The 61782-nt window shown below is 50.2% G+C and overlaps 14 protein-coding genes across 14 annotated transcripts; 6 read left to right on the top strand and 8 right to left on the bottom strand.

Annotated features, from left to right (window-relative positions):
* Positions 1-454: 454 nt before the first annotated feature.
* SMD3 (putative small nuclear ribonucleoprotein SmD3) lies at positions 455-999 on the bottom strand (the record flags this gene model as incomplete). Its single annotated transcript, XM_026763089.1, has 4 exons — positions 455-557; positions 629-758; positions 820-880; positions 943-999. The coding sequence occupies 4 exons, from the start codon at positions 997-999 to the stop codon at positions 455-457; spliced, it is 351 nt and encodes a 116-aa protein (XP_026617769.1).
* A 500-nt stretch (positions 1000-1499) lies between these two features.
* CDV56_109464 (phosphatidylglycerophosphatase) lies at positions 1500-2279 on the top strand (the record flags this gene model as incomplete). Its single annotated transcript, XM_026763083.1, has 1 exon — positions 1500-2279. The coding sequence occupies one exon, from the start codon at positions 1500-1502 to the stop codon at positions 2277-2279; it is 780 nt and encodes a 259-aa protein (XP_026617768.1).
* A 1022-nt stretch (positions 2280-3301) lies between these two features.
* Positions 3302-5223, bottom strand: CDV56_109445 (homeobox domain-containing protein; the record flags this gene model as incomplete). The annotated part of the gene is made up of 2 exons (XM_026763064.1): positions 3302-4832; positions 4889-5223. 2 exons carry the CDS (start codon positions 5221-5223, stop codon positions 3302-3304), a joined length of 1866 nt encoding a protein of 621 aa, XP_026617767.1.
* A 3733-nt stretch (positions 5224-8956) lies between these two features.
* Positions 8957-14005, bottom strand: CDV56_109385 (aminophospholipid-translocating P4-type ATPase DNF3; the record flags this gene model as incomplete). Its single annotated transcript, XM_026763004.1, has 1 exon — positions 8957-14005. One exon carries the CDS (start codon positions 14003-14005, stop codon positions 8957-8959), a length of 5049 nt encoding a protein of 1682 aa, XP_026617766.1.
* A 2098-nt stretch (positions 14006-16103) lies between these two features.
* Positions 16104-18835, bottom strand: rfeF (putative transcription factor RfeF; the record flags this gene model as incomplete). The annotated part of the gene is made up of 6 exons (XM_026762970.1): positions 16104-16505; positions 16554-16621; positions 16685-17534; positions 17644-17934; positions 18464-18595; positions 18830-18835. 6 exons carry the CDS (start codon positions 18833-18835, stop codon positions 16104-16106), a joined length of 1749 nt encoding a protein of 582 aa, XP_026617765.1.
* A 1444-nt stretch (positions 18836-20279) lies between these two features.
* On the top strand, positions 20280-21428 carry CDV56_109338 (Gfo/Idh/MocA family oxidoreductase; the record flags this gene model as incomplete). Its single annotated transcript, XM_026762957.1, has 1 exon — positions 20280-21428. One exon carries the CDS (start codon positions 20280-20282, stop codon positions 21426-21428), a length of 1149 nt encoding a protein of 382 aa, XP_026617764.1.
* A 317-nt stretch (positions 21429-21745) lies between these two features.
* On the bottom strand, positions 21746-23879 carry CDV56_109316 (signal recognition particle subunit SRP72; the record flags this gene model as incomplete). Its single annotated transcript, XM_026762935.1, has 4 exons — positions 21746-22949; positions 23005-23149; positions 23207-23480; positions 23559-23879. 4 exons carry the CDS (start codon positions 23877-23879, stop codon positions 21746-21748), a joined length of 1944 nt encoding a protein of 647 aa, XP_026617763.1.
* Positions 23880-25990: 2111 nt separating this feature from the next.
* On the top strand, positions 25991-27451 carry CDV56_109282 (glycosyltransferase family 31 protein; the record flags this gene model as incomplete). The annotated part of the gene is made up of 1 exon (XM_026762901.1): positions 25991-27451. One exon carries the CDS (start codon positions 25991-25993, stop codon positions 27449-27451), a length of 1461 nt encoding a protein of 486 aa, XP_026617762.1.
* A 1087-nt stretch (positions 27452-28538) lies between these two features.
* CDV56_109252 (putative C6 transcription factor (AmyR)) lies at positions 28539-30592 on the bottom strand (the record flags this gene model as incomplete). Its single annotated transcript, XM_026762871.1, has 3 exons — positions 28539-29009; positions 29088-29538; positions 29607-30592. The coding sequence occupies 3 exons, from the start codon at positions 30590-30592 to the stop codon at positions 28539-28541; spliced, it is 1908 nt and encodes a 635-aa protein (XP_026617761.1).
* A 2658-nt stretch (positions 30593-33250) lies between these two features.
* Positions 33251-36414, top strand: CDV56_109192 (glycoside hydrolase family 31 protein; the record flags this gene model as incomplete). The annotated part of the gene is made up of 4 exons (XM_026762811.1): positions 33251-33948; positions 34014-34421; positions 34483-34653; positions 34719-36414. The coding sequence occupies 4 exons, from the start codon at positions 33251-33253 to the stop codon at positions 36412-36414; spliced, it is 2973 nt and encodes a 990-aa protein (XP_026617760.1).
* Positions 36415-36640: 226 nt separating this feature from the next.
* On the bottom strand, positions 36641-38760 carry CDV56_109169 (putative glucoamylase/glucan 1,4-alpha-glucosidase; the record flags this gene model as incomplete). Its single annotated transcript, XM_026762788.1, has 5 exons — positions 36641-37243; positions 37306-37943; positions 37992-38088; positions 38147-38433; positions 38508-38760. 5 exons carry the CDS (start codon positions 38758-38760, stop codon positions 36641-36643), a joined length of 1878 nt encoding a protein of 625 aa, XP_026617759.1.
* Positions 38761-39761: 1001 nt separating this feature from the next.
* On the top strand, positions 39762-41355 carry CDV56_109142 (alpha-amylase; the record flags this gene model as incomplete). The annotated part of the gene is made up of 7 exons (XM_026762761.1): positions 39762-39859; positions 39914-40022; positions 40070-40298; positions 40354-40516; positions 40571-40717; positions 40770-41010; positions 41074-41355. 7 exons carry the CDS (start codon positions 39762-39764, stop codon positions 41353-41355), a joined length of 1269 nt encoding a protein of 422 aa, XP_026617758.1.
* A 667-nt stretch (positions 41356-42022) lies between these two features.
* Positions 42023-44184, bottom strand: CDV56_109113 (Zn(II)2Cys6 transcription factor domain-containing protein; the record flags this gene model as incomplete). Its single annotated transcript, XM_026762732.1, has 5 exons — positions 42023-42594; positions 42651-42880; positions 42936-43361; positions 43432-43833; positions 43949-44184. The coding sequence occupies 5 exons, from the start codon at positions 44182-44184 to the stop codon at positions 42023-42025; spliced, it is 1866 nt and encodes a 621-aa protein (XP_026617757.1).
* A 12531-nt stretch (positions 44185-56715) lies between these two features.
* On the top strand, positions 56716-57900 carry CDV56_108929 (homeobox domain-containing protein; the record flags this gene model as incomplete). Its single annotated transcript, XM_026762548.1, has 3 exons — positions 56716-56820; positions 56890-57666; positions 57733-57900. 3 exons carry the CDS (start codon positions 56716-56718, stop codon positions 57898-57900), a joined length of 1050 nt encoding a protein of 349 aa, XP_026617756.1.
* Positions 57901-61782: the final 3882 nt, after the last annotated feature.

Genomic DNA, 61782 nt, shown 5'->3' with positions numbered 1-61782 from the left:
GTGCGGAGGTCATTTCGGTGGGAGGGAGAGGGTCGGCTTGCGCTGGCTGTCGCTGAGATGAAGTCTATGTAGAATTATTCAGGTACTTCGTACTGATGAAGAAGCGCAGCTTGTTCTGCTGCCATGTGGATTGGAGAAGGTTGGTTTGTTGCGGGGAACTAGGCGGAGAAGATTTCGGAGTTGGCGTTGGATTTATCTACCAGGGCATGCATGATTTGGAGAGACTAGATCGCCAGTCAAATCATCACTGAGGCCTGCAGCCGTGGACAGACAATTGCACGTTGCGCTGCAAGAACACCAGAGGCGAAAATCTATTATTGCAGGGTATCGCAAGCCATACGATCCCGTCGCCGGTCTTCTCGTCGAGGAATCACATTTTTCAATCCCACCAAAGTACCATTAGGAACGACGAACAAACAACAGAAAGAAAAACGCCAACCAAAAACCACCCAGATCAACCTCTCCGTTGTCCCCGAGCCCTCTGCACCGTCGCCTTACCGCGAGCAAGACCGACACCTCTACCGCGCTGGCCCCTCGAGCGGAACATGGGTGCGTTTCTGCAGACGTCAGTACTTAACCAAATACTAGAGCATTGGAGCCGATAATGGAACAGTGGAGATGTAGATACCTCAGCATATCCGGCACGATGAAGAACTTGACGTGGCTTCCGCGAATGTAGACCTGGTCCAGGTGGGACACGCGACCATCACGAGCAGTGACCGTGATATCCTTGAGCTGAACGTTCATGTTATCCTCGGCTGGGCAAGTCAGTCAGCATAATCTCTTAAGACCACCAGGCTATATTGATGGGCAACGAACCCTCCAAGAGCTTTCCTCGATACACCACCCCCGAAGTAATCTCCAGCGTTACGACGTGGCCCTGCAGTCGCAAAGTTAGCTTGGATGCATTAATCTCCATGGACGCAATAGAGTATAGCGAACCTGGGCTTCATTCAAGAGCTTGATCGGGATACCGATGGTGCTGGTCAACTTGCCCATCTTGAAGGATCGGATGCGATTCAAGCGAAGTTACGCGAAAAAAAGCGGACGGTCGGCGCGAGAATGGATTGAAAGGGAACGGACGAAAGGGAGTGTAATTTATTCCAGAATTCGAAGCAGACCGTTCTCGAAGACTGCAAAATCCCGATTTTTAATGAAGAGGAAAGAATGCGGCGCCGATGAACTGGAGTCGACTGGGTTGAAGCTTAGCGGAGGTCCAGTCAAGGCGGAGAAGTAAGTTGTGCGGCTCTGCTGTTAATTTCTCCGTACATCAATTCGAGATGGTGATCTTTGTCTTCATCTTCATCAAGCAATCTTCAGTATAGCGACATGGACTGTCCTCATTGATATCTTGCCTCAATCATGAAAACATGAAATCTACTACCACCTTCACTCTCTAAATCCACCACTTTTGGTCCACTCATCCAATTGACTCCAACGTTGCTCATCCTCCTCCATCTTATCCTCCTATACACAAGAGCTTCAGACCTTCAGCAGAAATGGCCAGCACACCCAACACCAACCTCCGCGGCTTCAACCACGCAGTGCAAACCCTCCTCCGAAACCCCTCCCAGTTCCTCCCCCACCTCACAATCCCAACCTTCACCCACCTCCCCGAACACCTCGGTCCGCATCTCCACAGACAACCCACCACAACCACCATCAGCCCCGGCGAAAAGCCAGCGCCGGTAGCAGCAGCAGCAGCAGCAACGAAATCACCCACGATCCGCGCCCTCGTCCTCGACAAAGACAACACCCTCTGCCCGCCCAAGACAACCACCTTCCCTCCCCAGATCCTAGACAAGCTCTCCGCCCTCCGCACCTCGCCCACCTCGCCCTTCAACCAGTCCACAGCCCCCGACTCGATCCTCATCGTCTCCAACCGCGCAGGGAGCCATCCGCGCTTCGACGCCGAGGTGCGAGAGATCGAGGAGCGGTTGTCGTCCTTGCGGATCCCTGTCTTCCGATTGCCCGAGGGCAGTGAGAAGAAGCCGTTTTGTGGAAAGGAGGTCGTGGATTGGTTTCGGGAGCGGGGGGTTGTGACGCGCGCGGATGAGATCGCTGTTGTTGGAGATCGGTTGGGGACGGACGTGCTCATGGCGGTTATGATGGGGTCTTGGAGCGTCTGGTGTCGTGATGGGGTTTACGAAGGCGTAGATCCGAACAAGGGGAGACCGAATATGAATATCCTCGAGAGGATGGAGATTTGGGTCGAGAAATATCTGAGGGAATCTCGAGGGCTGAAGGCGCCACTGCCAAGGGGATGGGAGAGCCAGTAGAGAGGCCCCTCGTCACTTGTACTATATTCATTTGATACCCGTCTACACTAGTTATATGTAGAGTAGATATACTCGAGAAGGCCTCGTGCCTCCAAGTCAACAGACATTGTACACAACATGCATGCCATTCTTGGTTGTGATCCTAAGGTGAATTGGCGCTGAAGCCAGGCAGGATCTTGTCTGCCGTTTTCCTGGCACCCAACCAACCGCCTGTGCGACCTTTCTCGCGAAAAGAATCCAAATCAGGATATCTCAACTCTACCAAGGGGTTTGGCGTAACAGATGGCTAGGCATTGGCTAAGTTACCCAGGACTGCACCACGGGAAAACCGCATGCATGCGAAGAATGATGAATCAAAGTCAAAGAAACAGATGTGAGTAGGAGACTCAAGCTCAAGAACCCCAAAGCAATCACACCATCACAAAGTAAAAATGCAAACAATTCCTGACCCACCGACCCGGAGAAGACCAAAAACAATGGAAGTAAAAAATCCCAGCAGATATCGCCCGTTTTGCTCACTTCCTGGCATAACCACGTTAAATGACCCTGACCATGATCAAAAAAGAAATCAAGAAAAGAAAAAAGGGTCAGGGATAGTAGGGAAGAAAGCCAACACGAATTGTTTGGCAAAACATGAAGAACACGATGTGTTAAAGGCGTCAGGACCAGCCGCAAGATAGAAGGGTATAAATACAGAAGAGAAAAATGAAAAAGAAAAAGGGAGAAAATATCGATAGCAAATATCAAAAAATGTGACGATATAAGCTTTTATTCACCTGCACCGAGGGCAGACGCGGCAAGTTGCAGTTTGAGGAAGACAGCATTGTTGCCGTCCAACCGGAATGTCATATTGACAGTCCATTTAAATGTCTCCTTGGCATTGGAAACATAGCCAACCTTGGTAAAACTCATGCAGGCTTGAGAAAAATAGCCACCTCGCTGCTTGGGTAACTATCAAATGGAGAGGACGACAGTCGAGCCATTTCAGTCAGAGTGTGAAAGAGCAATCGGGGGCAGGGCGTTCATGATCCCGGAGCTAATGCATTGAGATCAACACCCTCCATGCTTTGATAATCGGTTGCAAGGAGCGGCGAAGCCTGGCCAGACAAGGTCTGCATGGACAGGTCGAATGTGTTACCTTCAAGCCCCATGGTGGTGGGGACAGAGTAATCCATGCTCTGCTTAGCGAAAATTCCATTCATAACCATCCCATCATCGGCAAAATTGGCCTGCTGGTCGGTCCCCAGGGCGTACATGTCCTGCGGGGTATGCGCCATGTTGGACAAGGGAGGCGAATGTTCCGCGATCATAGGATCGGCATGGCTGACATTCGAGTATGGAGAAGCCTCATGCCCCATGTTGGAGGAATCCACCGCAGGTGGCATAAAAGGCAGGCTGAACGAAGGGCCCATGTGCGTAGCGACTGGGGTGGACTCGCCAGTCGCACTGGTAGCGAAGATGGACGGGCTCGCAAAGTCGGACGGAGAGGCGGTCGTCGCAGCAGACATAGGATGACCCCGAGGATCAAAACCATACGAGGCAGAGGTGTCGATGCGCAGATTCAGAGCTAACGGTTGAGCCGACTGCGGGACAGGCGCAAAAATCCCCGAGTCCGCGTTGTGGTATGGGGCCGGAGTCTGGGACATGGTGTAAGACGGGAAGTGAGACATCTGCATGGCAGAAAAATCAACAGCAACCGGGACGGAACGACTCCTTTGCCGCTTGTGTCCGCGAGCGACCGGAATGTTCAGGGTCGACTGATCCTGATACATGTTCATGAATGCAGGCGCGAATTGGTTTGGCTGGGAGGCGGGACGCTGAATGAAATGAGGCGACATTGGCGGAGCCATCGCAAGGTTGCTGTACGCCAGACGGTTCTGGAAAGACTCCAGCGACACCAACTTGGCCAATTGGACACTAAGAACCTTGGGATGACCTCCCAGATGGTGCACCAGGATCTGGCTCGCTTGCTGATCCTCCGTAAAGTCACCGCATTGGTAGAATCCACCAGAGTTAGAAGAATCCATGTAGAACAACGGAGGACGATTGAGTTCCACAAGGAGGCCAGCGGGCCTCGCGGGAGCGCCGTTGGGCTGGGCGTTGTGATCACCCGACTCGAGCGTGATGTTCTTGATGTAGGAAAAGGGGTACTCGATTTTGTATCCGGCAGAATCGTTGTTGATGTAATAAGTCATGCAGGCCTTTTCGGGGGAGTAGAAGACAACCAGGTCCATAGCGTTTTGCCCGATGCGCCGCCAGCTACCGATGGTCAAGGAACGGCAGGTGAAATGATGAATGACTTGGGCTACATCAGCAATCTCCGCGATAGCGAGATGACTTGAGTTGAACTCACCAACTTTCCCTGAGGGCGCAGCCTCGTTCGGGTAAGCACCGTTGGCTCCATAAGCACCTGTGCGCCCGAATGGGTCTCTCGCACCTGCTTTGCTAGGATCGAATTGCATCGCCAGATACTGTCTCATCGACTCGGGAATTGAATCACAGCCTTCGCCGGTTTCTATACTCTTTTTCGCGAGCATTTTGATCTTGGCTCGTCTGTAGGCGCGGTTAGTGCTTACAATCGAGCAGGCCTGGATCTATCCTCCACCAACCTGTTCTGGAACCAGATCTGAACAGAACGCTCGGTCATGTTGATATCCTGAGCGATCCGCTCGCGCGTGGCTGCCGTGGGTGTAGGGTTCTTGTTGAACTCAAGTTCCAGCGTGACTAGCTGATCCTGGGTTGCCCGTTGCCGCTTATTGTTTTTCTGCTGTTGCGTCAGAGTGCTTTTCCGAGGCGGACGGCGCGGTGCCGATGTTGAAGGGGCCGTGGTGACACTGGAAGTGGAGGGAGAAGGGGTCGAAGCGGCCGAAGATGACGAAGCCGTGTTCGCAGCGGTCGAGGTTGTCGACATAGTCGACGGGTCGGGCGTGTCTGTCGAAGACATTGTTTGCAGAGTATAACTTGAAGTATATAGAGTGGAAGGGAAATGAGATATAACCAATTGCTCCGATGGTTAGAAGGGAAGGGGAGGGAGAAAAATGACGATCCGGCCGACACGGTAGGAGAAATGGAGAGGCAAGGATGTTTTCTTTCGAGTCTCTCAAAGCAGCGTCAAGCGCGAGAGGATTTCAAGGTGATTCAATGAAAGGCAGCGGTATGGGAGTAATCGGAATCAAGGACAGAGTTGTTTCCAAAACCACAAGCCCAGGTGGATGGTATAGATAATGGCGTCGCAGAAGCGTCAAGCTGGACGGCGAGAAATGGGGGAGCGTCAAAAAGGGTAGCTGGCCTAGGCAGCTTATAATGATCAATGGAATCCTTAAATCTTCGCGACAGGGCAGATATCTTGGATGTAATTGTCAGGACGATAAAGGAGCGTAGCGAGATGACAATCCGAGGATGTGGACGAAGAGAGCGGATTCCAAGGCCGTCGTAAAGGAGTGGAACGAACGACCAGGAAAGTCAATAAAAGAGGTTGGAAGTGAAAAGAGTGGTTTCAAAAGAGTGAAAGAATGGAAGAAACAAAAGAGTGACCCGTAAAGAAAAGAGAGAGGGAAAGGAAAGGAAAAGGAAGGCTGACAGATGACTGGGGGGGAGGACGAGGGAAGAGAGAGGAGAAAGAAGAACGAGTGAGAGAGAGAGCGAAACAAACGGGTGGAGGAGGAGGAGGAGAGCCCCAGTAGAGTCTAGACAAGGACGAGTTTGAGTGCCTGAGGTTTGCCGTCAGTCAGGAGATGGAACTGCCTAAAGGGGCCTAGTGTGGCAGGCTGTCCTGTCTTTCATTACCTTACAGAATACAGACCCAGGTGCTGGTAGGGTACTTCTTTCGTTCTCTCCGTGGGGCGTGCATGCTGTGTACATCCAACATAACATGTAACGGTAACCTAACTGTCACGTATTTTTTCTCCTTCCTGTTTTACTTTCCGCCGGGAGCCTGAGGCTCAAAGTTCCTATCTAAGGATTCCATGCGTATTGACGGTTGGCAGATCGCAGGCTGGACTGTTGATCGTCTGGTGGTTATCAAAGTCCACAGGGATATCCCTTTCCTACCAGCAATCTGATATATCATCTATTATTAAGTCTCGAATTGATGCAGGTTGCCTGATTGATTCAATTCCCTTGTACGGAGTAGACTCTGACCTTCTCCGTACCGTCCCACAGGAAGAAAAGGATAAAAATCAGGATGGCGGTCGCGTCGAGTAGGGGGCCCAGCAAACGACCAGTCACCATCATGAATGTGTTTTGGCCCCTGCATCCGAACTGCATCTGCTGCCCAATGCTTCTTATGATGCATAAGTAGAGGGGTATGCGTGGATGAGAACTCCGTACCTCTCGACCTAGTACGGAGGACGTACTCACTAGGTACGTTGTCACTATTAGCCTATTATTATGCAAGCTACACACGAAGTTCTGATAATAGTTCCCCGTATCGATAGTAACTCCGACTAGAGAAACTAGCCTGCATTTACCTACCGAATGGCAGACAGTTTCACAGGCTATGGCGGACGAGTACGAGCTTTATGGTCTATTCTTGGCCTCTGGTTACTTGTTGTCATCAGTATCACAACTCTGGAGGTTGACGATCCCAAGGAGTACGAATAGCTCAAGTATTCCGTTTGCCGCATGTGATACATCCAAGTCTAACGCCCAACGTGGTGCATCGTTGTCTGTACAACAACGGGTCGGGCCACTCCTTCATCTGGAGCCTTGAAGCACGTTGTCGTCAGGTGTTGGAAACAGGGGACACTCGGAGTCCGCGGTATTCTCATCAATTATGTACACGGAGTACTAGTTGCAGAAAAGGAAAGAAAAAGACAAAAAAATCAGATCCCAACAACTATGGACTATTTTGGAGTATTCCATCAGAATTCGATCAGTGAGTGGAGCAGCCACTTGACCTTTGCCGACCTCCAAGACTCCAACGGTACTAAGCAAGGTCCTAAACATCAAGACCCCCATTCCAAGCCTCGAACACAATCGAAAACCAAGACGGAAAGCCAAGGAGACTGCCGCCGTTCTGGCTGTTACAGTTCGCCGGTTTCCAATGCAACCACTAACCAACGTATGTGGTTTCAGGATGGTCGTGCCACTGGACAAAAGTTTCCAGGACCGAAAATCCTGTCTGTCCTTGGACCCAAACCTTCTTTTTTTTTTTTTTTTTTTTTTTCTCAGTTACTATTGATAGTACCCCGTACCTAAGGACGACAGGACTCAGGAGTAGGAGTCAGGAGTACGATTCGCGGACCAGAACCTGAGTAAGTCCGTCGTCCTTGCCGGGAAGGGGTTAGTTAGGCCATGTCGAATCCTTGGAATCAACATTCGATCCAGGTACCCGCCCTCCCTGACCCAGCCAACAAGCAGCCACAGTGCTCATTGGTCAGAATTCCAATGACAGCGCCAAATAGTAAGGTACCCAAGTCTTACTATTGGATGTTCTGCTGTGGGGGGTGCCGCCTGTCCGGCACTCATCATTCATGTTGTCGCTTAGATAACGCCGTCCATAGTGGAGGTAAGGTACACAGAGCCCATACACATAAAACTACTCCGTATATCAGGTAGCGTCTCAGATCGCTACAACCGACGCAAGCAGCAAGGAACCAGAAACATCAAGCGACAGACTCAAACACTCTATTCAGTGATACCTATGTCTGTACGGAGTAAGGTAAGTGGTAACATAACACACAACACCTCATGGTCCCTCATCGATGATCCGTGCGCCCTCTATCCGATGGCTGACCTTCTGATTGGCCCAACCCACCTCTAGCCACCCGCATCACGATCCATCGTAACCCCTGGAACCCCAGCCGCTAGACCACTCTGGGCTTAACTACAGCACTTCCAGTCATCCTGTCCTGCCACCACACCACACCTATCTGGGTCTCTCGTGGAGGCTTCCTCGGATACGGATCCAGTCAGTCACACACTCACACTCACAAAGTTACTCCGTACAGTCCCTCGATTCTCAGTTCAAGCCTGTGGCTTTATGGCTTAGTCCAACTCCGACCCGAGTTCCCGAAGAACGACACTGCCAAGTGCCAGCTTTCCAGCTTGGCCAGCATTGTCCTTGTTTTGCCATAGGAAAACACTGCCAGCAAAAGGCCATCGATGACATAAGTGTAAAGTTTGGCTTACATTGCCCGTTTACTGGCACATCCCTCGTCAACTGTACCTTGCACCTCTACACACTGCCAGTCGCCACTGGAGTCGACCTCCATCACACTCTTGGTAGTTTGCTGCTTCTTACCGCGGCAACAGTCTCCCTCTGCCCCATTTGGTTCCAATAGTCTTTGGGTCTGTGCTTTGGCAGATGCCGACCTCGATGACGCTTCGGGATTTCGGCTTGGTCTACGATAGGAATAGGGAAGCGGAATCCTGGCAGTCTCCATACAGATTCTGTCAGTTACTCCGTAAATACTCCGAGAACAAACTCGAGTGAACATACTCCATGGAGAAAACAAAAGGACACAGTAATCGTCATATTCTATCGAGACACACACGGTCAACAGTGGGTATGAATATACTGATCTCAAGTTCATGTACAGTTGTGCAGGAATGGTATACAACAGTAAGAGCCAACAAACGAAAGAACGGACTGGTATCCCGGGGTATACGGTGCCAACGCCATGACGCTCTATGAAGCCAAAAAGTGGAACAGAGAAAAACAAAACACAAGGGAATCATTTGAGGTGGCCCTTTCGAATGGCTCCAAACCCCTTGGAAAACAACTCCTGAATTTCGACTGATCGGCGCGGCATGCTCGTCCCCTCATCTTCCGTCGCGTGTCCAGAGACATCCCTGCTGGAACCATTCAACTCGCTCAGATCAATTTCTTGCGTTTCGACCTGGCTAGAGCCGGTCTTGGTCATGACTCTGGGCCGTGCCAGAAGCTCTTGGACCTGTTTCTCACGCGCCTCCATCTCCGCCGCTTCCCGAGTCAGCTCGAAGCTCGACTTCTTCTTGCCATGATCCCAGCCTTGCTGTAACTCGGATGCGGCGGCCTCTTCGAATCTCTTCCGGATTTCCAAGTCCTGCTCGTACTCTTGGAAGATGTCGACGTCTGTGGGAAAGAGGTTTGCCCTGATCGCGCTCACAGACACCTCGAAGACAACAACAGCTACAACCGTAAGGAAGAGAACAGCCCAGAAAGCCAGGTCGTGGCCGGAATGCAAGATGAAGTTGCCCCGGACGTGATAGATGCCATCACCAGATTTGACATTGTACTGGCGGGAGAGAATCAGGTTCCACAAGTACCATCCTCCAACTGAAATCACGATAACGATCAAAGAAAGATAGGTCTTGTTATGGACCTCCAAGGCCTGTAGTTTTGTGTTGATGACGATGACGCAAGCGGAGAAGGTGAGAAGCCCGGCCGAGAAGATGTCGTTTCCGGTGTCTGTGAAGAGGACGTTTCCGAAAAGTCCATACATGACAAAAAAGACAATCATAGCTTCGCAGGTGGCCATGAAAGTCCACCCAAGGTAGAGCTTGATGTTGAACCCGCCATGACGCTGACCTTTGGTGTACAACTCGGGAACAGCCAACAGCGTGGAGGCAGACAAGTCTTTGGTGAATATACCAAGGAATATGACAGCGAGTGACGTGAACAAAGTATTAAACATACTCAACCCCCATGGCTCGTACAAGCTGGTTCCAGTGTAGCCATTCCAGCGCTGATACAGCGCCTGGGTCAAGTAAAACAGCATTTCCTTCCAGAACGTACCAAGCGTGTATTTGCAGGCTCGGATGTAATTCCACCGCCCATGAACAAGAAGTAGCTTTAACAAGAATCTAAACTGGGCGATCGAGTAGTCGGAGATTCGAGCTGCTTGCAAGCCTTCCTTGCCTGTGATACCAATTCCAACATGGGCCTCCTGAATCATGGCAATATCGTTGGCACCATCGCCAATCGCAAGAGTGACAGAGTCCTTGACTTGAAGCCGGATTGACTTGACAAGGAATGCCTTTTGTTTAGGACTTGCACGGCAGCAGATGACAGAATCAACCAGAATGGCCAGCTTGAAGAACTGAGCCCGGAGAGTATCGTCGGCTTCGATGATCGACAGGGTCTGTCCATCAACAACGACGACTGAGTGAGCCACAGAACCTCGGGTAATATCTGCAGTCATCTTCAAGATTGACCGTTCAACGTCTCCAGCCTCATGGTCGAGAATGACAAGAGTAGAGTAGTCTTTGACCAGACGGCAAGAATGACCGACGTTGATGGCAGTTTCACGTTTGTCGCCGGTGAGCATCCACAACTTGATATTGGCGCGTCTCAATTTGTCAATGGCCTCGGGTACACCTTTTTGCAGCTTGTCCTCGATCGCGGTGGCTCCAGTCAATTCGAGCTGTGCTTCAATTTGAGCACCAACCTTCTCAATCTTCTCCTGACGGTCGATGAGACTGGTGCAGGCCTCATGATATGCCTCCTTCCACCCGTGATACGTGGAATCGTCGAGGAAACGATGACCATACATGAGCGTCCGTAAGCCCTCCGTAGCGAAATCATTCAGATGCTGGAAGCACCTCTCAAAGACTGCCGATTCGTTTACTACCAGAGCCTCCTCGACCAGATCATCTTCGTCCTCGTCGTTGACAGAGCTTCCTGAGTCTGAGAAAGTTGTGGATTGCCTGCCAAGCTGAGCAGATGGACGCGGGCTGTAGTACTCATCATCATATTCCCTTGTTAAGAGACCACCATCAGTCTCACGATCACGAAGCCATACATCAATGCTTTCTCTCAACACAGAGACGTTCTGACCGGAAACACTGGAGCGTCTGTTCTTCGTCATGCTAGGCCGACTGAAGCTGGGACGACTGACGCTTGGCCGGCTGAAGCTGGATCTAACCCCACTATCCTTCCGGCTTTGGTGCTCGCTATTTCGTCTCATTACCTGAATTGCCTCGGCCGCTTTGCGTTTGCTGGCACGCCGCTCGATCTCGACTGCTTTCTCATGAGCAAGAGACGAACGTTTGAGCAACCGCATCAACGTGCTATCGGCACCCTTGCAGAAGAGGCAGATGCGTTGGTCGGGCATTCGAACCACGACGGACATGCGTTTCCGAGCGCTTGTGAACTCGATGACATTCAAAATTTCATAGATCTCATCTTGAGGCTCTTCTTCTGGACCGTTGGGATAAGTCCGAATAGTCAGAGTGTTCGGTTGTCGATCTATGACAAGATAGCCAAGTTCCTGCGCAGCCATCACCAGAGCTAGTTCATCAGGGGATGCTGCCTGGAAAGACACGTTTCCAGACTCGTCCTCCTCCGGTATGCATGTGTGGCACAACGCTATTGCCAGCAGGAAGAGCTTGGCTTTCCGCGCGAACACGGTGTAGGGCTTGTGTTGGATATATCTCAACATATCGGTGGTACGGCGATTGGCCATGGATTTTGTGATCTTTCGAGGCGCCATCGAAGTCAAACCAGACACATCCAGAGCGTTCGACGCATTCGAGGGTCTCAACACTTCTCGAGTATCTGAAGCGTTGGACTTACGAGCCAAAGCCTTCTTGCCTTTGACACTCCGTTTCTTGTGGATCAGCTTCTCTCGATCACCTTCTCGGGCAGCTTCTTCAAGAAGATCGAAGTCATGGAACCAGGCGGTCCCCGCCACGCTCATCTTACGGAAGCGCATCGAGTTGTTCGTTAATGTACCGGTCTTGTCAGAAAAGATATAGCTGACCTGTCCCAGCTCCTCGTTGATCGTGGATGTCCGCGCTTCGAGGGGTGTGTCGGTCTCCTCATCATACATGTCGACATCGTTCAACAAGAGCATCTGAGCAACTTTGACGATCTCCATACTCACATAAAGCGAGATCGGAATCATGGTATTGAACATGATCAGGAACGAAGTAAAAATGGGGCCGTAGTCAACGTTGGCCTTTTCGAGATACCAAGCGTGGCGCTCGACATCCTCCGACCAATATTTGTACGCAACGGTACAAGCAACGGCCAGGATGACGACGAGGCAAACAATCAGCATAACGACCCGGTTGACCTTCACCTGGAGGGAAGGCGACTTGATCCGAGGGTTCTTGTTGGCGTTCATTCGAATCTTGCACTCTTCGCCAGTGTAGATGACCATACCCAGGGCACGTTCAGTATTTCGAAGAATACTGCCGCGGTAAACAACTTCAGTATTCGTCAAGGGCAACTTCTCCGCGTTCACAATCACATTGCCATCGAACTTGTAAAGATCAATGTTCGGGTCCTCCACGGCAAGGTGGATGGAATTGCTGCAGATGCCTTCAACCGTCCCGCACACTTTAGCCACTGGCTGGCAAGGCTGCTTGCTCTTGAGGTTGGTCTCGCCGTCTAGGGCCATGGTCTCAATGTAAGCTACACCGTTGGGCCCATTTGCATGAAGCAAGACAATGTCAGCTGGGACAGGCTGGTCACGCTCTAGCCTGATTACATCTCCAACTTTGATGTCCTCCCACTTGATGAGGGCCCAATCCTGCGCATCGCTTGAAACAGAAACGGTGTCGCTGGCGCCAGCGGCCGCAGCAGTGGCAAGATTGGCACCAGGACGAAGAACACATGCAAGACGATTATTCTCCTCCTTGTCCAAGCGATAACGACGCCAATCGTCAAACCCTTCTTTGCCCATTGAGATACCAACGAAAATCAAAAGAGGGATCAGTGTAGTAAAAGTACCTGTGGTACTCAAACCCGGGATCATCTGCAGGATAGCCACGACCAGGAAATAGAAGTTGGCCAACTTGGTGAACTGAGCGAACAATTGCCTGGGAAAGAAACTCCAGAAGCTGTAACGACTGGATCGAATCCAGTTTCCAATGTATGGCTTCCCAGTCCTTTCGTCAATCAAGTCCACGGTGCGAGTCACATCGAGATCAATATGACGACCGTCTTTGGTGGGAGGAATTTCCTTGATCCGAAGGATGGCCTTGCGCACAGTTTCAATCGTATTCTCTAGTCGCACCATGAACATTGTACAAGCAGCTTTCCGCTTCAACCATCTCTCATACGAAACAGTCATAGAAGGGTGCCTGCCGTCCTTGGGATCAGAGTAGTACGTCGTTGAGCCGTCATCCTTGGTGGTGGATTCCGACGTGATTGTTGGACGCACGACTACCGAGTGTTTCTCGTCTCCCGTGGTCTGTGGCTGACTATTCGCTGTCGATGTTTCCGGCTGCTGCTGCGAGCCAACCGCTGGGCCCAACTCAATACCCCCCGGCGATGTGACATCAGATTGCGTCTGGATGTTCTTTGCGAAAATTGTACGCCGAAGTGAATATCCGCGATTTCGGGATCGTGAGCGACCGGCATCTGGACTCTGCGGAGACGTTGGAGGAAGAGCGCTATTGGGGGATAGCGGTGAAGTCGGCCCGCGCTCTGGTGATGTGACAGGCGAACGCACCGGGGGAACAGCAGTGTTCGTGATACTCGTATCGATTGTCAGGCCCCTAGCACCACGTCGAGCGTGGCTTGATTCCTCGACAATAGGTCGCTCGAGGTCTGTAGAAAACCGAACATGATGCTGCTGTGATAATCTTCGGCCGAGATCCGACGACATTCGAGACGGCGACATGGAAGATCGAGGATGAGCGACACTCTCTCGTGCAGGCCTGTTATTCGGGGGGTGACTCGTCGAGAGATTGGAGCCCTGTGCTGGACTCTGCTCGGTCACTGCCTGATCCTCCTCTCGAATTGTGTCTTCCGTAATTCGAGTCCCATCTCTTGACGCATCCTGTCCGGACATTGCAAGATGGCGCTCACTAACGATATCTCTCACTTTGTTGTTCCAGATCCGCCCCTCGATCTACCACTTTTTCTGATTCGTCGACTGGAGTATCAGAATCGAGCGAAATATAGGTAAGGTATAGTCGTAAAGATATAATCATAACCGACGATGCTGGCTCATGCTTTAACCCCGACGTCCTACCACGATTACCACATTTGCTGCAACCCGGGGACGAAACTTTCGGATTTCGTGAGACTCTGCTGTTGCGACGATCGCCGGAAATTTGCCGACAAGGTGAGAGACTGCTTACTCGAAACAGAAACGACTGTGGTGGGTAGTGCAACAGGTCAATGAAGACAGACCGTAAACCGACACGATGGGTATTTGGAGAAAGAAAGAGAAGAAAGGAAACCAGCTTGCAAAACCCGTACAAGAGAGAGAGAAGATAAAAAGTATAAACAAACAAAGCAGTCCTAAACCAGTAGTCTAGCTAGAGATCAGAGAGAAAGAAGAGAATAAGAAATGAACCCTTCCGCAGGCGGCGCCCCAGGAGGCCGTTTGTTGCAAAAGACTAGCGACAAAAGTTGCGAGATCAAAGAAAAATGGCGGGGGAGACCGAATCCGGAAAGATGGCCGACTGGACGGTTCGCCGCTGGCAGGTGAGAATTGGAGATATGTAACCAGCGCGGAATGCTAAATTGAGGGTTTGATTCAAGAAATGATTGAAGACGGGACAAGGAGAGATGAGCGACCAGCTATTAGATATCTACTTACTTGTTTTAATTCCCTGTCTCTTGCAGACTTAGACTTGCCTTGCGCTTGCGGAGAAACCTCCAGAGTCCAAAACCAAGGAGGGCGTGGGCCATCTCAACCTCATTTACGGACAGTCGATATTAGATAGACTTGGCTGGCCACGCAACGAACGAGGGCAAAATGGACTAAGAATAATTAGGATTAACCTAGAGGTTTAGGTTGGCAGAGTATATTGGCCTCCCCTATCCACCCTATCCACCTCCTAGATACTCCTCCCTTCGAATAATACCACATCAGTGACATATCTACCACCAGGCTACAGCATATCCATTAATACCCCGATACCCTTTAACAAATACTAAGCATTATCACTATTTTTAAAAAAAGATTAAAATTCACCTGGTAATCCCCATGATCAAGTAGACTAAAAACTCGCTTGCATCTCACAGACGTTGAGACCAGACCATACGGAGTAGTCAAGTTGTAAATGCAGTAGTGCACAGCCCCCCTTGGCTGTGGATGACAACCCTGAAAGTGGCGGGATGGAGCGCTCCATACTCCAAAGTCTGGGCCTCACGTTGAACCTACCACAGAAATCCTCCGGCGAAAACATAGGTACATTAGGTACGTACATCTGAGGAATCAATCTCAGTGGACACTGAATGATCCTCCCTTCCATCAGTTCCATGTAAAGACTATCGACCATGGACATGCTTGATAGAAGTTTACGCAGCCTTGTGGTCCTTGTGGGTGTCGTACTTGGTAGCGTGGTGGCAAAGCTTCTTTTCTTGGCTTGGACCAGTCCATATGAAGCCAAAGCCATCTCGCTCAGATTCTTCTCATGGTTTGCATGGCCGCCACCCTGTTTGCCGTAGATGCTCGGCTTCCTCCTCACGCCCACGAATTCGCTCTTCATTCGACTGGTCGACTTACACAGTGGACCTATCATGTAGTGGCCCTACGTCATGGGCGTAACGGTTGGTCAACAACGGCTCTTAGCTGCGACGATCCCCTTGCACTGAATGAGGTTCTATTCGCCAGTCATCTCAGATATCTTGTCTGATAGTGCAGATCGAGGAAGCAGAGTCCTTCACCAAGATGTCAAACAACTCGCACAGTCAAATCATCATGGTTGAAAGAATACAAGTCTCGTGGTGAAGCTATGGAACAACATCGTCAACGTATCTATCCTACCCCACCACGTGTTCCCAGAGGAACCTCCCCCCTCAATTTCTTCACGACCGTATCAATAAGCAATATCGTGGCAAGGCTCTACATACGCTGCCATAGCAAAGAAAGAGGATAACGACTACGAACCGGCTCTGAAACATACAGAAGTCACGTGCCATCCGCCATTTCGCGATCAGTACCTTGGGGGTGGGGGAGGCTGTCCATAGGGTCTCTGCTGCGGAGGATAGCCACCTGGTGGAGGACCAGAGGGAGGACGTCCGTATGGGTCAGATGGAGGAGGGGCTCCATATCCACCGTACGGCTGTCCATAGCCAGGCTGTGGGGGTCCACCCTGGCTTGGACGGTTGTAGCCTTGTCCCTGGCCATAGGGTCCTGGCTGATTGTATCCGGATGGCGGAGGTTGGTTATAGTAGCCGGGCTGCTGGCCATAGTTTGGTCCTTGGTTGTAACCACCGTACTGGCCAGGAGGAGGTCCAGAAGGGGGAGGACCGCCGGGACCGCCGGGGCCACCAGCGGCCTTTTCGTCCTTGGTATCGTAAGAGGAATCAACGGCACCGAGCATCAATTTGGCGCACTGAGAATGGTCAGCGAGTTACAATAAGTGCTTCCTGGAAGGACCTACCCAGAGCTCGCGAGTCAGATGAATTGGAGGGTTGGCGCGAGACATCTCATCTTGTTCGACTTCGAAGTCTGGCCATTCTGTTAGCCTAGTGTTCTGTGGTCAGGACGCGTTGCATATGCGAGACAACTTACTGGATGTACAGTCGATCAAGCCGCCGATGTGGGGGTCCTCATCCAGACTGGCAAGGAACTCGCGGGCCTTGTTGTCGGTTCCAACCTGCGAAAACTGGAACGAGACTGCACCTCTTCCGTATTGGGTTCTGGATACCTCTTCGCTGGCATATCGAATGGCGCTAGCGACAGCGTCGTGTGGCTCACCGGCAGGCTGACCATCTGTGATCGTGATGATCAGGACAGGCTTCTGCAGACGACCGGCCCGAGCAGGACCAACAACCAATGGCTCAAGTACCTTGTTCCTCAAGCCTGTACCCAATGGTGTCAAGCCGGCGAACCGAACACGTGAGACGAGCATGTTGACATCATCGACGCTGCGGATACCATCGCCTATTTCATTGGAGTTCATGAAGCGCACAGAGATGCCATCTTGGTCGAACGTCGATGCACCGGTTGCGACGATACCGAGAATCTGTCTAAGCTGCTCTTTTCTCATCCCCTTCTCTTCGAACTCGATGGAACCACTGTCATCGACATAAAGGATAACATCAAAAAGAGCAAGTTTCATGACATCCATTGCCACTTCCTGCGGCACTGACCACTCATGGACAAGTCTGTCAACTTTTCCGGGAGCGTCATTGGCCAACTGCTGGACAAGTCTATCCAGTCTGTCAGGAGGGTAAAAGCTTTGCAAATTCTTCTCTTGAATGGTTCCAATCAGAAGCTGTCTGTAGGCGCCGATCTGCTGATCAGTGGCACGAGCGGGAGGAGCGCCGCCAGGGTGGCCATATCCAGCTGGTCCTGGGGGCCCGCCAGGGCCTGCAGGTCCGCCTTGATACGGCGCGCCTTGAGGTGGATAAGGCTGTCCCTAAACGAGCGATCACAGTCAGCAATCATGATGGGAACAACAAAGTCGCACGGTGACGCAGAATATGCAAAACACGGCAACGAAATTGATTTGGGAACGCAGTATGTACATATGCCTGTTGCTGTGGAGAATATGGCGCTCCGTAGGGCTGAACCTGTGGTGGAGGTGGGGCAGTTCGTCCATAACCCTGCTGGGGCTGCCCTTGGCCATATGAAGGTTCATTACTGTAGGGTGAAGCCTGAGGGTAGCCCTGTGACGATGGATGGGGGCTGTACGGTGCTTGCGGATATCCTGGGGAAGGCGAAGGAGCTGGCTTGTTTGGAGGCACCGACGGTGGGTTATAGGACTGATATTGCTGCTGTTGCGGCGGCGGAGTAGATGTTGGATAGGGAGACTGAGGCTGAGCCGAACCAGGTCGAAGCTGAGATGGATATCCTTGTTGGTTATAATATGGTCGAGACATGATGATGGACAGCGTCTTCAATCACCGGAGCAGTGGCAGGGAAGGTCGAAGTTTGTAGTCCCAGGAATGGGGGTTCGACAATTTCTGATGGAAGGAGGGGCAGACGAGCGATGTGGAGTGACAATGTACCGGAAGGACACCTTTCATTCGATGGGAAAGAATGTTGGGCGCAACGGGCAATCGTTTGAGGAAAGACAAAGAAATCGAGGAAAAGGAGGGGGGAAAGTGAAGATGTCAAGCAGTAAGCAAGAAATTGCGCTTACCGAATTGCTAGGAGTAGATGGCGAAGGAGTACCTGGGTAAGCTTGATACTGTTGTTGCTGTTGCTGTAGGATAAACGAATATCAACGGTTAGCAAACTCAATAAGGTATTGTTTGCGACCGTAGTCAACGATGATGACGCCGATACATGATTAATGGTACTACAAATCGTAAGACGAGAGGCGAAAAAAACAAGTGGACTCACATATCCACCAGCACCAGGCTGCAGCGCTGCAGGAGGACCTCCCGTGTAGCCAGCCGGCGGAGCTCCCGAATAAGCACCTGGGTTGCTCATCTTCTGCGGGTTGTTTTGAGCGTTGGCAATTTTGGAGGCAAACTGTTATACAGAAGCAAGTAAATCGTCAGTCTCCAGTCAGTAGAGGGTCGATTATATCGTCGTCATAAACATCATCATCGTCATCATACACAGTCTTGTCCTTCTGATATCTGTCCTTGTTTTGATCGACTGACCACCTCTCATCACCCTCCATTTCAGAGAAAAAGACTCCATTAGGGGAAGCGGGGCAAAAGACGCGGGGCTTTTTTTTTTTTTAAGAGATGGCCTACTTACCCCCATTGCTGCAATATGCACTCTTGAAACTGGGATAGGAATGTCAGAGTTCAATGGGAAGAATAGATAAGGGGTTAGAAGGGAGAATGTCAAAGATGGAATGACTGTGAAGTCCAAATGAAACCAAAAGATGGAAGCTCAGCTGGAGCAGTGTAACTGATGACGACTTTTAGCTGGAACTAGCCAGTCATGAGACCCGCTTATGGGTATTAGTATTCTTAGTACCTCTCTATAAAGTAGCACAATATAACTGGACCTTGGTTAAGGAGGGAAACAATCGCATTTTGAGGATGGCTAAGTCTAGGTAAATGATGGAGTAGGAGTACCTGTAAGCTACTCCATGTAAGCTATATGTAACAAGAGAACAGGTTGCAATGGGAATAGGAGATGGATGTACCTCTCTAGTTCAACTAGCAAAATGCGACAAAACAGCAGATAGAGGTAGTTATACCTTAGTTCTATAGAATAATGAAAAGCGTCGCATCAAGTACATCCCAATGTTTCCCAATGATCAGTTCCTCCTTCAATCATCCATGGGTCTTCTCCAGATTCCGAAACCCAAACAAACCATTGAACCATGGAGACTCAAGGCTGTGTTGGGCTGTACAAACCTTGCCTCCAAGCTGCTTGTTCATTTCCCTCCTGCTGTACTCCGTACTAACAGGGCTGACATCACTTAATGCCGCTGAGACTTTTATTATCTTGTGCGCATTCATACATTGCTTTAGTTGATTTGGAGATATTTTCTTGGGTTATAAAGAGTTGACTGTGAATAAAATGCATAGTAGATTTCACATATGAAGATACTTTGATGTGCTCATCCACAAGCTTCATAATTTTGATGATTGAGAGAGTTATGCGCTGCTTACTCATCAAATACATGCAGGCGGAGTCTTCAACTACAAAGCATCTACGGAGGACGGAGTATACCTATACAAGTCGGTACCCACATACCAGCTTACTGTACAGCAAAAGCACCATACAGGAACTGAGATAGGCATATACTCATCTAGCAGCATTCTGTTGAAGTGTTACACTCATGTGATGAGGACTATGCAGCACATGTGCTCGCCAAAAAGCCTCCACTGGCCAAGCCACTTCTTAGTTACTTGGTATCGCTGATGTCACCCGATAACGAGATCCGGTCAATTGACAAGGGAGGTTTAAGGAAGGGAGAATGCAGGACTGACTCCCTTTCATCATCTCCTATGTAGGTAATCTTTTGACCCTTCCGTCTAAGATTTTCAATAAAACGGATCCCTTGCTCCAGACATATTTGTGGAACGGTGTCCCTTCTCTCCCATAGATATGATCTCGAGTCGTTTCCTTCCAATGGACAGCTCCTGTCAGGATAGCTTCCTAACTACATAAGAAGCATTCAAGTACACTCGAAGGTGATCTCGACCGCGCTCTAATACAGCGGACAATCCGGCCCTGACAGCTTGCAGAAATGACCCAAACAGTCCTCCGAGTAGGGATCCTCGGCGCAGACAGTGAAGCAGTTCAGGCCATCTACTTCCCTGCCCTACAAGCGCTGGATGAAAACTTCAAAGTCGCAGTCCTTCACAGCACAGCCAGCGGCTACAACAATACGGATCCCCCCCGAACTACTACTTCAATCGACGATGTTATCCACGATCCCACCGTCGACCTCATCCTCAACTTCCTCCCTAACGAGTACCACGAGACCTACACCATCGCCGCCCTCGAAGCTGGCAAACATGTCATGGTCGAGACCCCTGTAAGCCTCAGCATCAGAAGCACCAAACGCATCATCGCGGCCGAGAAGCACGCCCCCAAAGGAGCGAAGGTCTTCGTCGCCTGCGCGCGCCGCTACGTACCCTGCTTCGAGGACGTGTTCAAGAAAGAAGTCGCAAGCCTTGACCGCATCTACTACGCTCGGTGTCGGAACATCGCAGGCCCGCACACAGCGCATTCAGCCACGACGTCCCAGAAACGGACGGTAACCAAGACGTGCAGCAGCAGCAGCAGTAGCAACGGAGCGGGAACAGACGACGCGCATCTGCTGCAGAGACTTCTGGAGGAAGTTTTCAGCGGACAAGAGCTAAGCCAGGACCGCGTCGCGCTGTGCCAGTTCCTCGCATCATTGGGGTGTCATGATCTGGGTCTAATGCGGGATACGCTCGGCGTGCCGGATACGATCTCGACGATCTCGGTGAACGATCCGTTCTACTCGGCGATTTTCCACTACACGGATACTGCGGCGAGGGGCGGACACCCGTTTACCCTGGTGTATGAGACGGGTACTGACTCCGTGCCGCGGTGTGATGCGCACCTGGCCATCTACGGCCGTACGAAGACCGTGAGCATCTACTACGAGCTTCCGTATGCGCGGGGCCAGCTGTTGTGGGTGGTGGTGGAGGAGATGGATGGTCAAGGCGAGCTCAGGAAGACGGAGAGTGTGAGTACCTGGGAGGATGGGTATCGGGAAGAATTGAGGACGCTGTATGCGTTCCTCGTGGATGGGAAGCCGGCCAAGACGACGGCTGTAGATGGCCTCCAGGATTTAAAGTTGTTCCGGATGATGTTCGAGCAGTATGACCGGCAGTGCGGGACCATTCGCACCCCTCTTGGCTAGAAGCTTTTTGGGTGGTGGGGACTTGAAAGCTGGAATTCATCGACTTGTATTTTGGATAAGTGAGTTTGCCGAGGTCACTTCAGCTGACTTATTTTCATGCCAGAGCCGTTTATAATCTCGGACTGGCTGGGCTGGGATATTCTGTTTTCAATTCTTGAATATGTTTCGGTTTCCCCTTGAGTATCAATACAGCAGGTTGAAGATCGCTTAGGAAAGGTGAAGGTCATCTATACATGCTTCTCTCAAGCCACAATGCACCATAGTCTGGATCGCTCCCATGCAGGGCATCTCTCATAAACGCTCAATGCAACATGCGCCTACCGCTTTCCCTTCTTCTTCTTCTTCGAACTGGCGCCTCCACCTTGGGCTTTTGGCTGTGTCGTAGCCGGCGACTCCTCCGCCTTCTCATTGACAACACCACCCTGCATCCTCTCAGCAGCGCGCTGCTTGCCCTTCCGCCCCTTGGGCCGATACGTAGACCGGTCGCGGAGCGGTAACCACCGCTCCGGATCCGGAGTCTTGCTAGGATCGTAATCCTTAGGAAGACGCGACTTCCTGACCCGTTTCGTCGCGCGGGTCTGGTTCTCCGCTGCAGTCCTCTTCCTCGCGCCGGCAATTGCAGCGGCCGCGGCGGCGGCTGTCGCCGAAGAAGGAGAGATGCCCGCTTGCTCCAGGGTGGCAATATCAATGTCTGCGATCAGATCCTCGACGGGCGGGAGGCTTTCGAGCTGCGACTCGACCTTGGCGTAGTCAAGGGTGGCCTGCGAGGCGACGTAGCCGGCCACTGCGAAACGGTCGCCGTTGTTGTTTTGATACAGGCCCTTGAACAGTTCTCCTGATAGGGTTAGGTCTGCGTGGTCGGAGGAGTGTAGTAACGACGCCGCTGCGGCGCGGAGGAGGGGTACGGGGGCTTCCGCGCGGTTTCGCCAGTGGCCCGCTGCCTTGGCTAACTCTGACCGGATTTGAACCATCCGGCCTTCAAGCTTGTACAGGGAGACCAGCACCGTAAGGAGGCCGGGGCTGAAGCGAATATCCTTGTCCTGCTCGGCGATGGACTCATCAAGGTTCTGGAGCAGTTTCTCCAGCGTGTTGATGGCGGAAGTAGTATTGCCTGCATTGACGTAGAGCTGAACGGCAGTCAGGACCAGACCAATATCCTTGGGCCGTCTCTCCAAGACTGGGAGGATGGCTTTCAAGGCCTTGTGCCCGGTTTGGCCTTGTGCGTGTGCGGCTGCGCTGTAGACCGAGAGCAGGTTGGTCCTAGCGTCGAGCGAGGGACAGGCTGCTTTGGACAGTACTTTTGATGCGGAGCGGATGATGCCGTCGTACTTCTGCACTAGAAGATCCGCTGCGTGAGAATTGCCCATCATCACATTACTCTGATAGTCAAAGAGCTTATCGTTGTCGGTGGAGTCGGGTGTCTGATGCAAGGCTTTGTAAAGAGCAAAGGGATTGGCGGCGGTGTCTTGAACGAGGGTGACGTTGTGTTGGGCAATCTTCTTTGTGGAAAGCTCGGGGATACTATATCGAGGTAAGTTTTGAATTGCGGTGCAATGAGCCAATTGGGTTCACGTACTCATCTACTGAAATCTCCTTGAGCAGCGACTCAGCCTCCTCAGACTTGCCTTGGCGGAGTAGAACATACAGCTGCTGCACCGAAATGGGGAGCAGCTCAGCAGCCCTGTCCTCCGGGGTGAGGTCTTCCGAGGTTCGACAGAGTTCTGCAAGATTGTTAGTGCCTGCTCGTCAATCGGACCGGCGTGCCATCGGTCCCAAACCTTTCGCCCGTTTCAGCAGCATTTCACCCTGCGCAAAATCCCCCTTGGCGATGCTCAGACATGCCGCATTATATACAGTCTCAAACGCTTCCAGATCGTCTCTTGTTGGCCGAGCATGTCGTACGAACTCGGGGTATCCTTTCCACTGCAATTGCGCATCCGCGGCCCACGAATTGATCCGGAGGTCGTTCTCTTCATTACCCAACGATGCCTTGTCCTTGGCCAATTCCTCATAAAGCTCAGCTGTCCGGCGAAACTTCTCGGCGCGATAGCTCTAGACATAGGGAAATTCATTGTAAGCCGCGTCCGGCGTCTCATGCGCTGTTCTCGGGGGAGAAGAAAAAAGACATACAGCTTGAGCCTCCAGATGGTCGGCGCCTCTTCCACCAGTCAGACGGGAGACAACATTGATCGCCTCATCGGGCTGACCGTGCTTGTAGAGGGCATATGCGTATTCCAAGGCAGCCTTCTTCTTCAACGCATCTCCGCTTTCTTCAAACACACGCAGGCAGTCCTCGTAACGGTCAAGTTTCAAAAGGGCCACCACCTTGACATGTTGGGCATGGATATCCGATTTGGACCTTGCCAGCGCTGCATTGGCGGAGCGGAGCATCTCTTCATGATCGTCAATGGAGGCTCGTTGCAGCAACGAGCTCAATGACTGAGTGGCCATGGCGGCGGGGGTGTGATTGGAGCTGCAGTTGGAAGATACCAGCACGAGAGATGGGTGCTGCGGAGTTCGGTTATTGTTGGTGAAGTCCTCCAGATGCAATTCCGCCGTTATGCCTGGTTTGTCTTTGATTTTGGATGCGAACTGGAAAATCCGGGGTTCTGGCTCGAATCCTCCACATGCCACAGTGTGCGGAAGACAGATATTTCCTTATTTGGGAATTTGCATTTATGGTGATTGTGGGCTACCGTAGCCTCTCCAGTGCACACTGGGCATGACTAAGCCCGCTTCTACTTCTTCAGCCAAAGTGATGGCACTTCACCAAGATCTCTATCAGCATTTTCTAGCAGGAGAGACGTCGTTGATACACTGAGAAAGGTATCGCTGGTACATGGGCATCATCTACCCAGATCCTGGTTGGTTGACAGAAGCGACTCTATCTCTCCCTTCGAATACAGCCAGATGCAATTGGCCGCGGACGGTGAGGAAGGTTATCCTCTCAAAACTACTTACTCATTTTCTCTTTAAACGTAGCTGCTGAATGTCAGTGGGATCATCGACAGCTTGAATACTGAAGCTTATGACAGACTTATGTGGCTATCTCGCAATACTGCAAAAACCCGACTGCGACTCCTTACCAGAAGCTATCTCTCGGCCGAAAGATCTACACATGCTGCATTGATCTTTCCTGAAAATCAACATTGATGTGCTTCAATGCCATCAATATGGTCAGTTATTCATGTTTCTATGAATTCTAGTGCTATATCTTGGACCTACCAGTGTCAGGTTGGCTATTCTTATCGGCGGGGCGGTCGATCATCCATACTCACCTGAAGCTCTCCCGATTCCCACGATCACCTGAGGCACATTGCATCTCGATTATACACGGACGTCCATATATCGTTGATGAGAACTAGGCGAGCAGAGAATGGAAATAACATTCAGCAAAAAAGGTGCAGTGACACTCGATACCATGACTGCCAAGAACTCGTCGTCATCCCGTGTCTCCACTCGCTGTTTTGAGCATTGATTTCCATATGCATGCTTATTGCTTGGATGTCTTGGACTCTTGGTCATGAAACTGTCAATTCATAAGCGATCTGCTGGATGGCGCGTCATTGCTTTTGCTTTGATAATTGAATTGTGGTGGTGATGATCGCTTGAACCCCCTTCTCCAATGACCCAATCGAGTCATCTTTGCCAGTTGCCTTCAATTCTTCGTTCTCAATCTACTTTACAGATACTAGATAGATCCTGGGATGACAGGTTTGTTCCAATAATAGATAGGATATTGAAATAAACTGACAGGGCCAAGAGACGATAGGGTTGAGACACTACCATCTATGTGGTACCTTGTCCTTTTCAAAAAGATAGATACTACTCCATAGTCTGCTTACGCTTCCGGTATTCCTACTGAAAACCAAGAATGGACTGTGGAGTGAAGACAGATGAGGTAGTCGACGAATGCATCATCACCATAGATAGAGTCAAGATGACGAATGGATGAGGAGAATGAACGCGTAGTATGAACCACGAGACGTGAACTTAGGGATCAAAAAGGCCATGATCAAGGGACGCGGTCGCTGATCCCGAGTCCACCGGCCCACTTTCCCTGCCAACTGGAAACGCCCATTCGTCTCTTTGCGCTCCATGACGGGTTTTGCAGTATGCATTGCAGCATCCCACCATCCGTGGTTGAGGCCCCAGGCACATTGTATCACGCCTCCTATTTATCCGGAAACTGGAGGCGGATTTCCTTTTTGCCTCTCCTCTCCTTTCCCTCTTTTCTTAAGGTCTGTCCTTTCTTTCTTCCTTTCTTACTTGCCACCTCCTTCTGTCGTTTTCCCCCTGGCCCTTGATTTTAGTTTCAAGGTCTAGACCCGGCTGCGGTCTCCTGATCGGATTAGTGTCCCTTCGCTATCTTCCTATCATCGGAGGGGCTCTATATTGACCTCCCTTAGTCCGCGTCCGCCAACTCCATCCAGTTTTTTTCGCAGTCGGTCGAGATGCTCATGATATTTTCGACACGGTAATTCGGTTTCTGTCTCCATCGTCGCTTTCAATCCGAGCTTAGATTAAGCGAGGGAAAGCGAACCGCATATAAGACAAAGTCAATGTTGTCGAAATTCGAGGAGAAGCCAAGGCCGGCAATGGGCGCATCATGGATGTGGAAAAGAAGGGTCCTGCGCTTTTCTGTCGCGCTGCTTCTCGTTGCTGGTTTTTCTTATGAACTGTGGCCCCGCGTCGAGTATAAACCCGTTGAACCGGCAACAGAAGTTATACAGAATATCACCATCACCTCGGACGTCAAGTGCGAACCCGACTTCGACGTTCTTCGCCGTCTGGATATTCGGAAACTCTCTCAGTATGAACGGCGTGAAATGATCGCCGCTCGTTCCTCGGAGTCGGACTTGCCCGTCCGGCAACGGCTTAATATCCCCTTACTTCAGCAGCAATCCTCGAGTGATGGGGCTCGCAAGCTGGATCTGCCGTCGCAGGACGATTGCTACATTACCCCCCCGGTTACAGTGCAGGTGCCTCCGTCACCTGGGAATGTGGATGCCTCGCATATTGACTTTGGCGTTGCTACGACGTTGGAACGGTTGAACGACTCGTTGGACGCCTTCACCCACTGGGCTGGTTACACGCGCACTCGTATTTTCGCCTTGATTGAACCGGATGAACGAGTGGAGGAAGTCCAAGCCAAGGCCGATAGCCTGGGGATCAACCTGTTCGTAACACAGTCGGACGAGGAGTATCAGACTCGATACTTCTCATTGGTCGCGCATCTGGCGAAGAACATGCGGCCGCGGACGCGCTGGGCCTGTGTGATTGACGACGACACTTTTTTCCCGTCCATGGCGGCCTTGGTGGATGCGCTTGCCGAGTACGACGCCACGAAACCCATGTACATTGGAGGTTTATCGGAGAGTGTTTCGCAGATTGGCATTTTCGGCATGATGGGATTCGGCGGCGCGGGCGTCTTCCTGTCTCGTCCCCTGGTGCTGGAATTGAGCAACCACGACGTCTTCGAAGCCTGTCAAGCCATGCCTCACACGGGGGACCGCAGAATCTCCCTCTGCATATACCAGCACACGAGCACGAAGCTCACGGTTGATCATCGGCTGCGGCAACTCGACATGAGAGCCGACGTGTCGGGGTTCTTCGAGTCCGGGCGCGAACCACCGCTGTCCGTGCATCACTGGAAGTCATGGTTCCAGGCCGACATGGCTAAACTCAGCATCATCACGAATCTCTGCGGGGATAAGTGTTTTCTGCGACAGTGGCAGTTTTCAGACGGCTGGACACTTACCAATGGCTTCTCCATCGCCAAATACAGCACCGAGATCGATTTGGACGATAAGACCATGGAGGTCTCGTGGGTTGGCGACAATGGAGCCGTCGACGAGTCGTTCATGCATGCGCTTGGTCCTCTCAGGCCCAAGGATATGGGCAAATTCAGCTATATTCTCGAGGACTCGGCGTTCTTTGGCAACCATGTGCGCCAATGGTACGTCCACCGCGACGCCGAGAACGGTGATCAGATCATCGAGTTGATCTGGAAGACGGCATAGTTGAGACGTTTTTCTCACAGTGAGATGGCTTCGGTACACTCCCTGTGTGGATACTGTCCATTCTTCGCTATCAGCCTACGCGATGGCTATTCTAAACGACGCTTTCATGCCTGGCATGTTTTCACGTACATAATTCTTTCACGCTGTCCATAGACTTTGAGACCACTGCACCCACCTTTACCAATGTTTAATCATCTGTTATAGATTTGAGGGTGGCTTCTTTCTTGCTAACAGGTTTCATAATGTTATGCAATATACCCATTCTTACTCTCAGGTCTTGTTCTCAGTCTTAGTTATATCGTATGGCCATAATATATCCCATGAATGTAATCCGCTTTCAATGAATCAGTCTGAGTGGAAAGAACGCCATGGCTATGGCACAACTGCCACATGTACACACACCGTGCTCTTATACCATGGTCCGCAACAGGCATTCCCACAGGCATATCAACGCTTCATAGATCCTGACATTAGTTGCCTCCAGGTATATATTTCTTGAGCACTATACTCTAGTTTGGATTGAGAAGGCAAATTTAGGATACACAGCGAATTCCATAGTCTATAGGAATGCTATGCATATGCAGTGGATGGTAGCGGAGGCATCCCCGGTGGTTTGACTCCAGCCATGATGGCCGATAATGTGTGTGTGCCACCGCAGTTTTATACAATTCTTGGTAGGCGTAGGTCGATAGCGATATAAACTTCTGCCAAGCTGAAGAGATTTTCATCATGATAACAATCCGGCAATAGTTATACCCCTGTCTATGCATGATTGGAGATGTAGATACATCCCGCTCATCGAACGTTAGATCTCATCGCATATGTTTACTGAATTCTCGCTGAGAATGGGGATTATCTTCGAGTCAGGGGCACGCTGGGTCGATAGCAGCTGAGAGCTAGTGCTAGCGAATATGTCTAATGTGTGTACACTTGTAAACCTATTATCCAACCATGATGACGGCGAGCTTTGCGATCGCCGAGTCATACAAACAAACATATGTACAGGTAACTCAACGTAAGGATATACATCGAAGTCAGTTGAGCGCGAGGCCCAAAAAATGCAGACCACAACGCCTGGTATCCGTATCTACATCCGTTTCTCTAGTTCGTAATCAATGACCGTGCCGCGCCGGAGGAGATGGGTATCGTGAAATGTCATGGGGGATGGGATGTGCGATGCAGAAGGAGGTACAGGGACACGGTCCGGTTCCTCTGCCTTTGTCTCTGCGGTCGTAAGCAGGTTCCATCTATTCTGGCTTTGGTGGTGCGGTTGGCCGTTGCGCCAGGAGGGCGCGGGGCCCGGGGGAGGCGCGGTGATGAGGGGGAGGAAATTGCTCATGTTGATGGAGCAGTCGAGGCCGAGGATGCTCTTTGAGCGATCTAGGAGGGTGGGGAAGAGGTATGAGGGGGAGCCGCGGATGCGGGAGAGGGTGCTGAGGAGGCCCCAGAGGAGTTTGTGGGGGTCGATGGACAATTCGGCGAGATGGTGGGAGGCTTTCGAGCCGAGGGAGCGGGTAACGTCTGCGACGGCCATGCCTACGTCGAAGAGTTTTTGTTCCTGGAAAGAAAGGCAAGTCAGTCAGTGGGGGGGTTGTTCGGGGGTAGCATCAGGAGGCGGAGTTGAGAAGAGACTCACCATGGTAATCCCATGGGCATCGACAGATCCCTGGGATGCAGCCTCGATGACGTTCATCACGGCTTTTCCTACCAGGAGTGGGAGGTGGAATGGAAGGACGGCGTCGTCTCGCGACCCGGGCTGCGTGGCGTGCGCCATGGAGAGCTTCCACATCATCGCCTGCAGCCACTGCTGTGTGACGAGGATGTCGACTCTTTGGATTTCTACTACCCCGTCTAGCGACATGGGTTTGCAGAGACTGGACTGGATGGAGGATATGGGAGGCATCTCGAAGAAGCCATCCCCGCCACCGACGGAGACCCAGTCGTAGAGGTTGGGAGTCAATTTCTCGAAGATGTTGATTAGATTGATGAAGCCGTAGGTCAGAATGGGATCGTCCGAGCAGAGGACTTGCGGTTTATGGATGGAGTTGCGTAACATGACCGGTTTCGCTTGCTGCAACGCGTAGCCCCTGAAACAAACAAAAGTGTCAGATTCGGCTTTCAAGCAGCACTTCCTGTCAGATGCAGGTAAACTCACCTCTCTGTGATGAAGAGCAGCCAGTAGACACGCCTTTTTTCCTCTGCTTCTTCGGGGCTGAATTCTGAGTAGGTCAACTCCCGATGCAGGCCTAGAGTGAAAATCATGGATGTAGCTTGGCATAGGTAGAACCACGCTTGTTCCTGTTTGTCGAGATTGCTATAGCAGGCAAACAGGAAGAATGAAGTCAAGAGACTCTCGATGCCGACTTCGTCCACTGGATCACACTCCTTCCTTGCCCGTACAGCCTCGGCGAGCAACTCTTCCCCTGACATCGTGTACTGTCCCTCGTTGTTGAAGGCAGAGGCGTCAGAGACTGCCATGGCACCATCAAACTTGAGCTGGATATGAGTTGCGGCACACAACGAAGCCAGAAAAGCATACCTCCGTGAAGAGAGTCTTTCCAGCTGCTGGCAGTCCGCCTGTATTTCCTCCTTCCGTACCACTGGCATGATGGGAAAGAGGTACTTGAAATAGACGTTCACATGTGCCAGCAGAACAGGTGACGAGAGACGTCTCGAAAAATGAGAGAACTGGCCGGTTCCTGAGTCAGACATGGAGTTGGTCGAGTCAGGGGATGAGACCAGTTCTGGAGGCGGGAGTCGTGTAAATGAGTCCAGGAACTCCTGGGAGTTGAACTGGGCATCCACCACTGAAAAAGGAGGAGACGTGGGAGAGGCTCCTATGGGGTAACCTGCCGCCTCTGGAAGGAGCTCCTTGTCCAGAGGATGCTGTCGGATGTCATAATGCAAGGCATCTCGAGGCCGTGAAATGAGCGGATGTATAGGAGCTAGGGGATAGAGAGTCCGGAACTTGGGGCCCTTCCGGCGCAGAACATCGCTGTAGGAGCAGGAAAGGAGGAGCCGGGAGCACTTGTCGCATGGGAGCTCTCTCGAGCACTTGATCTTTCGACGCCTACAGTTGTCGCAGGCTTGCTTGAACGGTTTCTGTTCAGATTTCGCAGGGGTATCACTGGGTGAGTCCATTGCCAAAGACGCAGATACAAGCAACTCTCTCAGAAAAAAGTGAAGGATATAGTATGTAAAGTCAAGAAGTAGATATTATGAACACAACCTTGAATGACCACAAAATTTTCAATGCCTTGAGGTCATTGTAGATTGCTTCTCATAAGACGATGACGGTCACATGTAGAATTCAGTCATGAATACAACAACCATGACCAGCCGACATGAAAGTCAACAAACAGATCTCGAGGTCGAAGAGAAAAATAAGTTCAAGGAGAGAAAGTACATTATAAAAAGGGACAAAAAAAAAAAATCTGGGGAAGAAGCGGGGAGAAGCGAGGAGCAAAATGAAGCCTGTTTAGAGCCCTTTGACTGCAATACCACCTACTATTCACAGTTCTATGCAGGTACGTACTAAGAAGGCAGAGATCAGGGCACAGAAATCTGTAATGGATGTATGGTTGTATTGTAAGTTTGTATTCATTTACTATGGCCATTACACATAATTTGGTACCAGGTACCTTTCTGGGCTAGATCAGGTCAGCTACATCGTCAGACTGTAAGGGTTTACTGTAACACATGGTATTATGGTAACTCCTATTATTACTCCTATTATTAAGCCTAGGTGCTGGGTGCCTCTATACGGTATGACCCCGCGTTATCCTCATCATCCATTAAGACTTCACTAGAATCTTCATGGAACAGGATCTCAACTTATTTTGGGAGATACGGAGGAAAAAGAGAGTTGGAGCCGAATGATTCCTGTCTCTCTGTGGCTTCGGAGGTGGTTCATATCTAAATGGCTCTTCAAACTTACTAACTTCTACGCGAGGTGTGGCTTCCAGCATTTCATGTGCGGAGTGGATGGTTGGAAGAGAGTGATCAAGAACCAGCTGGACAGTGGAGTATTTCCTATGGCAAGGCTTTTTGTGGGAGAGTCTACAAGAAACCCTTCGTCTCCACAGGCTTTATTTTGATTTTGACATCACCCCCGGATCTCGCCGGCACCTACGACAAAATTACAACCAAGGGAGTATGGAGTACGGACCATGTAGTAGACAGACTAAGAGGGTTGATTGAAAGGGCTGGCGCCAGCATAGTCTAGAGACTAGAGACCACCTGGAGAAGTAGACGTGGTGTTGTGGATGCGTTATTTTGTGCAATGACCCTTAGAAGTAGCAGGTAGGCAGCGGGTATAAGAGTCATACCATCATATGTTATGATGATGTCTCCTAGTTTAGGGGCATCTATGGCTATTCGCTAGGTATCCTAGTTGCCATATGTCGAGTTGACATCGATGCAACCAGAGTAAAGTAGTGCCTCAGCAACACAAGAGACCAATCGACTGGCGTTTGTTCGCTTTGTTCCACTTCGCCGAGGCGAAGCATACTGACGTACACCTCAAAGATGGGTTCGGGAAGCCGAGGACAAGCATGAGATGACGAGCAAATGCAATGCTGGTGTCCTCTACCGTTGCTAGTTGATGACTTGCCGGACTACGGAATCATGGGATGCTTCCTCCAGCTGGTTGCCATCAGGAGTGTGCTTCCCTCACTCTCGAGCTTTTTGGTCGCTCCCCCAGTCAGATATGAGAACATCCATCGTCAAAGGTCGCTGCGGACGGGCTTGAACACGAGCAAGCTACAAGAAAAGTTATACTGAAGTCAATCCATTGTACGATCAGACAACGCCAGCCTCACATCCTCACCGAGTGATCCAAGTAGGATATATTATCAATGATTTGTATGCAACATTAACCAACATTATCCAGATACCTATTTCCAAGTCCAGCTGCCTCGGGAATTTGTCGGGTTCAGAGCCAATCATGGCCGTGGTATCAGATGATCAGTGAGCGGGGATGTTCAGGAGAAGGCCATTGTCACCAATCAGGGTCTTTTCCCTGTTCTGCAACCTGGTTCCAGAGGGTTAAGCCTGAGGGAATTTATTTTTTTTTTGTGTTGGACATACCTAGGTACTTTATGATGATTAAATTTAAGAGCGTGGCAAAGGCTGCCGAACTAATTTCGAACTTAACTTCTTGGCCTGGCTCCGGCCGCTGTGGGTTGACTTGACTTGGTGCTGCAGATGGTCCCGTCCTCTCTTCGGCCCGACATGTAATTTTTGTTGTATTGTACCTTTGAACATCGGCTGTAATATACACTGTAACATCATGGTATCAACTGCTGGCGTGCGGAACACCAGACTCGGAGCTATGTTCTTCCGGCTCCCGGTCCCTTGCGCCCTTCTCCTCATGCATAAGCTTTCTCCCGCCAATCCAATAGAGCAGCATTCCCGCATCCCCGCATGAGCTAGAGTGGACAAGCAACACAGCCAGATTAGGAAGCTGTGGAGGTCTGTCTTTTGGCGATGGAGCTTTTTCCCCGTCCCAGACTCCCAGCTTCCAATTCTGGGGTATTCTTTGCGGATCTCTGCTCGGACATTTGACGGAGTAATTCATCAGTATCCCAGCATCTTCTCAGAGTCTCTACTTTCAGGTCAACATACCACGCACAGCAGTAATGTAGGTGGGGCTCCGTCTCAAAGACAGGAATTCGCCCTCGACCATATCCTCTGTACCTGGCAATGATATAAAGACGATGATCCCTCACCGGCATGGCCTTTAATTTTCTTTCTATCAGCAACAGCACGGTTTGGTCCTGCTTCCCTGAGACTTTCACCATGGCCAGCCTCGTGGGCCTCGTCGCCAGTGCTTGGCTCCTCCCCGCAGCCTATGGCGCAAGCCATTCGCTTGCGCCTAGCACGTCCGCAACCTCAGCACACGCGCAATACACCTTGCCATCTTCTATTGACAATGGTGCTCAATTGATCGCCAACATCGACGACCCTCTTGCTGTTGACGCGCAGTCTGTCTGTCCGGGCTACAAAGCCTCAAATGTGCAGCAGACATCCCAAGGTTTCACCGCCAGCCTGCAGCTCGCGGGCAAACCATGCAATGTGTACGGGACAGACGTCGATTCGTTATCTCTGACGGTGGATTTCCTGGCCCAGGACCGCCTGAACATCCAAATTGTTCCCACCCATGTGGATGCCTCCAACGCTTCTTGGTACCTCCTCTCGGAAGACTTGGTGCCCCGGACGCAAGGCTCTGGCGTGTCCGCCTCTGAAAGTGACTTTGATGTGAAGTGGTCCAATGAACCTTCTTTCAACCTCATGGTGATTCGCAAGACTACCGGAGACGTCCTCTTCGATACCAAGGGCTCTGTCTTGGTCTTTGAGAACCAGTTCATCGAGTTCGTCTCTTCTTTGCCCGACGGTTACAACCTGTACGGTTTGGGGGAGCGCATGGCCCAGCTGCGGCTTTTGAGAAACGCGACCCTAACGACCTATGCAGCGGATGTGGGAGACCCGATTGACAGGTATGTCGCTGACCATGGCTGAAACCTAATGAACAAAGTCGAGAAGCTCACAATCACCCCTCCAGCAACATCTATGGACAGCACCCGTTCTATCTCGACACCAGATACTATACCAAAGCCGCAAATGGGTCCTACTCGCTTGTCAACACTGACGAGACGGACATGTCGGAGGATTATGAATCGTTCTCTCACGGTGTCTTTTTGAGAAACTCTCATGGTCAGGAAGTTCTCCTGCAACCCCGCAACATCACTTGGCGCACGATTGGTGGTAGCATCGATTTGACTTTCTACTCGGGTCCCACCCAGGCGGACGTCACAAAGAGCTACCAGCTCTCCACTATTGGACTTCCTGCAATGCAGCAGTACAGTGCCTTTGGATACCACCAATGCCGCTGGGGCTACCGGAATTGGTCTCAGCTCGAGGAAGTGGTCAACAACTTTGAGCGATTTGAGATTCCTCTGGAATACATTTGGTCAGTCTGATTTCCGCGTCTATACATGCTTCCCATTTTCTTTTACTCACATCCCCTCCAGGAGCGACATCGATTACATGCTTGGTTACCGTGACTTTGAGAACGATCCCGAACGGTTCCCCTACGATGAAGGCGAGGAATTTCTGGACAGACTGCACAAGTCGGGACGTCACTACGTTCCTATCGTTGACTCGGCCATCTATATTCCCAACCCTGACAATGCATCGGATGCGTAAGTCCTTGTCACCTTATCCACTTGTTAAATGGTCAATTTCTTACGAAAAATCGGATTTTTAGGTACGAGCCTTATACTCGAGGGGCAAAGGATGACGTTTTCATCAAGAACCCCGATGGCAGCCTCTACATTGGTGCGGTGTGGCCTGGCTTTACTGTCTTCCCCGATTGGCACAACCCCAAGGCATTTGACTACTGGGCCAACGAACTTGTCACCTGGTGGAAGAAGGTTGCGTTTGATGGCATCTGGATTGATATGAGTGAAGTCTCCTCTTTCTGCGTCGGCAGCTGTGGAACAGGAATGCTACACCTGAACCCTGTTCACCCACCATTCCAGCTTCCTGGTGAACCTGGCAATATCGGCTACGATTATCCCGAGGCCTTCAACGTGACGAACTCTACCGAAGCTGCCTCTGCCTCCGCGGCCTCTGCCAGTCAGGCTTCCGCTGCTGCTGCCACCCAAACCGGCACTACGTCGACTTCGACTTCGACATCGTATCTGCGGACAACGCCCACTCCGGGCGTCCGTGACGTCAACTACCCTCCTTATGTGATCAACCATGTTCAGACGGGCCATGACCTCGCCGTTCACGCCATTTCTCCCAACTCCACCCATGTGGACGGTGTCCAGGAATACGATGTTCACAGTCTGTGGGGTCACCAGATACTCAATGCTACCTACTACGGGCTACGCCAAGTCTTCACTGAGAAGCGACCCTTCATCATCGGTCGGTCTACCTTTGCAGGCTCGGGAAAGTGGGCCGGTCACTGGGGCGGTGATAACAACTCCAAATGGGGCTCCATGTTCCTGTCCATCTCGCAGGGGTTGTCATTCTCGCTGTTCGGTGTTCCCATGTTCGGCGTAGACACCTGCGGTTTCAACGGTAACACTGATGAGGAGCTCTGCAGCCGGTGGATGCAGCTATCGGCCTTCTTCCCCTTCTACCGCAACCACAATGTCCTCGCGGCCATCCCCCAGGAGCCCTACCGATGGGCCTCTGTTACCAAAGCCGCCAAGGCCGCCATGAAGATCCGCTATTCCATCCTGCCTTACTTCTACACCCTCTTCCAGCAGGCCCACACCACCGGCTCCACCGTCATGCGGGCTCTCGCCTGGGAGTTCCCTACTGATCCCTCCCTCGCCGCCGTCGACACCCAGTTCATGGTCGGCCCTTCCATCATGGTCGTCCCCGTCCTCGAGCCCCTCACCGACACCGTCAAGGGTGTGTTCCCAGGTGTCAGCAAGGGCGAAATCTGGTACGACTGGTACACCCAGACGGCCGTTGACGCCAAACCCGGCGTCAACACCACCATCCCAGCTCCGTTGGGCCACATCCCCGTCTTCGTCCGTGGAGGCAGCATCCTGCCCATGCAGGAACCCGCCCTCACGACCAGAGACGCCCGTAACACTCCCTGGTCGCTACTCGCCGCTCTGAGCAGCAACCAGACTGCCTCTGGCTCGCTGTACCTCGACGACGGAAGCAGTGTCAACCCGTCCTCCACTCTCGACGTCAAGTTCCAGGCTGCCAGCTCGAGCATCAAGGTCTCGGCTAAGGGTGCCTGGAAGGAGAAGAATCGCCTGGATAAGGTGACTGTCCTCGGTGTGGCCGCGAAGCCTTCCGCTGTGACGTTCAACGACCGCAAAGTCCACCCTAGCTCGGTGCACTATAATGCCACATCCAAGGTGCTGTCTGTGAATGGACTGCAAAACATGACGCCCCATGGCGCCTGGACCGAGGATTGGGTTCTGAAGTGGTAGTTCTTCTACGGATCATACGTTGTCGAGTGAGGAATAAATTATTGATCATACAGCTACCCAGATTGATATGGCCGAAGCATTACCGTAACTCCCAGCTCATCTGTGGACACACTACGAAATACTATCGTAAGCCGTAACCCGAGACAGGAAATTTATGTGTAAGTCGCGCAGTAGCCGAAAAAGCTCCATAGGATCTATGGTCATTATATATATAATGGATTGAACATCACCATCTCCACACGGCATTGATAGTGGCATTGGTAACATCACACTCGTTTGGCACCACAAATGCTCGATTCTGACCCTGTTCCCAGATAACCTTGCCATCCCCAACTCTCTTCCGAATGAATTTGAATTGAAACTCTTCCCCAGCATCCAAAATCACGGTCCCGTACCACAAGGGCGTGATGCTCGAGTACTCATTCGCATTCAACGTCAACGCCTGATTCCAAGCATCCCACTCGCCCAGCGCGGGGATAGAATCAACGAGGAAGATGTCCTCGCCAATAACGGTGGTTGCCAAGATATTGAACCGAACTGCTACGGTACGCGGGGGGGAAATGCACTCTGGACTGGGCCACTTGATATGTTTAACGGGGCGGTAGGGCCCTCGTGCGAAGGAAGGGGAGCAGACTTGGGGGAGGGCAGTGGTCCTGTTTGAGGGGAGATATTGGATTTGTGATGCGCGAGGATTGAGAGCATATCTTCGGGCCTGAATTGCAGTGAGAAAGGAGGTGTATGACCAAGTGAGGTCTTGCGCTGAGACGGGAGAGCCGTCGTAGCGCGAGAATTGTTCTGCGAGGGCGCCGTTCGGTGGTGTGTATTTTTGCTGTGTGGTTATGTTAGTACTTGATACGGCTCTGCCAAAAATTGGTAGTGGGTGACCCTTACCACGAGGCGGAGAAATCCATCTGCGTAAGCCCTAACTGCTGCAGTTATAGAGGCAAATGTGCTGGTGTCCTTCGCGTAGGTTCCAACTGTAGCTGATTGGTACAGATCTTGGAAGAACGCAAGACTTATGTTTGTAACGGTGAGGGATCCCAAACTCTCCCACTGGTAAAGTGCATCGTATAGCTGCTCAGCTGCAGCCAAAGTGCACAGATACCAGGGGTGTCCACCTTGATAGACGTCCTCTGGGTACCGACCCACGGCTACAGATTGGCCCCAAGGGATGTCTGCATTGATCGCATAGAGCGAGCGGAAGGAATCTACAACTTCTTTGTGGCTTGCAAGCGCCCGATCAGAACATGGTTGGAACGTCTCTTCGTCGCAGCCCGCGTTGGGGTCAAAAGTTTGTATGATACCTAGTATGGAATTGGCATCTTTCCCGGACCGATCACTACCCAGATTGGCCAATATGGACGAGCCAGTCCAGTAAGTCTGCAGGAAACAGAGGACTTGCGGTGCCTGTGACTGACAGTTTGAACAGGGTTTACCAAGCCTTTGGGCAAGGGCAGCACCCTGGCTAAGGGCTTGATACTGGACTGCCGTGGTGAAAAATGAGGAGCCGCGGACTTCCTCCCAAAGATCTTTTGAATCTGGTCAGTGAATCATCCCCTCGTGTCTAAGAAACATACCAAAAGTAGAGGAGTTCCAAAACTCCGTCACATAGGAAAGATCATTCTGAATGATTGGCCAGACGCTTGACTCAACCGTAGAGAATTGGCCATTACCCTGTTGAAAGATTCGAAGTTAGGAAGTTCAATCTTCACCGAAGACAGCAAAAACATACAATCATCCAGTTTGCGTAGGATATCAATGTTGTTGCTCTCAGCGCGGGCCCATCCCTCTGTGGACGGCCCCAGGAGCCGCGGAATGCCGATCCATCCACCCTCAACTTGGGTTCCCCCAGGCCTCCGCTTGAAAGACGTCCAGAAAGGTTAGGGATGGTCTGCAAGTGCGCCTGGGAGTCTATATAATTCTCTATGATTCTTTGGAGTGCAGGGTCGTTATCAGCGGCAAAAGAATCAACGAGGTATTTGACAGTGAGAGCGGCATCTCGAGTCCAGGTATAGTAGTCTCAACCAAATGTCAGCCTGGAGCGTTGCAGTGAATGAAAAAATTATGATGATCCGGAGAAAATAACCACTCACAGTCCGGATTGCTTCTACTAGGACTAGCGATGACGATGCCAGAACCAGCGCCAGTCGCCTTGGCCCCGTTCGGTCCGATATTGTTCAACACACCATCAAGGGCATACGGAGTTTCTGCCGCTAACCATGACTCCAAAGGATCCGTCGTTTGAGGTGTTATTATTGCCGGAATCACAATCTGAGCGGGGTCCGAGAGAGCGCTGACAGTGGTCAAGACGCCTATGGCGATCGTCAGGAACTGCCTCATCGTCATTTCGCTCGGACGCGGTGTTTCATCTTTATTTCCTCAAGGAAGACGAAGAATGACCCGGATGCACAGCTTTCACATGCTTTGATCGACGAAGTGCCTTGAGTGGATCACGGTGGTGGTGATGGAGGGGAAGAAAGGGAAATGGGACGAGAACCTCAGCTGTGAGCCTGTGACACTGCAAGACAGGAAGAGAGCCAGAGACCAACCACCTGATGCCCCTGCCTGCCTGCATCAACCATCTTTTCTTCCCCGCATCAGCCTATCGGTGCCAAATGCGATCGGTCAATTTTCCATATGTGGCGTCGAATCAGCTTCTATCTTTCAACGAAGATGTTGATCTTCCTCTATCGAAGCTGCAAGGGCGATGTAATAGTCCGCAAACTGAATACCGACCGGCAGATCCTCGTGCTGAATGACCAGGGGCGGAAATTCGCAGGGGATTTGCTTCAATCCTTAATGGTAGTCTCGCCCGCTTCTGAGGTTATTCCTTGGGGGTTTCTTGATTGTTAACGATCCGAGATGGTGATCCATTGTCCGCTGATATCCTGCTTCATCTTCGTTTCAGGGTTATAAAAGCCTCTCCAGGGAGTTCCCTACCTGGCTCTTAGCCGTCGAGACAAGAGACAAGATTACGGACTTGTTCAGTGTACGGCACGGTCAGCATGCCTATAAGCTGGTCATCGTTGATTCTCTCTTGCCTTGCTGGGACAGCTTTCGCGGCCACTCCAGCGCAATGGCGATCTCAGTCCATCTATTTCTTACTCACGGATCGATTTGCACGGACTGACGGTTCCACGACAGCCTCGTGTGATACTAGTGCTCGAGTCAGCTATCCCGAGTCTCCCTTCACATGCCATGGTGCACTGACACTTGAAACAGGAATATTGTGGTGGTACTTGGCAAGGCATCATCAAACAAGTCAGCAAGCGTTCTCTAACTAGCGTGGAATTTGCGAGTATAACAATGACTGATTTGGGTCAATATAGCTCGATTATATACAAGGAATGGGCTTTACGGCGGTCTGGATAACTCCAGTCACCGAACAACTTCCCCAGGATACATCGGATGGCACTGCATACCACGGGTACTGGCAGCAAGACATGTGAGCATCAACTCACCCTTACATACTGGTATCAGTTCCTACTGACTCGGAAAGTTATTCGGTCAATACCAACTATGGGACCGCTGACGACCTGAAAGCCCTGGCATCTGCTCTTCACGACAGGGGCATGTATCTCATGGTCGACGTTGTTGCTAATCACATGGTTCGTTGGGTTCAGCCCTTGAATGTACTGCTTGCTGATTGAAACAGGGATATGCCGGTGCAGGCAATTCGGTCGACTATAGTGTTTTCCACCCTTTCAATTCTCAGACCTACTTCCATCCCTTCTGCTTCATCAGCAACTACGATAATCAGACAAACGTGGAAGATTGCTGGTTGGGAGACAATGTGGTTCCTTTACCGGATCTTAAGACTACAAACTCGGATGTCCAAAAGATTTGGTACGATTGGGTGGGCTCTTTAGTGTCCAATTATTCCAGTAAGTACGCACTCTCGGTATCTGCACAAGACAAGTATTGACCGACATGCTACAGTTGACGGCCTACGAATTGACACCGTGAAGCATGTCCAGAAAGACTTCTGGCGGGGATACAATGACGCCGCGGGCGTCTACTGCATCGGGGAGATATTTGATGGAGATCCTGCGTATACTTGCCCCTACCAAAAGGTCCTGGACGGGGTGCTGAATTACCCTTTGTGAGTGGCATACGCATATAGACCTGTGCATCGCCGCGCATCTGACTGGAGCAGGTACTATCCGCTTCTGAGAGCTTTCCAATCCACAAGTGGCAGCATGAGCGACCTCTACAATATGGTCAACAGGGTCAAGTCAGAGTGCGCCGATTCAACCTTGTTGGGCACGTTCGTGGAGAATCACGATAATCCCCGGTTCGCATCGTAAGTTTCTTCCCAGACTCTCCGCCACTCCAGCGTTCTGATGAGCCCGTAGGTATACCGCCGACATGGCTCTCGCCAAAAACGCCGCAGCTTTCACCATTCTCTCTGATGGAATCCCAATCATCTACGCCGGCCAGGAGCAGCATTACCGCGGCGGTGCAGATCCCGCAAACCGCGAGGCAGTCTGGCTATCCGGCTACTCGACCACCGGCGAGCTATACAAGCACATCGCGGCAACAAACGCCATCCGGAATCACGCCATTAGCAAGGACCCGAAATACGTGACTTATAAGGTACACAGCACTCACTTCCGAAACCACCACACGCAACCAAGCCCAAGCTAACCCAGACCACAGAATAACCCCATCTACCAAGATACCTCCACCATCGCCATGCGGAAAGGCACTGACGGAGCGCAAGTCGTCACCGTCCTCTCGAACCTCGGTGCTTCTGGAAGTTCGTACACGCTCTCCCTGAGCGGAACCGGCTATGCGGCCGGACAACAACTGACTGAGATCTACTCCTGCGCCACGGTGACAGTAGACTCAGATGGGAAGGTCCCCGTTGCCATGGCTAGTGGCTTGCCCCGGGTGTTTTACCCGACAGCTGGGCTGAACGGAAGTAAAATTTGTACTTGAGCAGCAGCGCATCGAACAAAGGGCGATGCGGTTTCTCTGAGGACTTTCACTGGGATTGAATTCTTTCTACTTGACCTGTCTTAGCATCATTATATATGTCTGTTCAACTATATATAAATCATCAATTGCATGGCAGCTCTTTTTCATATCGACCAATCTGTCTCTAGTACAGCTACTATTGAATATATATCGCAGAAAGACAAGACGTATCTTAATTGACTTTGAGTTTGAGGGATGCCGAGTGGCGCTCGGGGCTCATTGTAGGACTATGCGCCCTTACGATTGAGATACAGATGTTCGCATGCCATGTTTGGCATTCAAAAGAGCACTCGGACCATGGCAACTGCAACCTGAAGACTCCTAGTCATTGCCTCGTCCAACGGAGGATCGAGACTCGAGCAATCAAGTTCTCAAGACACCTATGACTACACCTGATTAAAACTAGCGTTCGAAAAAGCCAGAGTCGAGTATAAGATTGAAATGGCCAAAGTTGGATCAATAACATTGTTTGAAAATCGCCTGACCTCGGGAGGTGAAGCCTGCTTCATGCTTCGGAAAGAAGATACAAGACACATTAGTGCCGCGCTGTACGGGCGGCCTTTTCGCACATGAGGCGTTTTCATATTAATCTCAATACCTGCAAGAATCCCATATACGATTGGCAATGTCAAAGGATCGCTGTACGAAACGCTTGCAGCTCACCGGCTACACTGGTGAGCATATCGGGCAAGGAGTGCGGAGGAACTTCGGGCAAGAGATGCTCCAAGCCACCGTACTCTCCCATTATGGTATCCATCAGGGGATTCATGAATTGTATCTGCTGCCCCATGCTCAGTTTCCGAGCATCCCCGAAGGCACCTTTGACTGCACTATCGGGGTTAGGACCTGCAGCGCAACGCCGCTTGAGCTCTGCGATGGTATATGAGAAGCGGTAGGCGATGTGATCTTCGTTCGGTGACAAATGAAGCAGGAAGGTTTGGACCTGGTCGATAAGCGGATCTATGGGGTTGAAGTCGCAGAGATTCAGGGCTGCGTAGCCCACAATGTAGTATATCTGGTCTGGGAAGGCGAGCGCGTTTGAAAAGCGCACCAACAGGAATTTTGAGAGGATGAGGCGCGAATTACGGAGGATTTCTGAGATGAGGGGTTCGGACTCCCAATGGAATCTCATTGCGGTTCGATAGAGTAGCAGTTGGCAATACCAAAGGCTAAGCTCTAGTGTCGAGTGTGGCTCGCCAGCTGCCCTGTCATTAGTCCACTTCCTATGACGTCTGATCAACCTTTCATTTACTTACTTAAGAGATGTGCCCACTCCATCTTCCAGCGTTCGATTTCCTCATATTCGAAGTCGCCCAGCCGCATACGATGGCTGAGATTCTGCAGTTTTAGCGCGATCAGATATAACTGAATCTCCGCCACAATTTTTCCATCTTCAAATGTAGCAGCTGGATGCTCAAGAAGTCGTGGACAATGCTCGAGGTACCTCTGCTGTATGTGAAAGGGACGAGCGTTTCCAATTGCAGACCTAGAAGGTTCTCTTAGCAAATATGCGTAAAATCTCGAATATGACGAACACATACTGTAACTGAGTCAGGCATAAAGCATTCCACAACCGTAGTTTCGCAACCATGTCATTGTCTACAATAAGCTCAGCAGGAGCATGGTTAAGAAATTCAAAGGAAATGATAGCATGGTTGATTGAGATCCCGCTCAGCAACCAACTATCCATGGGAGTTTCCTTTTGTACTGCTGTTGGCCATAAGGCAAGAAGAGTAAGAGCCTGAAGTGTTTCATGCTTGAGGGGTGGAGTGTTCCAGAGGACGTTGACTGCTGCATGTCGTATCTGAAGATACATAGCATGGATTACTGATGATGGTATACCGGGAACGTAGCGAGATGCTAGCAGACAAGCTGTACTATAGAGCAGCGGATCTGTAGCCCTCAATTCATGGTGAATATCGGACGAATTGTCGATCGAGATCCAGGTCCCAAAATGATCAACAAACCTTTGGGATAAGTAGATTAGCGTGGAGTTCTTAAGACAGATCAAAATCAGACGAGAAGGGGGTGGCACACAATTGAATTAATTTCTGAGATAATTTAGGGTCGATGATTCCCTTGCTGAAAGGGTCACCGAGTGACCTGGAATATGCAGGTAGGACATTTGCCTCTCCCATGAAGTCGGACTGAAGGTCCTGAATGAGGCGGATAGGTCTAGGAGCGAAGGAAGACGACTGACTTCCTTCAATCGAAGCGGTCTCGTCGGTGGTACCACTCCTTGTCAACAGGGATACAGAGCTGCCAGAGACACTGGGCGACCGCTCCACCATCTGTCGCATCATGCTGGTCATTTCTGTCATACTTCGTTCCAGCGAGTTGAGGCGCTCTTCAATGGACGGAATAGCTGCCGTTGCATCCGACCACATTGAAGCATTATCTTGAAAGCGCTCGGCTGTCTCAGGTAGCTTGCACTCTATCCTGCGAGGGAAGCATGTTTAGTCAACTTCGCTCCCAGCGGGCCAATCGAAGCAAGAGAGATTTTCAGGGTATGAACATCTCGTATCCTGCAATGTAGAATTCGTATCGTACGAACCTCAATGAGAGACAGCGGCGGCAAGCATGACCACGTGGGTCCAAATCGCACCGGGTCTTCAACTTGCGACAGGTGTTACAGGCCGTCATTGATCGTCGTATGCGACCTTTTGGACGAATTGTGTCGCCGCTAGCACTGGATTCTGGCCGGCCGCTGCCGTCACCGACATCAACGTTCTTGTTCTCCCACGTGGGAATCTCAAATTTGACATCTTCAGCGGAAGTGGTGCGCGTCATGGCATCAATTATTGGGTACTGATCGACCCGCAATCAACAATAACAATGACTAAAAGGTGGAGAGGGAACAGACAGGTGTGCGAATCCAAAAGACGAAGAACCAGCGCACATCATAAGGAGCTTGGATATGTGGAGCGAGACAATTGCCTTTTTAACAGGCCATGATGGGCTAGGGGAATGGAATGGTGTTAGCTTGCTGGCCCTTGACGAAATAGACTCCGCTGGAAGGTGGTTTCTGCGCCGCCACGGCCGGCCAACCTATCTCGGACCTGGGGTAAAAAGCTAATCAAGGGGCACGATGCAACCAAGCGGCGCCTCTAGCGGGCTTCTAGAAAAGTAGAAACAGGCAGGAGAGGTGGTAGCGATACTTGCAGGCTGCAGTCAAAGAGGGGTTGATTGACATGCGCCATCTTAGTCCTTCTGCATCCGATGAGAACCGGACTCTCTGCAATTCCCGCTTCCAGCACGATGAGGGGTTAGAATTAGCGATAGAAAGAAAAGGAGAAAAAGGAACCGCAGCACGCAATTAGTGGGAAGACATTGTTCGGGACACTTTGATTCGTTGAGAGACAAACGTTGCTTATCTTGATCTTGATCATCAAGGATTGTAATCTTGCGGAAGGTCTGGAGGCTGGATAAGGCGGGTGAGCCTTATTTTTCCACAGTGGAGCAGCGATTTCGATGGCCTCTTTCTGGTCCCATCTAACCATCCTTTGTCCAATTTCCTTTCGCTTGTCTCCTCTGTTTCACTATCACTCTTGTGGATTTGAAAAGAGACCAAGCATTTAAGTTTAGTATGGCCAACCGGATGAGGGAGATCACGAAAATCAGCCCTGAGCGCCTTCGAAGTATGACTGGTGAGCTGGCACGACCGTCACCGAAAGTATCTATATCGAACCAACCAGTGCGATAATAGCCATTATCTATTCCACACCGCGGATGTTGTGATTTCGACGGTGGAATGAAACGGCTATTTACGGCAATAATTTTGCCGGTCATTGCCCGGTCGGAGATTAATCTCGATCCGTCCCAATAGCAGTGTCGCAAGTGATACAACTTGCTGCACCTTTCTTTCGTGTTCGGGCTATAGAAGCCATGGGCAGCTCCTGAACGGACTTGTCCTGTGAGGCGACGTCACTATTCATTGTAGTTATCGAGTCATGGCTTCGCCTGGAATCCTGATTCGCTTCTACACTCGTCCTGCTGCAGCCCACGGTCAGGTACTTGATGACAGCCTTCACTTTCCAGGCTTCAGTGATCAATAGCGCAGGACAGGGGATCGACTGTTCAGTGTAGAAACACGTCGTAAAGTCACATTGGTCAATTGTGTGCCATGGCCAACAAGCACCGGACCTTAACAGCTGACTTGTGGATCCTATGTGAGTCTGAATATGCTGCTAAGGATGTTAGCAACAGCCCCGCAAGAAAAGGTCCAGACTTTTGAGCCCATTCTCAGCCAGAATGTTGGTGACAGAAAGTCAAGACTCTGCGTCGCTGTAGCCAATAGATTATAACTCCATGTCTAATTAGGAAAAAGAACTCTCTGGACTTACTACTATAAATTTGTGGAAACACAAAAGGCCCTCCTGCTGGATAAGGTAGAGACATGCCAAGAAGCTCCAATAAGCCTCGAGACTCTGTTAAGCAATCTTCTAGCGCAGGGTTGTACCTCGGTCACCGGCCCATAGCTTATTTTGGAAGGTGGCAAGACGCAAGCAACAGCAGTCGTCTGAGCGGGAGGGGGGAAAAGCGCGATTTGGGCTAGTTCCTGCCGCTAACATGTGCCAATCTCCTCATCAGTCTCTGTGAGTCGTTTCGTTGGACAAGACCCTTGTAGCATGAACTGGCGGTCTTGAAGAACAGGGATCATGCTTAGTGTGCCTTCACAAGAGGAACAGGCGACAGCCATCCTTGTATGGATGAATGCCAGCCAATAAGTACTCATTTTGGCGATAGACGCCAAGCTAGCCCTCCTTTCTTCGCTCCCATTGTGCTGTCCAAGTGGACCAGTGGGAAGCTGGGAACAAGGTGGGCGTGGACCTTGGCAGATCACATAACACCCCACAGCTTGATAAAATGGTTGCATTGAATAGGTAGACATGTCTCACATGCTATCGCGCGATAATGCGTCCAATTGACCTTTGAAGACGGAAGATCAACTATCAGACCACCGAGATCAAGAGATATTATCGCAAATCTGAATGACTGAGAGCTTCCGGAGAGCTCCGACTGCAGAGATAACGCAATTCCTATCGAGGATTGTACCTGCATCCGAAAGTTTGTTGGAAATTGTCCTTTGTCAATCTGATTGATTGATGCTCGGATGGGCCGATCATGGTAACTTCTCGAAGACTGCTGCCAGGCAGCGAAGGATCTGACTGCAGAAGAACAGAAGAGGAAATTTGAGGGGAAGATGATGCGTACGGGCAAATCAAGGCCGAACCTTTATCAGGTGATCCTCACTTATCTGGCAAACTTTCTCCATCGACGATCATCCTTCATGACCCTGTTGTCAAGTGACTGATGGTGTGAAGCCAATCTTTCAACATCCAGTGGGAAAGTAAACTTCAGCTTGATGACAGACAGAAACCGGTAGGCCGAGATCAGTGCGCATCAAGCCCATGTTGTATGTAGACTAGCCCAGGAACGGATGTCATATCGAACGAATTTCGTCTGAGAGAAGAACAAAGACATTGTATGTCCGAGGTGTTGAAGGCATTCTGTAGAAAAGATACCCTTACCTCTGTGGTTCTGTGCGAGTATAAATACTGTCAATCGAAGAGAAGTGAAAGAGTCTAGGCACATAATTTTCGTTTCCTCAGGCAACATACGACTCCATTGTGTGCAGCCAGTGTAACACTGTAATCCTGGCCAGTCTTGCTTGGACGAATGCATTTACCTAATGCTTTGAGAAGGGAAGCGCCAATTCGTCCCAATTCTGCAAAGCCAAGGAGCAACAGAGAAAAATTTTTCTCTTGCATCAATTGAGCGACCTTGGGTGAATCACCGACGGTCAAAAGTCCTGTAACGTGTTCTCGAGCTCTGCATTGAATGGCTCCTGCCCATTGCCATGAGCGATACTAACCTTGATACATGTGCGATAGGTTCGAAATGACCGCACCCTGCGAGATCCTATACCTACGGAATCCATCAGGACCGGTCAAGCAAGGACAGGCATTACTCCTTCCCAACTACCTTGCCAAACATGGGGACCCTGAGGGGTCAGAAGCAATTGGAATGAAAAGCAATGTCGGCTTCCGACGCGTCTCTTCTTCAAATCTCATTGAACGGAGGCCCTGCTGGTCAGCTGGCAGGCAGTGCAGTTCGAAGACGAGGTGACATTCATGGATTGCCACAAGCAATGGACATGGTGGATGGTGCTCAGTCTCAGTCCTTCCTATTCAGCAAGTGGGTCTGAGCGAACACTGGAAGAGGATGCGCATCACACGCACAGAAGAGGATGAGCGTTGAAATACAAAGATCGAAACGCTTACTTGAAGCGAGGATTGCTCGCTGATGCATATATCCGAAGGACGATGGATCTTAGTACGTTTCAGCATAGGACTTTGCAAATCTAAAATTGAATAGAAACGAAATGCTACCTCCTGCGATAAACACCGCGAGATAGGCTCCCTGCACATCAATCTCAACCGTCTGACGAACGCACGCTGCTTGCTGGCCAGTATCCAGCCAACATGTTCACCATGACATTGGTTGGTACTCGAAGGCCCTCGCGGCATCCTGAGCGCTATTAACATGCTGACTGTCAACATGTCACCCGATGGTCCGACCAGTCGAGTGAAATTGGGATACATGCACTGCAAGTATCACTCTTCTCGAATTCTTGCGTGGGCTTGCAGTATGGGCTGGTAGCGGTGACAGTGTGGCTGTATACCTTCAGAACCACACTCGAAAAAGAAAAAGCTCCTTCATATCGACCCAATCGCAAGAACTACAGCAACAGTCAAGGATCATCACTTGTTACAATCGCCCGTGTCACCCATTTGCGGCCTGTTGAATATGAGATAGTTCTTCAAAGGCTGCTGCAGAACCGAGATCAAACAAGGATTAGTACATCTCGACTCATCGTCGAAAACAATTGGGAGAAGAAATTCAGAAAAGCTTTACTCAATAACTACAACCCCATCGGACTGGTGTGCCTTCGGTCTGACCAAGCTGAATGTGCAAACAACTGCGATGAAGTCCATAGTGTATGACTGGACAAGAGCAAGAGCGTGATTGCCTCGAGTAGACAATAATCATCGCATTTTGCCATTAACCGACTCATCTCTCAGCGAAAGACCACGAACAAGTGATTTTGAGACTACCTTGTCTGTTCTCTCGGCGAATTCTCCCGATGTCAGCCACACAAGACGCCAGCCATCGGTGGGCTATGGCTCATAATTGTTGTTCTCCAACATTTCGCTCACCCAATTTGGCACACGTCGGATGATCGCCACAGTGTCCAGAAAGGGCAGCGGTTCTGTATTGAGGTCATGTTCCTCGCCTGGCGCAATAGAGGACTTCACTTGCGAGTTTCGAGCGAGAATTAGTCTTGGTCTCGCAGATAGACGGCGCAGAGAAGCGCAAAACGGGGCGAATGTGGGACTGCACATCATTGAAGTATATCCTTACATTGAACCTGAGCCAACAGACCAACGTCGTCTGACGGTGAGGGGGGATTTGAGAAAAGGCTAGCAAAACAGGTATCGGGAGGACAGGCGCCTGGAGGAACTGTTACTCAGATTGGCATCTATTGAGATCTCAGCAGTGCATCACAATGAGCATCCCGACAATGTATCATGCAGGGTTCTCGTTGGAAACTCAAACGAATAGTCTGTCTCGGCCCTGGCTTTTTTGTATGCTATGCAATGAACTCAGGTATACACCGATGCATGAATAGCACGAACGAATGTGGCCAGAAATGGAAACCCATGAGACACAAGGGGCGAGTGCGGTAGCAATATGCCATGTATTGGATGTAGCTGCACAGGTAGGAGAACCCCTCCAGTGGAAATGCGCCCCCTGTCTGATTCTGATGGGTTTCACTTCTCTCAGGTACTCTTCTATTCCTGTCTTTCATCCCAAAGAAGAGATCAGGGGGCAGGCTCGTCGGACTCAACTACCGAGAGTCGGTGAGCCATCAAAATGCTCGCATATTGAAACAGGAGTCTCTCGATTCCGGGGACAACTGGAACCGATGAGGTATCATGACAAATACCGTGCCTCGGTACAGGCAGTGATTGTTGTGTAGATCGCGATTGAAGAAAAATGTGGCTCTCGTGCAGTGAACCCATCACTAAGCCACAATTGTCACAATTCTCATTTTTGAAGATAACCCATCGCGGAGCCATGAGGAAAGGAGTGATCAATGATGATGCCACGCCGATCGTCTCAGATATAGAGAGCTTTACAAGACAAGAAGCATGATCTGGAAAACGGCCGTCAGACGATCATGAAGTTCATGAACTTCTGTCTGCAGGGAAATCGGCCGTCGATCATCCGCACATGATGAACTAGTCCAGTGTGACCCAACGAACATCAAGTCCACTAGTACTAACCCAAGGGTTTCGGCATTGAAACAGGGCTGGGGTGAGCTAATGATTCTGGCTGTCCTACCAGGGAACCAGGGATGGCATTTTCACTGCGACTTATTCCAGGAAGCTGTGCGAGGCCTGGAAAATCCGTTCGATCGAGGGGCTGATTCGCCGGCTACGTTTGGAACTATGTGATAAAATCTCGAACTATTGGAATCAAGGTTCCCATGGCAAGCGTATACCAAGAAATTGGGGAAACTTCGGAGAATTTCCATGAAATGGCATTGATGTCAATGGGTGTTAGTAGTCTATGGGGCGTTGGAGACTTGTGAGTTTGTCGATGTCTCGATGAGACATCTTGAATCCAAAAATGATGTCCACAGCCTACTTGCTCGGAGAACGGAGTTGAAGGAATATCAATGGATGTGCAACAGATATTCGAACTCAAAGAGATTTTTGAGATGTACGCCATAGAAAGATACCCGATGCAGTATAAAACAACCCGTGAGCAGCATGTAATTCAAAGTTCAAACTATTCCCGGCAGAGGCATATCTACTGGCTGTCCATTGTGGAGATTTTTGGACAACTAGCGGATACTACTAGATAGCGAAAGAAGGTCGAAGGTGACAAATGACAAGAACTGTTATGTCGACTGCAGACCATAGTCAAGACAGAGTCCGCGTGAGTCTTGTGCTTTTGTTAGGCTGTGCCGTGCCGGAGATGGCCCGTTTCGAACCAGCCGAGAGTGAGACGAACCCAAGTACCAGGAAATGCTCGGTCGAGAAAGGTGACACAACAGCTAAAGATGACAAATTCCAGCTGCAACCAATCCAATTTTACGTTCGGGAGTCTTGGGTAGATGTACGATGTGCTCCTGGAGAGTAGGCTGATGCGTTCTTCAAAGTCGCTGTCGTCCACGGGTACATTCCAATCATCTCTCAAGGTAGGGAATTCTCTCGAGTAGGCATGGAGTACGTTGCAGGGAAACATTCCGATCGTCTCCTATCTTCGAGATAGTAGATACTACATACTTCATCCTGCGAGATCCAGAATTGATCTGCACACTTACTCCATTCATGCACGATCCGAGTTTTCTGCGATGATTGGTTCTTGTAGGGTGACGACACCAAGCTAGCCCTAGGTAGTACGTAGTAGTACGTAGTAAGTGGGTATGGATACTCACGCCGGGTTACAAGTACGCAGTATCCCCTACCTTAGGTAGTCTAGGTATTATCCCACTGTAACGTATCTTAGTATCACTCAAGACTACCTTACGGAGCGAAAAACTAGTGGCGACTGGCGACCTGTCAGGCTCCATTTCAGCCTCGATCCAGTCATCGGTTCTCCCCTAACTTAGACAGACCGAAAGGCAGTCCTTGTCCAGCCCGTCACCTACAGCTGGAAGTAGCCAAGCAGCTAGATATTTGGAATTCCATTCCAAGATATGGAGTGCGTACAGATTCACGGATCACAGAGTACCTTAGAACTAGAGTGCAATGCATCCACTGTAGTGAAGCAGAATTCATACTACTAGTCCGTAGTGCTTTGCGCTCTACCTAGACCAGTGGTCATCTTTGATAAACATGTACTGCGCCCTTCTGGCCAACAACATACGCGGTGCTAATGATGATCTGTCTTCTGTCATAATCATTTTCAAGAAAGGGACCAAGACTCGACATTGTCGTCCAGCTCAAGCATCCGCTGTGGATCTTGTTCACCATATCAACATCGGTCAAGGTTGTATTTCAGCGAGGTGGCTTTGATCTTCGTCTGTCAGAAGGTTAATGCTGTTAATCATCATCAATCAGTGTGACTGGTTTCCATTCGCAACATCATACTGAAATTTACCCCCTCATGCTGATGTATCATCAGTATTGACGATCGGTGTCTGAAAACTGGAGAAACACTTAACAATGTTTTTGTATGAATGTGTAAAATAAAGTAAAATAAACCACGCGAATCACCTCGTGGTTGCTCACTCGAGCTTGCGCTGAATATTGAATATTGAGTAATAATAGGTACAGTGGCTCTCTCTCTCTCTCTGCCTGGAACGAGCTGACAATCAATGGGGCTCGAGGGTTTGCAAGACAAACTCTATCCACCAACATGTTGTCCGCCACCTCCAATTTCTTTGGATGTACCAAGGGCTTCGTGTTTCAACGCCGGTCTTGATTACCATTCTCAGTAAGTGAACAATGCTCTTTTCAGGTATCGCCCCGGCATTATTATCCTGACACAAACTTTGATCATTCTTTTTTGAGTTGATGAGGGTCTTCCCTACTCCATAGCAAGTTCTCTTAGCAATGTCGGTGAACACCGGACAGTGACTGCTGGCCCAACAGCTTATGCCAGCTGCATAAACTGGAACATACTCCGTACATGTTTACCCTCTACAAATGACAACTAGTAATTCAGAGGGTCCCAGATCAATGCATTAGTGCAATAGATCAATCAGGTACGCTGGAACCTGTCCTACCGTTCCCAGTAAATCTACCCCGATTGGATGGGTTCAGACTTCAAAGACAGATCCGGGATTTGAGGCTTCCTGCCACTGTCCTGCATGCCACAACAACCCTTACCTCTACTTTCACATCTGCTGTAGAGTGTGGATGGACAAGCAAGGTCCAAGTCGCTATTACTCATGACTAGGGAACTTCATTATTGTGATCTCGCAGGATGTGCGAGAATCAGGACAGTCATGACTAGGAAGTGACTAGCGAGAAGATCCTCCGGGCTCATGTCTCGTGGGTGACAACTCTCCACCATCGTTGTCATTATTATTAGATTCGCTGTATGCATTGGAACCGGTATGTCTAACGATTATTGAAGAACGATATGGCTGTTCTGGAAATTTTGAAAATTGAATCTTCCGATCGTCCCACAGGTCGAGCTTGATGGCAGCCTCCGACTCCAACCTATCGACTCCATATATATTTATTGGATCATGAAACCGCGATTCGAAGCAGTTCATGGTACTAGTTTGACAGATTCCATGGTTGTGTCCTCCCGGACTAGTGAAATTCTGATCTCATGTGGCCCTCCAAGTCGGGACATCCGACGATCTTGAAGCAACCTTGGCAAAAAGCGGATCCATTCTCAAGATATCCAGAGACCAAAATGAACGAAAACCAAATCTTCTATTCTTTTGGTTTCGTAACCATGGAACTCTGCCTTGAGTCGAATTGATAGCAGCCAATGATGGCCTATATCGCGCACGTCATGTCATTCGTCCGTACAGGCCGCAGAAGTGGTGATGGCGAAGAGGTAAATGGGTTTGATTCACAAAGTGCTCCATACACTTTCAGTTCTTGACATTGAAAGCGCACAACCCAAACCACTAGTTATGGTTCCATGCCCGATGGTATGGCCGCATGTCAGTTTCACTACCCACCCCCTAGTCGATAAGCTGAGATGTCATATGCACGGGGCAGCGGATCTTGCATATTACCTCCTGTTTTTACTACGCGTACAGTTACTACGGTACAGGCACCCAGTTGTCACACCAATCAGTCTTCTTGACTCTTCATCGGCGTCATGCGAGGCTACTATTTAGTCAAAGGCCCAAGCAGCACACTGCCAACAGGATAACCATCTTGCCTTAACCAGGCCCTTTCTTGTGCGGTCAATTATTGGGACTCAGTTGCCAGGCAGCAGTGCGATAATTCGAGTTGAATGCAAGGACCTTTCTGCCCCCGATCCTCCGACTTCAACTTGTCTCCATCGTCGGAGTCATGAGGAGCGGTCCTATCCAGCAATTGGATGATCGGGATGTGAATGATGTGCAGTGGACTGCATGTAACTAATGCACAGTGACGGAGGAGACAGAACGACGTGGATCCTGGTACACCACAGATTGCAGTTCAATCCCAGGGTAGGTGGGGCTTCTCAAAGGAACACCTCGGCGATCAGCCCTTCCCTGTCCAGGAAGTTGGGAGTTGGGATGCCCGGATCCGGTCTAGTCTCGTCTGACAGAAGGCCCTACCGGACGTCAGGCAACTTAGGCTTTCCCCTGTCATCCAACTCAGCCAGTCATCCCCCAGCTCAACCCTCACCAGCTCGCAGCCTTCATTATTTGTTCTTTTGCCACTTTGTTCGATCGATCTCGATGCGACGCCCTCAGCCGTCGATCGGTGCCAGTTACTTCCACTTGCAGCGGGAGCCCGGGACAGGTAAAATGAATAATTAATTAGAAAGAAAAAGTGGGTTTCTGCAGTATTCATCTCATACTATCAGAGTACCCCGGCTGCCACATGATTTATTTCAATCCTCTTCCTGGATCAAATCATGCTTTCTTCTATATATTACTTCGTGTTCATCCCAGTTTACTTGATACTGTTAGGTCAAATAATTGAAATATCATAATTTGTCTTCGTTAACCTTCCGTCCACCTATGCTCTGCACTATTTTACTGTCGTCTCACCTAGACTGTTTATATACCTTAAGCATCCTACGGCTGCTGTGCTCACTCTTCAATCCTCCAGGCTCCGCGTGTTTCTGACACAATTGCCCAAGTGGGGCCAGCTCAGCGAGGGACACCTGGCGATCGCTTTTCATTTTCCGATGAATTTTACCAATATTCTGAATGTCAAGGCCATATGTGAGTCCCTTATTTCTAGTTGCAGCCTTGATTGCACTGGTGGACAAACTGGACATAAAATCTAGGTGGACTTGTATCCGCATTGTTATTGAAACAATCTCAGCCACCATTCCAACTAACCCACTTATCCCACAATATCTGATTGCAGATAAGCTACCACGTTCTATTGGTTATTTGTGTAAAATCCTTCTGGAATCATTTCCCCCCTCTTAGTTCTTCCCCACCATGTATTGACATCAAAACACTGCATAATCAATATCTATTAAGCGATATTGCTAGGGGCGACAAGGACAACAACCCGGGATATGAAGGCTTGAGCGCCACCATCCCTAGACTCCGAAGTCCTCAGACCGTCCTAGCTATGCCTTGGGATCCCAGACTTTGGGGCAAGCATTTCATAGATGACAGGGTGTTCAAACATCATGAACGACACCCTGCCACTAGCATGACCCGTCAAAGCGCCTAAAAAAGTTAGAAGATACTAGAGTCTTTTAGTTGGTTTCTGGAAGGATACTAGTAACAAATCAATGGGCATGAGGAGAGTTTCAGGCTCTCAGGCCAAGTGCGAGCTCAGTCTGGGGGATATCCATTTTTTCCTGACAGAAATAGACATGCCGACAACTGACAATTGAAACTGACAATGCTGTGCATAGTACGACCATACCTCTATTTTGATCCTTTGGTAAGCCCATGGATCTTGGGCCAGGTATGTGCTCCTGGTTCGACCCCTTTCAGTGGAGATAGCTAATACCGATAAGCATGTGGAAAACCACCTCTGACACACAAATCATCATCACTAGCCTCCTTGCAATGTGTGAAGGGCCGTTGTCTCTGCAGCGTGACCTGATAGATCATCGACATTTGGTGCTGCAATCAGACTGGGACATCAATCTACTACTCCGTGATCAAGGGCAACTCCCGATCCTTGGTTCCGTCTGTCAACCTTGCATGGGATATTTCTGATAGCGCTCCCACAGGAAGTATTCTCAAAATTAAAAAATCTTTTTTGGGTGTGAGCCAGAAATTTATTTTCTTTTATTTTCTAGATTATTACCTTCCCCACCTTAATTTTTTCATTATTTTCCTGCCAGTGTGTACTGATACCTTGCCCCTGTGCAGAAGTTTCCAAGCCTCCGCCCAAGACTCCAACTGTTCCAAATCCCAAAATTCTAAACTCCAAATTTCTCTTCCCCCTTCCCCTCCTTCAGCCATAGGTTGTCTCCCTAAGCCTTTAGCCTACTAAGTATTCTCACCTGGTTAATCATTGATGCTTTTTTGGTTCCCGACGGAGGAAGTGACGGTCGTCTGTAGTCTGTGGCTACTGTATCCACCTGCACCACGATCATCGATTCTCTTGCATCTGCCTCTTTTCCCACCCCTGTTCTTGACTTCTTGTCTGCTTCCATGGATGGCTCGGTAATATGGAACAGCTGACGGATCCTGCGATTCATAGATTCATGCCTCCAAGAGTCTGAACTATCCTAAATATTTGTACAGGACTAATGAATGCTCTTACAGGTGGCCCTGCAATATTCCCAGTGTGCGTGATAGATATTTCTTACATTGTCATTGCGGTTGCTCTGCGTATTTGACATTTGTTGATCCCAAGTCCTGTCTATGTACCTAGGTAAGTATGTGTATTAGACTGAGAATCTGACACTACCTACAATTGACATATTTTCTGTTCCGCTGATTGGGCCACCGAGAAAGCAGAAAAAAAAAAGGAAAGGAGGAAAAGAAAGGTCTGAACCCCGACGACAGATCTTGTCCAGCCCCGATCCAATTGTTAAGCTGCCTCATACTCTTTGCCTTGCATAACCTTGGTTCAGCTGCCTCCATCGTCATCGTGAGCGGCAATGTCAAGATACCGATATTTTTGACTATTATTTTCTTTCGGTTTTATTTTTTATTTTGCTTTAATTTTGAATTTTGAATTTGTTTCTGGTAGGTGACATAATCAAATATAATACTAATAATTGTCGCCCAATCCCCTCCGTTTATCATTCATCATCAGCATCATCAGATTATATCTCCATCGTTCAGCCTTTTGCTTTTTCCATAACCATTATTCTTCTACTACCGGCCTTTTCTTCACCAATTCTTGACCTCTTCATATCCTTCCTCTTCCCCCCGCCTTCCTCAATCAATCATATAACTACACCAAGGAAACTGGCCAGGTACACCTCCACTTCTGTTCTTCTATCTCGAAACTACGTCCAGCAATCACCGTCTTCCAACCACTCCAACACCTGGTTCTGTGTCGATGCCGCAGGCCGGCTGTGCCTCTTCGAATCCTCTGACTATACCCTCCGATTTCCAGTTGCTATAATCCCTTCCTTCTGATCCTTGGTACGAGTGATCGTTACCCAGATCGGCTCTACAGTCTTGATTCTCTTATGTCCCAGAACGGTGAGGTGGATGACAAGAGTGGAAAAATGGCCATTTCATACGCCAGTGGACTTTCCGCCGATCACACTCAGGCTTTGCCCTCGTTTCGGGAGGTAAGGAAGCATCGTCGCCTGCAAGAGGTATTTCCCGAAGAGAACCATGGGCCGCTGACAAGTCTGTAGCTTCTCCCGCCTCATCTGCATGACGAGATCGAATCTGGATTATACCTATCATCCCAACAACCATCATCACACGAGCGTCCTGTATCATCAAACCATGAGTTTGGGTCCGGATCCAGGCCCCTTTCAGGCCGGACACCCTACGGATCATCTTCCAAGTTCCCAGTAGGGGAAGTTCGCGACTATCCCATGACTGATATAATGTTGAGGGAGCGGGCACCCGTTCAGACACGGTTGCCAGGGAACGGTGTACAATCAGCAGCCGGTCGTGGCCCAAGTCCTGTTCTACCATCTATCCGAGACCTTCAAACCATTCCCGATCGCGCTCTCAATGCACCGGCCGCCGGATTACCAGAACACCGGGGATCGTCCCGGACGGATGCATTTGTGGCTCAGGAGTTCCGACCAGCTGCCGTTGGCGCACCAAATTACTCTCCTGCCGTTATGCCAGGCCCAGTGGCTGACCGGCGAGATCCATATGCTGGAAACAGCGTGCCGGCAGTGATGCATGCTCAGCCACAGTATCCATCTTATCCGGGAGTCATCTATCAAAGCGATTCAGAGCAGGCCTCTTCGCAGTCATTGCCGCCATCACAGCAGTCTAATTTCGGCATCCTTGGTGACTCGGTCGATTCGAAGAACAAGCGCAGGCGAGGAAATCTTCCCAAGCCAGTCACTGATATCTTACGAGCCTGGTTCCATGAGCATCTGGATCACCCCTACCCGAGCGAGGAAGATAAACAGATGTTTATGACTCGCACCGGGCTTACAATCAGCCAGGTTAGCTTTCAACAGTGTCCTAATAACTTTTCTTGATCACATTCGCTGACCTCTTGCGCGCTGCAGATTAGCAACTGGTTTATCAACGCACGGAGACGACAGCTTCCCGCGCTTCGAAACCAGATGCGGAACGGTGCCAGTGATCTTGATTCGCAGCGGCAATCACCGTTCAGCGACATGGAACAAACGTCTTCCGAATCACCGCATAGGCTCAATAGTGCGAACAAGCATTAAGCCGCTCTCTCCCTTTTCGTCTTCCTGTCCCTTTCCTGGAACATCCCTGATTACGACGAGCAAGCCGAGCAAGACTAGCCACGTATAATCATGATACCCTCCAAATCTTTCCTAATATAATTTGTTGATGATTCTCTATTCGATCGACTTGGAACGGCTACGCGTTGTATGTCAACGTCGGAATGAATAACCCGGGCTGAGTCTCATTCTCAACACCAGAGTCCAAGTACTCACCGATATGCATTGCGGGTGTTTACGGGTTGTCATTTGTTTGATTCTTATTTATGCTAACCAATGTGTCCCGAGTCTTCCCTTTTTAATCCGTCTTCTTGCGGTTACCATATGGATTCTGATGAGTTGCAATGTTGAGCGACACTCTGAGCATCTGAACGATCTGTACAAGTATGGATGATGTGATCATGTCATGTTAGAACTTCCCAGTTGCCTATTTCACTCTGCACTGATTCTGTTTTTTCACTTTATATTTTCTTCTTCCACTACACCTAGACAGGTTCTCTGTTTTCTAGATTCCAAGCAGATTGCATAATATAACGAAGCCTTTTTTTAGATTACTTCTTTTCGACTGTTCTTCGAGGACGGGTCAATACAAGAACGAGAATCGCAATTGCGGAGACTGTGCAGGATTACCTTGTGCACTCAGTGACACAATGGAAGGTCGATATGCGGAGGCGTATTCCATCCGTGTTCCAACCCTGGCGTGGGTTCTGTGGCTGGACCGTCGTGCACTCTCGGCTCTAGCGCCCAGGAGTGAGCCATGGAACCCAAATTGACCGATCTTCTCGAACCAGGTTCTGCTGAAGGCTCATAACGAACCATGGTTCGGGGAAAAGTGTCCAAAAAAGTGACAACTGAGTCCGCACGACCCACTCGGGAGTCCGCTGGATAGACGGAAATATCGCCCATCGTGATTTGCTGCGCCATCCTATTGCCCTATTGCAGATCTTGTCACGCAAGATTGTTTTGGCACTTCGCGATGTGTCGAAGTCGCGAATATCATTATTACACAGATACGGCCCGTCGGAACGGTGATAATGGCACGGCCACCAAACTGAAAGGGGCCGACCTGCCTTTTTTGGATTGGAAGATACCTCTTTTGGAATCTGTGCCAAAACTATGAGCATTATCGAGAGCATCATCTGTATCGAGAGTTGAGAATGGTACTGGAAATGACTGCCATGTCTCTTAAGAGTTCCCGAACGGAGTACCGCGGCGTTGATGACAATCTGACACTGACCTAAATTCTAACCCTACACGATCGGGATACCCACGCGACGCACGTCATTGGGCTTGACGATCGTCGTTTCGACATTCAAAAGTATCGGGGTTCGAGGCCGAGTATGTGAACTTCTTCTGAGCGTTCTCATCATCTTGCGCCACAGTCCGCATTATTGCAGGGTTCTTCAATTCGACGCCTGAGTCGCTGGATGAGAAGCCGTTGCCTAAAGTTACATCCCAACCACCATAAGCAATAGGAACATGCCATGCATGAAGTGGCTGTTCAACCGCCCCCTCCCCTACTTGCACGGCGCATACAATGTAGGAAGCGGACACTTATATTGGCACAGCGTTTTATGCTGTCAATTGTCACTGTGTATAACTACTTCGTACTACAATCCATTAACACCAACGCCCGTGCGCACATATCACCGATGCATGAAGCACGGGGGAGCTGTCGAGAGACAATTCGGGATCTAACCGATCATGATGTATCACATGGCGGTGAAGGTGCGGCTGCAGAGGATAGGGAGGGAGTCCGGATTTCCTGGTTTACCACCCACCAGTCCTGCAAGGAGTGAGGAGATGTACAGGACGCACTATTATTCAATCAAACGGAAGCAATGACTAAGGGATCGGATCTAGGAAATTTGAGATCAGTTCTCTGAGAGAGTTACCTTGATGTTCGGGGCTATTGATGACTCAAGGACGATGGATATCATCAATTCATCATCATCCTCATCAAGCCGATCGGCCGATAAAGTTCCATCAGGCTGGTAACTTTCAGACTAGCCGGTCTTGTTACGACTTTGACACATTTTGAGGCGGTGCAATTTCCTTTTTGGGCATGGAGGCGGGGAAATTCCCATACTTGGTCACATGATACCACCATCCACCGGACTGCCAGCGTCCTCCGTCCTCCGTACCTGGGTCTGGCAATGCTTCTAGTATCTTCGCCTGTTGGCATTGCAGATTGCATAAGTCGAGTGTCTGAGCGTTGCGGCCGCAGCTTGAATGTGGTAGCATCGCAGAGCGAGACACAGAAAAGAAACAAGGACGGGGAAAGGGTGCAGAGCATTAGATGAAATAATGCAAAGTCTCCAAAGGAGTGTCAACTGCAAAGAGCCAACCTGGAAACCAAGAAACCAAGAAACCCGCTTTATGCACCCCACTTTTCGCTTTCAGGCAGCAGATGCCAATCATGCCATTGTGGGTTAGGCATGGATCGACATGGTCAATATTAATGGTCAATTTTCATAACCATTGCTAGTTCCTGGTGGACGGGGCTTAATCACCGAGTACACCCGTCCGATGGGGGGTACTGATTTCCCCTCTTGTCGATCCCGTCTGTTTTCTATTCGTTCTGCAACATATGTGCGCCTCTCAGCTGGTCTCATGTGGGGTTGTCGTGAATATGAATACTCCGTCCTCCGTCTGGCAATTACAGGGATGACTGGGTGAGTCTTTGCCACTTTCCAGGCGCTGCACCAGCCACCTTTTTCCCAATCAGGCATCTCGATCTCATCATCAGCATCAGCATCATCCCAGGCGGCTACAGAGTACACGTTCACATCATTTTATCTATCGCATGATTAGATCGAGTCTTGAATACCGGGCTAACCCCTGCTTCTTCGCGCAATCTACACAATAGGGTACTCACTGATGGGAAAGGTTTCCGCTCCAATCATCAGCTTCTTATCACAGGATATGACTTGTGTGACTGTTTACGGTGCACTGCATAAGGCACCGCATCCATCATCATCATCATCAGGCCTACCACCTGCTTGCTCCATACAGAGCACAAAGTAGTCTCAATCTGCCACCCACGATAAATGCCTGAGACCCCCCCTCTAACGCCAAGTATGACCGGACGCCGACACCAAATCCCGACCGGGGTCTGACTGACTGACTGACTGCACAACTGCTGTCAAGGACAAGTTGTCTTTGAGCTCACCGCGAATGCGCATACGACCTCAGATTATTCCTATTTTTTTCGACCAAGTATGTTCTTTGGTTTGATTCGGAGTCCTGATCGGCGCGTTCGCTCCTAGGCAGAAGGGTGCGTGTGTTGACCACCGAGTACCACTGCAGAACGCATGTCAGTTGGGCTGTAAGCTAGGCTAGACTTGTAGCCCATTGGGCCTGGTGGCTTATATATCGCTCCTCGCTTGTACGACATGGCCTCCAAGACCCGGTCCATGCGAAGAGGTGTGCATGGTGCAGGCTGTTGCTTGTGCTTGTGCTTCTGCAGCGTGAGGACTTGCATTCGCGACGTTTCCTCCATTGGGGATGTGGCGCACGCGTCTCGCCTTGTTGAGCTTCGATTTTGAGCAGTGAGGGGTGACAATATGGATATTGGGTAATCAGAGGCGATCTGGACAGTTTGTTCATATGCAGATGATCGAGATCTCTGTCTGGTGTTGTTGCATTGAATAAAGGCCTCATCTGGTTACGGGGACCGAGGATCTCATGGTGTGCGTATTGTGTGTCCCAGTCTTTTCATGATCCCACAATGACTGTGATGACTGCTAAGGTATGCTCAGTGCTGTCTCGGCTCTCATAGAGCAGGTTCTCACTTTCGATTCGCTGAACACAACTAGGTTCGTTCCTAAAACTTCAGGTGTTGTCTGCAAACAGCATCACTCT

Source organism: Aspergillus thermomutatus (assembly GCF_002237265.1).
Source record: "Aspergillus thermomutatus strain HMR AF 39 chromosome Unknown NODE_18, whole genome shotgun sequence".
Classification (NCBI taxonomy): domain Eukaryota; kingdom Fungi; phylum Ascomycota; class Eurotiomycetes; order Eurotiales; family Aspergillaceae; genus Aspergillus; species Aspergillus thermomutatus.
The sequence above is the reverse complement of the archived record's forward strand: the minus strand, read 5'-3'. Positions and strand labels throughout refer to the sequence as shown.